General features: G+C 38.9%; 1 long non-coding RNA gene across 1 annotated transcript; it reads left to right on the top strand.

Annotated features, from left to right (window-relative positions):
* The first annotated feature begins 11,479 nt into the window (after nucleotides 1-11,479).
* On the top strand, nucleotides 11,480-66,189 carry LOC147825149 (uncharacterized). Its single transcript, XR_015441366.1, has 3 exons — nucleotides 11,480-11,651; nucleotides 58,398-58,550; nucleotides 63,655-66,189. It is a non-coding gene; the product is annotated as an uncharacterized LOC147825149 (long non-coding RNA).
* Nucleotides 66,190-72,089: the final 5,900 nt, after the last annotated feature.

Genomic DNA, 72,089 nt, shown 5'->3' with positions numbered 1-72,089 from the left:
GCCTGGGCCCTGATGGCTTCACTGCTGAATTCTACAAGACATATAGAGAGGAACTACTGCCACTACTGTTTAAACTCTTCAACGAAATTGAAAGGGAAGCAATACTCCCAAATTCATTCCTGGAAGCAAGCATCACCTTGATCCCCAAAGAAGAGAAAGACCCAACCGAAAAGGAGAACTATAGGCCAATCTCACTAATGAACAGAGATGCAAAAATCTTTAATAAGATACTGGCAAACAGAATGCAGAAGATCATCAAGAAGACCATACACCCTGATCAAGTGGGATTCATCCCAGGGATGCAGGGATGGTTCAACATAAGCAAATCAATCAATGTAATACACTATATCAATAGAACCAAGGACAAAAACTGTATGATTATCTCCATAGATGCAGAAAAAGCATTTGACAAAATCCAACATTCATTTATGATCAAAACCCTACAAAAAATTGGAATAGATGATCTCTACCTCAAACTGATAAAAGCCATCTATGAAAAACCAACAGCCAATATCATACTAAATGGTCAAAAACTGAAATCCTTCACACTCAAATCAGGAACAAGACAAGGATGTCTACTATCACCACTCTTGTTCGATATAGTTCTGGAAACATTAGCCACGGCAATTAGACAAGAGAAAGAAATAAAAGGAATAAAGATAGGAAATGAAGAAGTCAAATTGTCATTATTTGCAGATGACATGATACTCTATACAGAAGACCCCAAGAACTCCACCAAAAGTCTTCTAGACTTAATAACCAAATTCAGTCAAGTAGCTGGTTACAAGGTCAACACACAAAAATCAATAGCTTTCCTCTACATGAATGACACTCACTGAGAGAGCAATTAGGGAAACAATTCCTTTCACAATAGCATCCAAAAAACTAAAATACCTAGGAATCAGCCTAACAAAAGAAATCAAAGACTTCTTCTCTGAAAATTATAGCACTATGAAAAGAGAGATTGAAGATGATATCAGAAAATGGACAGATATTCCTTGCTTCTGGGTAGGAAGAATTAATATAGTGAAAATGGCCATACTCCCAAAACTGCTATATAGATTTAATGCAATTCCAATTGAGATCCCAGCAGCATGTTTCATAGACCTTGAGAAAACAATCCAAAAATTCATTTGGAGCAAAAAGGGACCCAGAATAGCAAAAGCAATTCTAGGTAACAGAGACATGGCAGGGGGTATCACAATCCCCAACCTGCAACTCTACTACAAAGCTACTGTGATAAAAACAGCATGGTACTGGCAAAGAAACAGACCTGAGGACCAGTGGAACAGATTAGAAGATGCAGAAACAACACCAGACACACTCAGCCATCTCATCTTTGATAAAGGAGCCAAACATCCTCACTGGAGGAAAGGTAGCCTCTTCAATAAATGGTGCTGGAAAAATTGGGCTTCAACTTGTCAAAGATTAAAACTAGACCTATATCTCTTGCCATGCACTAAACTAAAATCGAAATGGATTAAAGATCTAAACATTAAAACAGAAACTCTGAACCAGTTGGAACAGAGGTTAGGTAGAAGAACTCTTGAAGACATCGGTGTAGGAAAAGATTTTATGAACAAAACCTCAGTTGCCTGTGAACTAGCACAAACAATCAACAAATGGGATCTCATCTTATTAAAAATCTTCTGCACAGCAAGAGAAAGCACCAGCAGTGTGAAGAGACAACCCACAATGTGGGAAAAAATCTTCACCTGCTTTTCCTCAGACAAAGGTCTACTATCTCGAATCTATGAAGAATTTAAAAGGATCAGACCTCCCAAATTTAAAGATCCAATCCGAAAATGGGCATCTGAAATGAACAGACATTTCTCAGACAAAGAAGTAGAAATAGCAAATAAATACATGAAAAAATGTTCAACATCACTGGTCATTCGAGAGATGCAAATGAAAACAATGCTGAGATTCCACCTCACCCCAGAAAGAAAGGCTACTATCATGCAATCAACCAATACAAATGATGGCAGGGCTGTGGGGAAAGAGGACCCCTGCTCCACTGCTGGTGGGAGTGTAGACTGGTGTAACCACTGTGGAAATCAGTATGGCGATACCTCAAAGAACTAGGACTGGAAGTCCCATTTGACCCTGCTATTCCACTGCTGAGGATCTTCCCCGAAGATTTAAAAGAATCATACCACAGTGATATATGGTTGCCCATGTTCATAGCAGCACAGTTTGTGATAGCTAAAACTTGGAAACAGCCCAAATGCCCATCAACTGGAGACTGGATAAAGAAAATATGGTTTTTTAATAAAATGGAGTACTACTCAGCCATAAAAAATGAGAAATTAGAGACATTTATAGCTAAATGGATTCACATTGAGGCAATACTCTTAAGTGAAATAAATAGAATACACATGTATAAACACCAAATAGTTTCTCTGGTGTGAGAAAATGCAAGTGTAAATAAGGTCTAAAATGTATAATAGGTAATGTGAAATAGGAAGAAAAGAGGCAAAGGGGAAGGAAGTGGGAGGGCTAGGGGAAAGAATAGAAGGGAATGGAATTAATATGAGAAAATTGAAAAATAGGAACAAAATCTTTGCAAATAGGGAGGAATGGAGGGGTTGAAGGGAGGGCTGGGCAAGGGTGAAAAATAAGAACCAAGAGAGACTATGTAAAGGTGCAAATTTCCAATGATGAATGTCATTATATGGTATACCTAAAATGTAACAATGATTAGAATGAATAATTGATAATGCAAAATAGGAAGGAAATATCCAAAGGGGTAGGGGTAGTGGGAGGGGCAGGGGAAAAGAAAGAAGAGAAAGGAAAAATGATGAGAAATGGAAAAAATGGAAATAAAATCTTTGTAAATAGGGAAGGGTAGAGGGCGTGAAGGGAGGGCTTGGAATGGGGAAAAGGTAAGAACCAAGATGCATCATGTAAAGGTACAAGTTCCCAATGAGAAATGTAATTGTGTTGTATACCTAAAATGTACCAATAAAAGAATTTTTTTTAAAAAAAAGAGAAAGAAGAGAGAGGGAGACAGAGAGAGAGAGAGGAACTTCGGAGGCTTTGGCAAAATAAAGCCAATGCATAAATAGATGTTATTTAAATCAAACATAGTTTAATCTACAAGTGTTATGTCATGCTACTTATGAGATATGGCTGTCCACATTTTATTAATTCATTTATATATGTTATTTGGGGTTGCACTCAGGGCTTTCACACTGAATTACATCCAGGCCCTTTCTACTTTTTACTTTGAGATAGGGTCTTACTAAGTCTCTAAATTGCTCCCCTGGCCTCAAGTTTGTGATCCTTCTGCCTCAGCTTCCCAGAGTGCTGAGATTACAGGGGTGTGCCACTACATCTGACCAACTATGCACATTTTAAAATTCAACTATAAATGAGGAAATCTGGCTAATTTTAAGCAATATTTTTTTCATTTTGTTTTTTAAAGTTTAAAATTTAAGTTATCAGAAGGAAATTTGGATGGTATAGAAAGCTACGTTATGAATACAGGTATAGGAAAAAATGGAAATAAACTAGAACCTAGGGCTTTGGGCACAAAAAGACTTTTAAAATTAGATAAAAGATAATGAGGTAATTATAGGCCAGGTTTTTAACCAATAGTTTACCTCCCTGCCACTAGATGGGGCTCACTAGTTGAGGTTATTTCCCTTACAGATTTGCATTTTATGTCAAACAGAAAGAATTCAATCTGGGTCTGGGTTCACTGCTTTAAAAGATAAGTTATTGGAAGGCGTTCAATGGGAATCCTAATAAGATTGACTTTTTTTTTCCTAACCACAATAGTCCTATTGAGCAAAGCTAGCTTTATCCCATTTTAACATGAAATAGGTCACTATTAGAAAAGACAGCTTTATTGTGTTTATATTTGGGATTAACGGATAAAATAAATAGTTCTTTTCTTCCCACAGGGGTTGATGAGCCAGCTTTATTCTAAATGACTGAAGACTTCTGTTCTTTTCAGCAAACACAGTCCTCCAATTAGAAGCTGCAAATAAGATTATCTGCCCTGAATAACTCTGAAAAGGTCCTTTTATAATTAGAAAGTTTGTGTGTGGGAAATGGAAGAGGCATTAAGTGCTCACTGTGGCTTCATTAAGACAGTGACACGAAGAGTTCCCAAATTCTTATCTGAGTGCTGTGAAATGATAAAATAAAAATTATGGAAAATGGATCCATTTCCTCTTTTTTTTCTCTCATGGAAGTCTTCATATTTGAAGACTTTGTAGAAATAAGTCAATGTTGTTTTTTATTTTATTAGACATATTTTGGAAACAGTGTCATCAAATAATGGACAGACAAAATACAAGTGAAAATAATTTATGGTAAAAGACAATGGAACAGTACTGTATAGGGTGTACTGTACGTGTTCACTTGAACACTTTTATGATTGCTGCTCTTTTACTTCTGTGATATAATACTTTGTTAATATTGCTATTGGGTTTAGCTTATGCTAAGTTTCTTGACCTGTGGATACTGTAGTGATTGTCCCCATCCACTCTTTCAGATCAACCAGAGGCTGGTGCGTGAATGGATATTTCCTGGATGACTAAGTCCTCCACTCAACTACCCACACAAGAACACTCAGGACCCAGGCCAGCCCGTGCAGCCTCACAGAATGAAGACACAGCCTAGCAAGGGTGCCTGCAGGGCACAGCTTCCTCCAAGGACTGGGCTGGCAAGAAGATGAGCTAAGAGACTCTGTCTATGAGGGAAACAGAAGTTTCAGACATGGTGGACAGAACTGCATCCAATTTCCAGCTGGACCCTTGCCCAAATGCATTCTGGGTACTTACAATGGGCCAGAAACTGTCCTGGGACTGGGCACATAGAGGAAGACAGGAAAAAGGTCCCTGTTATCACAGACTGACATTCTACCTGCTCCATAAGTATACTTTGCTTTGCCACTTTTTCATCTATAAAATAATGCCTACTTCACAGGCCTAGTAGCTTAGAAATAATATAGCTCGCAGGCCTAGCAAAGTCACTGACACTTAGGAGACAGACATAAATATTTCATGAACAAAGGAATATAGTGTTCCACCAAATCTGAAACTAATTCCTACATATGATTTCCTAAACTTTCAAACTCATTTAACATTAAATTGTAGAAACCATCTCTTGGTATTTTAATATTGCACACACACACACACAAAACTGAGGCGGGTTTTTACTTTGGAATCCTTGATTATCTCAGAGTCAAGGTTTTGTTGAATTTTACTTTTTCTAGTTTAAATTATGAAACAAAATTTTCACTATTAAGAAATAAGTTTTTATAACAATATTGAATAGTCTCTGCCTACTTCATTCCTATCCTACCTAGAAATCCCAACATAGCCCTCTTTCTAGGGGTCACTATGCCAAATCAGCTCTTAATAAATGTAGTTTATTACTGGTCTATTTGACCAAGAAATCTTTCACATCCAGATGGAACCTCTGGTTTTATGTCACAGCAATGTATAATTATGGTTCTTGGTCCTGGCTGCACATTAGGGTGGCCAGGGAGATCCTTATAAATACACCAATGCTTATGATTTCTTGGGTAGCACACCAAAAGCACAGACAATAACAAAAAAAAAAGAAAGAAAAAGAAAAAAAAGACAAGAGGAATTTCCCTCAAACTAAACTTACATGAAACAAACAAGCTTCATGGCGAAGAAAACCTTAGAGTGTGAAGGCCATCTATAGATTGGAAGCAAATGTTTCCAAATCTCACAATAAGGGGTAATATCCAAAATACATAAGGAAGTCATACAATCTAATGGCAATAAAACAGCCAATTAAAAAATAGACAAAGGACCTAAGTACATATTTCTCCAAAGAAGACATACAAGGATGCAACAGGTACATGAAAAGATGTTCAGCATCTCTCATCATGAGGGAATGCAAATCAAAACCACAGTTAGAGATTGCTGACACCTGATAATGACCAGAGGGTAGTCAACGTTAAAACAAAATAGAAAATAGCAAGAACAGAGAGAGTGAGAACAGAGAGAACTGAAGCCCTTGGTGAGAACAGAGGGAACTGAAGCCCTTGCTTCTTGGTGATGGAAAGTAAAAATGGAGTAGCAGCTATGGAAAACAATCTGGGGTTCCTCAAAAAAAGTGAAAAGAAGCCACCATGTGATCCAGCAGTCCTGCTTCTGGGTATTTCTCCCAAAATATTGAAATCAGGATCTTTATCTAAATTCCCATGTTTGTTATTGAATTATTCACACCACTTCAGAGGTAAAAACAACTTAAATGCCCATTAGTGAATGAATGGATAAAGAAAGTATGGTATCAGCTGTTCCTCAGACAAAGGTCTACTATCTAGAATATATAAAGAATTTAAAAAAATCAGACCTAAATTTAAAGACCCAATCCAAAAATGGGCATCTGAAATGAACAGACATTTCTCAAAAATGTAGAAATAACAAATAAATATATGAAAAAATGTTCAACATCACTGGTCATTTGAGAGATGCAAATGAAAACAATGCTGAGATTCCACCTCACCCCAGAAAGAATGGCTGGTATCAAGAAATCAACCAATAACAAATGCTGGCAGGGTTGTGGGGAAAAAGAACACTTCTGCACTCTTGGTGGGAGTGCAGACTGGTGCAACCACTGTGAAAATCAGTATGGAGATACCTCAAAGAACTAGGCTTAGAGGTCCCATTCGACCCAGCTATCTCCCTGCTGGGTATCTTCCCCAAAGAATTAAAAGAATCATACCACAGTGATATATGTGCACCCATGTTCATAGCAGCACAGGTTGTAATACCTAAAACTTGGAAACAGCCCAGTTGCCCATCAACTAGAGACTGGATAAAGAAAATGTGTTTTTTTAATAAAATGAAATACTATCCAGCTATAAAGAATGAGGAACTAGAGACATTTATAGCTAAATGGATGCACATTGAGGCCATACTCTTAAGTGAAATAAATAGGACACATGTGTAAATACCAAATAGTTTCTCTAGTGTGAGAAACGGAAAGTGTAAATAAGGATCAAAATGTAGAATAGGTAATGTGAAATAGGAAGAAAAGTTGCAAAGGGGAAGGAGAAGTGGGAGAGGTAGGGGAAAGGAAAGAAGGGAAAGGAATAAATATGAGAAAAGGAAAAAAATGGAGACAAAGTCTTTGTAAATAGGGAGGGGTGGAGGAGTTGAAGGGAGGGCAGGGGAATAGGGAAAAAAATAAGAACCAAGACATATTATGTAAAGGTACAAATTCCCAATAATGAATGTCAACATATTGTATACCTAAAATGTACCAATAAAATTAATGAATTAAAAAAAATAAAGTGTAGAATATATACACAATGGGGTACTATTCATCCATAAAGAAGGATAAATTTAAGTGACTTGTAAGAAAGATGGGTGGATCTTGAGACTATAATGCTGAGTAAAATAAACCAAGCACAGGAGGTTAAATATCATGTAGTTTCCATAATATTAGAAAAATTATAAGTAATGTAAAGAATGAAAAAAAGAAAGATATTAGGAAACAGCGAGATAGGCTGTGGAGATGGGAAGAGCTGAGGAAGGAGGTAGAGAGGAGGGTAGGAGCGAGAGGAGGAATAAAAGTGATCAAGATTCGATATGTATATGTACCGATTCCCCAAGATAAAGATAATTATTGTGTACCCAAACATATTCCAACAAAAAAGAAAATGTGCTCTATGTACAGAATGGACCATTTTCAGCCTATAGAAAGAATGAAATCCTGACACGTACCACAACACGGATGGACCTAGAGGACATAATGCTATGTAAATTAAGCCAGGCACAGGCCAAATACTGTATAATTCCACATGAGGAAATATGTAAAGTACTCAAACTCACAGAAGCAGAAAACTAAGTGACAGTTATCAGGGAAGGGGGAGAAATGGTGGGTTGCTGTTAAGTGGAGACAGAGTTCCAATCATACAGGATAAAAGAAAGTTCTAGCAAACTACATAACAGACAAGTATAACAGAATGCAAGTGGCTAAACACTGTGCTGTAAACTTGACAATTTAAGAATGTAGATTTCATTACGTGTCTTTTTTTACAATTTTTTAAAACAATGAAAATAGCTAAGGCCTGGCCCCACCCTCTCCAATTAAATTGGACTCTCTGGGGTTGGGCCTGGACATTGCTTGGTTGGTTTTGAACCTGTTTTTCCTATTTCAGCAGTGCATATTAGAGAGCTGTACATCACAGGAAAATTTATATAAAGTACATTATCTTGTTCTTTTTAAAGAAAAATTCCACTCCCCTTCCAAGTATGCTCCCTAATAAATAATACATAATGAAACCTATTTTGATCAATAGCATCATCCTATCTTGTTACCTGACCCAGAAACTTGGGTGTCACCGTGAGTCCCAAACTTACTCCCCTCTTCAGTCCCCAGACATTTTTAACTCTACAGTTTAAAGATCTGTAATTGTGTGTCTCTCAGAACAATCCTTACTCCCTCTCTCCAATATCATGTCTTTAGGATGGGTTTTGGTATTTTCTAACAGTAAAGTTTAATTACATTGCTCTCATCTCTAAAAATAATTTAACCTAGCCTTTCAAATAACATGTAACCCAAAGCCAGTATGCCCCTTTTGCTTGCTCAAGTCACTAAAGTAGAAGAGGAGAGGATCAGATGCAATGAGGTAAGCTTCACATAATCTATTTTATATCCATACAATTAATGTTTCTGAATACTAATCAGATTAGGGCTTAAGTTTTGATTGGGCCTTGCCATCCTAAATGCTGCCACTGATTTGCTTATGGCTACGATGGCTATGCATGTCAGGTCCAACTCTGCAGGTCTGATCCTAGATGGCTGCTGGAGCCTCATTGTCACACCTGAGCAACACTCCATCATTTTCGGCTTTCAGCACTTCCCAAATACTACCTCTGATTGGCCTTTGAGCATTTACACAAGTTGTTCAGACTCTACAACAGCTTCTCCTCTCTTCCCTTCCTCTTCAAACTCTAAGATCGTATTATGTATCAAATGAATTTAGGATTGGGGACAGAGATGATCACAGCAGTAGATGATACAACAAAGATGGCAAGTGGCTCCCCCAGGGCATCTGAGCCCATGCAGCACTTTCAGTTCCAGTGCTTACTTCTTGGAGTCATTCTAGCCAGCTTCATAGAGTTGATAAGGAGCTGTTCATGGCAGGTCACCCAAAAAGGAATGCTTTACTACTGGCACAAAGCCACAAAATTTTAATTGCAGCTTAGAATTACAAATGTGAGTAAGCCAAAGTTTGCAAAATTTGCAAAACTGAGAAATCACTATGAATTTTGTCATGATGCCAGAAATGGTTATGAGTAGGTCCACACAAACGTCACCAGTCCTGTAAATACAGGAAGTCCCTTTTCTTGATCATCCCTAACCACTAAAACCAGAGCCAGTATGATCCTTTTTCCTGCCACCCACCAACATACAAAGGGGAGGGTCAAATGAGAGGAGATGAGCTCAGATGGCAGATTTTATATCACTATATTTAACATTTCTTTCTCATTCCTAATCAAATCGGAGTGTGAGTTTTGAATGGGTCTTGTGCTTCTCAATGTTGCAATTGATTTGTATGACTATTGATTTACTTTTGAAATTATTATCTATTTGACAACCAAGGAAATTATCTTCTTTGGATCTAACCTGCCAGATTTGATTCCCAAGGAATGATGCACATCCATTAGAGGGTCCATATATATTAATGAGCAAGAGGGTGCTGAACTGAACACTCTGTAATTATATCCACAATTGCTTCCACATTTAAAACAAATTCTGATATTATTTGCATGCATCATTGAAAACCAATTATTTATACATGCTGCAATTTTGACTCATAAAACATGAACATTTGTTTTATACTTTTTTGAGGAGGAAAAGATGTGATGAATAGAATATAATAGGTTCTCTGAAATTATCAGTTACCAAAAATATTTCTTTTTAATCCAAGAAGGCCTGTTCAAATAGGAATGTTTGCTTTATTTAGTTTGTTTACTTGCTTGTAGTTATTCTTGTTAAAATTCACAAGTCCAATTATTTGACTGTGACATGAGAATTATGTCCAAATAATTAGAGAAGCATTTGCCCATTGGTAATTAAGTTTCATGTGAAAAGAATTAAAAGATTACATAACACATAATAAATAATGTTACTTTAAGTGAGTAACTGTTCCCTTTATTTTTTGGAAAGGGAATGATATTAACTTTTCCAGCTTGTGTTTTAAATTCATTCTACTAAACTGTGAGTTAGAAGGAAGGGCTATCTTGTAGTAAGTGAACTCCAAGTACATTCTGGACACTGCCAGAGGAACTGAGAACTCAAAGACAAATAAGAAATCCCCCTCCCTCAAGACACATGTTTACTGGGTGTGTTGGCACACACCTGTAATTCCAGTTACTCAAGAGGCTGAGGCAGGAGGATCGTAAATTCAAGATCAGCCTGAGTGAGTTAGAAACAGCCTGTCTCAAAATAAAATATAAAAATGTCTAGTATGTAGTTCAGTGGTAGAATAGTTCTTGCCTAGCATGTGTGAGCCCCTTGATTCAATTCCTAGTACCACCACCAAAAAAAAAGGAAGGATCTTACATTTTAGTTGGCCATGATGTGGAAGTTTAACACATTACCTGTAGGAAGTGATTTGGTGCACACATTCACCATACATCAGCACTGAGGAAAGACAAGGACTCAAGCCTTTCCATAAGGATAGAAAGGGTCACGATATTTCAGAGGCTACAAAAAGGTCTGCAGGCTCCTAAAGTTCTAGAACTTGTGCAGGAAGACTGAATCTACTGGTATGGACACATAGGAGCAGCCAGGTGTGCTCATTTCGCCTGTTGCCCTTCCCGTGTGGGCACAAGCAGCATACAGGGACACAGGGAAGTTCTGAGCACTGTGCAGGAGTCGGGCTAGGCATAGCCTTTGCCTTTTCTAGCTCAGGACTTTAAGCAGCTGGTAGAACCAACTCTTGCCTGACTTTACCCTGTTGCGAAATGGAAGTGACAATTGTCCTCACCCCATACACATGTTAGGAAGATAAAGTGAGTTAATACTTAGGCCAAGGCCTAAAAAGCTTAATAAATGAGAATTACTCTAATGATTTCATTCATTTCTCCATTTGTATCTTTAAAAGTCTGCTCTGAATCCCTCTACTTTAGCTACTTTTAAGATAAACTCTAGATATTTCCAGAGACTGACTTGGCGAGGAGAGGGTGCAAGGATAAAATTGTCCTTGGTATCTGCCATCAGGTTTGAAATTACCTCATTAGTGGCTGTTTTTTTTCTCCTACTGTGGGCTTTGGGGACTTTGAAGAAATCCATCTAAAAATGCAGATTCTCCTGGGAGAGGCCTCTTCCCTTTTCAAGGAGAACAGAGGTGGCAAGTGTGTGGCAGTGTGCTCAGGGGAAGTGGAGCTACGCAGCTGCCTTTGTAAATACTGTATTTGGAAGGGAAAAAAAATCCTGGCCCACTGCCGTCTTTTTCCCCGGTGCCCTGAGAACGGTTGCAGGTCCTTCCCGTAGCTCCATCTGTGAAAGGCAGAGCTGGCAGGAACAATTCTCAATGCACAAGAGCCTGGGAAGCCAGGCTGAGGAGGAGCTCATGGGAGCGGAGAGAAGAGCAGCAAATCCCTCTGTCAACAGGAACTTCAAGGAAACCACTACAGAAGCCTAAGGTCTGTACCAGCCACGAAATATCTTTTTCACTTTTGGATTGCTGAACTGCATAAGATGCAGTGTATAGAAGTGAAAAGCAAACTGTATGGTACTTCCCTTACATTCTTGGTGCCGCAGTCTTGTTGCTGTGGTGGTAAGGTTGCTCTCTGAAAGAGAAGAGCTGACATGGAACAGGTGACGTTCTGTCTGCCTAGGCCAGGTTTGCCCAGTAGAAGTAGACCGGGAGGCACAAATGTGAAGGTGTCATTTTAAATTTTCTAATAACTACACCTAAGAATATAAAAAAGAAAGTAATTAATTTTAATGAGTACCATATTGTAATCCACTGTAGTCAGGATACCATTATTTCACCAGGTATCAATTTTTAAAAATTATTAATAAGATCTTTTACATTCATTTCTTTTCATATTAAGCTTTAGAGATGTATCTCTAAAGTATTTCACACCTACAGCACATCACAATTGGACATGGCCCATTTCAAGTGCTCAGAGCCCTATATGCCTAGAAGCCATCATTTTGGACTGAGCAAGATTTTATCCTTGTTTGAAAAGTCAGATAGAGCAGAAACTTCCAAATTGCCAGATCTTCCTTTTGAGGGAGTAGGGGTAATTTGAAATTCGTCTTCCAAGTTACAAACTTTTCAGTTCCAGGGTGATGAATGTAACCTTTTCTCTCTTCTGACAGCAGAGGCAGCTGTCACTCTGATTTTAAACCCTTGATTCTTAGCCTTACCTACAAAGTATTTTCTTTGGTATTTTAGTATTTAGTATATTTGTATATTTGTACTTTTAGTATTTTGTATTTTAGTATTTTCTTTTTTATTTTCTGGGTATTTTCTTTCCATTTCTAAAACTGTCAATGAGTTCAGTGTTAAGGCTTCTCCAAGCAGCCACAGTTACTGTCATAGTTACTTTGTCATTATTGGGACAAAATACCTGACACCCACAAGTTATAGTAAGAAAGTTTTATTTTAGCTAGCACTTTGTAGAAGTTTCAGTCCATAGCCAGCTGACTCCAAGTCAGGGTGACATGGCAGAGGGACATCACAGAGGAGAAACAGTCCATGGCAGGGTAGGCAGGAAGCAGCAGCCTTCCTTCTTCTTTCCCTTTTTATTTATTCCAGGCTACAAACCTATTGGTTGGTGCCACCCATGCCCAGGTGGGTCTTCCCTTTTCAGTAAATCCATAATTCACACCCAGAGCTATGCTAAACCAATCAGTGGACTAATCCAGTGTCACATCCATGATCCAATCAGTCACTCCCAAAAGCCCAACCTATGAGCCCATGAAGTTTGGGGCAGGGGGACATCTAGATATAAGCTGTAACAGCTACTTTTAAGAATTTTCCGAGGGGCTGGGGAAAGGAGAGAAGGGAATGCAATTAATATGAGAAAAGGAAAAAATGGAAACAAAGTCTTTGTAAATAGGGAGAGGTGGGTTGAAGGGAGGGCAGGGGAATGGGTAAAAAATAAGAACCAAGATAGAGTATGTAAAGGTACAAATTTCAAATGATGAATGTCATTGTATTATATACCTAAAATGTACCAATACAATTATTGTTTAAAAATTAACAATCGAGAGCTGGGAAATCCCAGCTGGAAACAATGCAGCAAATCCAAGACAGAGTGACTTAAACCCTCACTAAGGGACAATGGCAGGGTGTGCCTGACACTCACTCAGCCATCTGTGTCATGGTGTGTAATCCCTCCTCCCTGTCCCCAGGAATCCACTCTCGCTGACAAATAAACCTTCATCACTCTTTTAATCACTGAATACCCTCTTTGAGGCCACCTCCTTGGGACCTTGGCTTTTGAGACAACCCCCAGAGAGGTTTCTCATTCTCCTGGACCTCAGACAATCTCACAAATCTCAGTATGGAAGTCTCTACCTCAAGAAAACCATTTACTAACCCCGACTAGAAGAGTGGCAAAACAGATATGAATTTTTTAGCTCCCAGAGGTTTTCTCTTATTCTCTTCTCACATTTTATGATTACAGTCAACCTGCATGATTGTATGATTAATATATATTTCCCATATCCAGAAAATGGATCTCTTTTGTTCATATTTAATGATGATAATATGGAATGTTAGTCTCTCTCTCCCAACCTAATAAAACTGTTATGGAGATAATGCTACCCTAAACTCAGAAAAACTCAATCTCAAACCTCAACCAAATATTCATTCAACTGTATTCCTTTTCTTTTTTTATTTAAATTTAATCAGCTCTTTGGCCTCTATTTACAACCCTTCCTGAAGGTGTCTCATCCAGTCTGTACTATGTTCCCTTCTCCTCCTCCAGCACCCACACCTTTCACCATGAAAAGCACGCTCCCAGCTCCTCACCTAAAATTTCAGAGGCCACAACATGTTTCCTCTGTCTGTTCTCATGTTCTTGAAGGAAAGAAGCCATACCCTAAAATCCTTACCTTTTATTGTGAATAACCCCTGCAAAATCACATTGTAATGCTTTGGGGGGCAATGTTGGTGAATTAAAAAAGACAGACCATAAAGAAGCTTGATAGCTACAAGTTCACACATTCCATAAGGCAGCCCAAGTTCATTTTCTGCTGTTTCTGGCCTTTACCATGACTTGCTTCAAGATCTTGCCAAATGCATTAAAGATTTAGAATGGTTCACACAGGCTTTCTGTCTTCTAGAAAGTAAACTAAAGGTCCTCCAGGGATGCTCTGGTGGATGAGATACGATTGCAAGAGAGCAGTCCAGCCTGGTGCCAGTGATGAGCTCTTGTTGGAAAGACTTAGAGTAGGAGATGGCTTTGGATAGTTCCCCTGGTTTTGACAAGCATGATGTGTCACTGAGACATTTCTGGGCAGCTTGAGGGGTCTTTAATTGCCTGTAGATCCACATCTGTGCAAGCTAGCACTAGAGAGAATGAAACATCTTGTTTTCCCACCTAGGAAAAGTGCTGGAGGGAACTAAATCCCACAGGAGCTTGGCTTGGTGACCAGAACCTGCTGTTGAGAAGAGCTGAAAGTTCTTCTTTGTGGTCTGCAGAGACTCGAGTGGCCTACACAAGAGTATCAGTGAGATCCAGTCCTTGTAGAGGATTTTCACATGAATCAGCTGGGTAGACAGACTGAGGGTGTGGTAGCCATTGCACAGGTGGTGACACAGAGGCTAAGACCTGCTGAAAGATAGAGTGACAAAGTTGGAACTTGAACACATATTCCTCTACTTCATCCACTATTCAAAATATTTCATCTCATTTTATTTTAAAATTTAAAGCCATAATTTATTATCCCAGAATGACCATTTATGTAAGACCACTTATACAAAGTGCTGTATTTTTATTGCATTTTGCAAGGCACTCGAACATTATTTTAACGTGCTAATAGGGATTAGAAAGTTTGCTGAATGATGTAGTAATCATCCATTTCTTCATAATATGACATTGTTTTTATGAATATAGAAATGATGAGCTAGAATAGAAAATCATATTTATTTGTAACATGATCTTTTATTGACTTGAGACTTTTTCCAGCAAGTTGTCCTAGGAAGTGGGAGCAGGGGAGAAAGAATGTGTACAAAGAAAATATCCTTTTTCATGCAGCAAAAAGGGCAGCTTTAAGAGAAATAACCACACATGCTCATACAAAACACACACACACACACGCACACACACACACACATCCCTTCTTCTTTTCCTCTAGGTCTTAATAAAAACTTAAAACAGCTCTGCAAATAGTAGACTATTCCAGGGGAAAAGCAATGCACAGAGCACTTCCAACCTGATCAATCAAACCCTAGACTGAGAGCACAATTGAGTCATTTTAGTTTTATTACAACAATTCATAAAATTGTGCAGGGGAGGGGATCCATCCATGATCCTACCAGGCCAACATGACTATTTCCACTTTTGCAAATTCTTTCCAGTTTTTCTTTTCTCTCCTCTTTTCTCTCCTCTCCTCTCCTCTCCTCTCCTCTCCTCTCCTCTCCTCTCCCCTCCCCTCCCCTCCCCTCCCCTCCCCTCCCCTCCCCTCCCTCCCCTTCCTTCCTTCCTTCCTTCCTTTCTTTCTTTCTTTCTTTCTTTCTTTTTTTTTGGTATGGGGGATTGAACTCAGGACCTTGTGCTTGCAAGACAGGCTAAGCTAAATCCTCGGCCCTCTTTCTTTTCTTTTCTTTTTGTTTGTTTGTTTGTTTGTTAAGACAGGGTTTTGCTTTGTAGTTCAGGTTGGCCTTGAACTCAGAATGTAACACAGGTTGGCCTCAAACTCATGCTGATCCCCCTGCCTCAGCCTCCCAAGTGCTGAGATTATATTTATTTTCTTTGAATTGTACCAAGTATTTCAGAAGAAGAGAAGTTTAAGTTTTTTTGTTTTTTGTTTTTTGAGAAGTTTAAGTTTAAATACCATCACATTCTTTTTTTCTGTAGTGGTCATATTATAGTTACTTTTGGAGTTATTTCAGAATTTTACCTCCTGGGTAAAAGTTTTGCTTCACAAGTTGTGCTCAAGTTAAAGACAACCTATTAACTGGTCCAACACAGAAGCCAGTGTTTGATCAAAATGCAAATTTGTATGAAAACATATATTTTATATTAATTTCCTTCTTTCAATTTCAAATCATTTTAATACTTAAGACCTATCATTTATTCTAACCAATTGAAATTTATTGTCATTACTTCAGAGCCAAGTGTCATCCAGGTGACATTACTAGATGTACTATGGTATATAATTGACAGATTGTACTATTGGATCATGCTGTCTGGGGTTAAATAAGGCCAGAGTTCAAGGGATTAAATTTCACTAAAGGATTGGTCATTTTAGCAGAGTGACTTAATTGATAGCAACTGATTTGCATAATCACTCAGCCCCTCTCCCACAGTACCATTGAGTGGAGAAGTTGGGGAGTGGCACTGTGTCCCCAGGTAGAAGGTTTCTGAGTTGAATTGAACATTTTCACCTCACAAGTGGACTCTTAAAAAATATTTGTCAATTGGATTTTTTTACCACTTCAAAATATTGCTATTCCTGTGGAGTTTCCCATCAGAGTAACTGTCACAGCGAGGAAGATAGAAGATATTTGAATTTGTCCTTGAAAAGGAAAAAAGGATAACAACTTTACTTTAAAAATACAATTAAAATCCAATTCAGCTCTTGCTGGCAAACTAGATTCTCTGTTATCAACGTGCAGGTCACATCTGGGATTTTCTCTAAAAAATCAAGAGAGAATTACTTCTGAGCATAATCCTTCTCAATAAATAGAAAAGGAATCAGATGGAGAATTCATATATTATGAACATGTTTGGAAGGTAGAACAATTTTCCCAACTGAAATCTTTGGAAAGAAGCACTATATGGTTTTAGTTTTCTACCTTCAAAAAGAAAGTAGGAAACTTTTAATGATTTGTGATGGTCTTTGCTTTTCTAAGAAATTGGTTTACATTATCTCTCAGCTGCTCCTTTAATCTTTTATAATTACCTGTGAGGTCTGTCATGTTCCTATTACCTTCCTAAATTTTTGAAATCTTTATTTCATATGTCAGGTTCAAGTTTTCACAGCATTTTTCTCATCAGCCCACGCAGTCATTCATCTACCTACTGATTCAGGTATCATTAACAGCATTTTAAGGGCTACAAGTGTTGGCCAAAGTAAGACACAGGCCCTGGCCTTGAGGAACTTAGAATCGATCATGAAATGAAATGTACATCCTAAGAATGACATATTGCTCGAGAGAAGGATTCTAATGGGACAAGTAATTCATCGTAAATTGAAAGGTACATAATTTTTAAATAAATTTAAAAATGCAATAAGGAAGAAAAAAGAAGTAAGACACAGAAAGTGGAAAAAAAATTGAAAAAAACCCTGACTGATCTGATGAATACATTGTAGCACTATTTCCCACTGTGGGATAGAAATAGAAAATATTAATTATATTGTTAATTAATTAATATGAATGAAATCTTGTTTTTCATTGGCCTGGACCTAAATTAATTCCTCATGTATAGGTTTTTAAGCTATACTGAAGAAAAGTTTCCAAGCTTGAAGAATTTAAGGAAGATATAAAAGATATGGATGGGTGGGATTAATTAAAATTTATTATTCATGATCCATGTGTGAAATATTTCAACTTGGAAATGACTATCTGTGACCACTAAGAGGTGCTCAGTCAAACTTCCACTGCCCATCCTAATGCAAATACTGGTCAGTGGGTGAATGAAAAAATAATAAAAGGGACCTAGGGATGCAACTCAGTGATAGAGCACTTGCCTAACATGAAAAAGGCTATGGTTTCAATCCCAAACCCCAGCACAACAAAAAAGAAAAGAAAAAAAATAATTTTTTGAAAAATCAACTGGTCTGTACTCACCCTGGGACTAACAGAGCTGACACAGGGAAGTCAGACTTACAAAGAAACAGCAAGCAGCTCAGGCCATGGGAGGACCATTGAGAGTTTCTTTGTACTTTCGGAGTTTTCATTGTTTTTAGTGCTTTTTTAAAGAGTGAAAATAGATATTTGGAAGAAATACCTAAGCATTGTAAACAGATCCTTTTTGGTTTCCTGTTGTTAAGCAATGCACGTCAAGATGGCTAGGTAAAGCTGAGGGGTTTCTTGAAATTTCAGACTTTGTTTTTTCCCCTAAATAATTTTTGAAATTGTTTTGTAAAGCAGAGCAGAGGACTTTGACTGCCCTTGAGAATTTTTCTGGGGGTCACTGGAGGCAGTTTTCCTGAACACTTCCATGGAGCTGGAGTCTGACTTGTTTCATCCCAGAGTTCCCTAATTCATCTTTGCCCAAGCTGATCCACGATACCTTTGAAATGGGGTAAGGGTTCTGAGGAGCCAGGGCAGAGTTGGGTGTCCTGTCCCACCCACTTTTAATGCTTTCTCTTTATTCTCTCTTTGCTTTCCTTTTCTATTTCTGTGGATCCTTAAGTACAAAGTACAGCATAAGAGGCCATTGTTTTGGATCAGGCTCCTTCAGTAGGTCCTTCCACCCCAACTCCAACACACCAGGCTAAAAGTCAAAATGGGATTGCTCATGCTCCAGTGCCAAGTCACCAAGCTGAAAATAAGCTGTTCATGTGACCTTCCTAACAATCAAGATTAGAAAGATATCAGCCAAATTTCCCAAATTTGCCAGTTTCAACTGGCCTAATAGAGAAATTCCTTCTGCCTTAATCTTTATACACCAAAAAGATAACCTGAAGTAAACTGATGCTAGCCAACTGGATGTTTTTCTACTCTTCTGTCTGCTTATGCCCACCTTACAAGGAAGGTGACTTTGAAAGGACCAACACACTTTTTGGGTTTTTGTTTGTGCTTTCTTCAAGCCCTTTTCTGTTCATAAACCCAATCTGTTTTGCTCTGCTCATTGGAACACTTACTGTATTTTATGAAATGAAGCATTTCCTGATTCTTGAGTTGAAAATAAAGCCAATTAAGACCTCTAAACAAAATTGTTAGAATGTTGTTCCCTGACAGTATTTAGGTGTAGATATCACTCAGGTGTAAACTATCAGCATTTTAAAAATACATAGAAACATTTGTGTTTTCATAACATGAAACTTCCCGTTTCATCTGGGTTCATGTCAGATTGTATCATTCCACTAACCTGCTATAAAAAGAATAGTAAGGAAATCCAGACAAGAAGACTTTTTCATTATTTGCCCTTTCCTCCCATTTGAAAACTATATACCATGAACATGAAATTCCCATTTTCTAAACCCTATATGACAAATATATAAACACTGCCTGCAAGATGCTTTTCAGTAGTTAGTTGAGATGTGTCTATAAAGGGATTTGTTCCAATGCCCAGTGCTGTTCTCAGATTTAGAGCAGGCAGGAAGGAGGGGAAAGGGAGGAATAAAGAAACTGTTTGCTAGAAAGAGCAGGATTTGTTTATGTGATGTAAATTTATCCCAACTAACAAAGACCAAGGAAAGTAGTGAGATTTGATGGAATAATTGCCTCTGCAAAATGGAGCAGCATTGTATTGCCTCTCTGTCTGCTGTTAACAAGCTAAGCTAATGACAATTACAGTTGAGCAAATGGTAGAGGACAGAGTTTTCATCAGTTAAATGTCTTTGTGCAGCTTTCAATAGACTATAACTGTGTGGTATCTTCTATTCATAAATTCTGAGGCTAAGACTGAGGATAGCATCCCTGGGACCATAATCAGCCTCTCTTCTGTGAAGAGAAGCCTACACAGAGAGCGTCAGCAGGACAGATGAAGAGAATAGTGAATCTGAGTGTGTCCCAAGAGCATAAATGTAGCCACCCAGGGGCTGGAGAGATGAGGCTTAGGAAATCAGCTTGAACACAGTCCCAGCAAAACTAGTAAATGGAGTACCAGTAAATAGAGTATATTGCAAAACTTTGTGACATGCTCTGTATGCACAGGGACAAGGAGGATGGTTTTACAGATATTTCCTTGGGCCCAGCCTCAAGACCTACCTGGTTTCCTTTTTTTAAGGACTCTGTGAAAACAGAGCTTTACTTGTCTTATTCTCCTTACTTTTGGTCTTCATTTTGTTACTTTTCACTGTTAACCATATTCTTAAAACTCTCGTCCAAGTCACTGAAACTCCTTGAGGGACAAGGTTATATCTAATAATAATAATAATAATAATAATAATAACTACTGTTAATTATGAACCATCACTCACATACCTGGAGCCTTGCATAGGCCTTTTAGTTGATCTTTGCAGGTATCTAAAGATACCTCATAGGAATCATCCCCAGGAGAATGCTGCTTAGAGAAGTTAAGAGAATTTATGTATCTGGTGTCACAGAACAGATGTCCCTGACCCTATTAAATCCTAACTATATAAGACTAAAGAAAGCTACCTAAGAGTATCTACCTTGCTATATGATCTTTTTTGGGGAGATTGAACCCAGGCCTTGATACGTGCTAAACAACCACTCTACCACTCAGCTACATCCTCAGCTCTTCTACCATGCTGTAGACACTATGGCAGTTACAAGGGAGGGAACCATGTCACAAAGAATGTGAATTTAATCAGACAAATCCTGATCCTAACACATGAAAGATGCCCCCTAACTGGCACTCCATCAATATCAACATGGTCATGGTCACCACCAATAACATGTCGTCATCATCATCATCATCATCATCATCATTAGTCTAAAGCTTTCTTCCCAGGAATTCCTTATTTCATGATGCTGAGCTTCCTCATCACTGCCAGGGTCTACAGCACAGGGGGTGCTTAAATGTTCCTGACATACTTGTTGATGGATTAACTGATTCCAATTTGTCTTTCCAGATAGAATAATACTGAGAAAAGGACAATCAGTTCTAGAAATTGGGCAACAAGTACTTTGGCTCTAAGGTCCTTTTCTTTAGTTTTATACCCAGCACCAGCATGAGCCTCCAACACAGGGACAGGGGTATCTATCGTGTCCAGCTTCAGGCCCAGGTAACAAAGGCTCCTTAGACAGCTTAACCTGAAGAAATCAGGACAATCTTCAAAAAACAAGAAAGTCCCAAGCAATAGTGTAATCCCTGCTGATGCTTTGTCAGACTGAAAGGAACATTGACCTTGTATAGTTTAATCTTTCGACCTTGTTAACGGAAGACGGAATAAAATTGTGTTTACCTGAATTTTACTACACCAGAGCTAAAGGAAATCAGCTGACATCGGAAGTTAGCAGAAATGTCTTAAAAACTTCATCTTCCGAAGCCAATTGTAACATTGTAACTCAAACGAAAATGAAAAGAAGTGCTTTCAAATGCTGAAAGAGATTTCTATCTTCCCATCATTTTAACAGCAACTGCCATAAAATATGTCCTAAAACAAACATAGAGCACTAAAAATTCCACTGTTTAAACTAAAAGTCAAACATCTGTCTCACTGCCTTCTAGTTTCACCTTGGTTCGTGAGGGTCTGAACTAAAAACCACAGAAATTTGGAGTTTTTCCCTCTTGTATGGATTTTAAAGAATTAGTTCTGAGATTTTTAATCATCCTCTCAAGTTAATCATGGTTCCCCTTCAACCTAAACAGGCATGGAAAAAAGACCATCTATGGAATGGAATCAGCCTCTTAATCCCAAAGCATGTGGGGAGAGAGTGTGGAATAGTGGGGAAAAACAGGACAGACCCGGGTTGGAACCCTGCCTGAGCATCTGACTTTCCAAGTGGTCTTGGCCTTGGTGTGGTACTTAATCTTACTGAGTCTATTTCCTGCATATGAAAAATTATCCCAGCCATACCTGGTCCAAAGGGTTACTGTGAAGATTCAAGAAGATATTTTATTAGTTTTTGCCTGACATTAATAAGGGTATAGGAATGAAAAACATTGTACCATTATCATTTTTAAATGGATGGGGGAAAATTAATGGCAACTATTCATTAACACCCATTATATACATATACCTTCATATATACCTGCATCTAATTCTTCAAATCAGGCTTCAAGAGCAGTATCATGACCCCCATTTCACAGATGAGTCACACAGCTACCATGCAGTGGAGCTGAAGTTCGAATCCTGTTTTATTTCCTCTAAAGCCTGGTACATTGCTTCCTCACACCCAAGAAACAGATTGAACTTGTTGTATAAGTGCTGGCAATTTTCAATATGGAATTTCCTCTTGAAGTAGCTTTCTTTTTTTTTTTTTTTTTTTGCTTGTTAGCCTCTTCAGAGGCAACTTTTACAATATTATTGCAATTGATTATGAGTCCGTAGTACCTCGACATCTCAATAATGACACCCACATTTCTTACACTTGTCTGGGTCATTGTGTACATCTGGTCTTAAGTGTCACAGGACTGTGACATTCTGACACTGGGAAATGATTATCTATCAATTCTAACAACAACAACAAAAGATTCTTAATTCAATACAGTTCTCCCTTGATATGCATAGAGTGTTGGTTATAGAACCTCTCCAAACTCCTACCCAAGGATACCAAAATCCTCTGATTCTCAAGTCCCTTATTTTTATTTTATTTTATTTTATTTTGTACTGGGGATCAAACTCAGGACCTTGCACTTGCCAGCCAGGTGGTGGAACCACTGAGCTAAATCCCCAGCCCTCTCAAGTCCCTAATTAATGGTGCACACATCACTTAGTCTTTATAAATCAAGTCATCTCCTGTGTACAATGAAGGACTTGGGTTTTCTTGGCTTTTTCTAGCTCTATTATAATAATATAAAATGGCATAGTATTTGCAAATAACCTACATGCAACCTCTTTACTTTAAATCAGCTCTAAATTACATATAATATCTAATATAATGTAGATGCTATGTAAATTGTTATATTGTTTAGGGGGAAATGTTAAAAAAAATCTGTACATGTTTCAGCAGATAAATTTGTTTCAAATATTTTTGATCCATGGTTGGTTAAATCCACAGATGTGGAATCCACAGATTTGGAGGGCCAACTGTATTTCCAGGAGTTAATGTTATCCCCTGTGGAGTTGTTATTCCTTTCCAGTCCTCTCCCTCTTGTTGGTTTTGTGTCTGGCATAAGCTCTTGGCATCTGAGTAGCATGAGTGATGGAGAACACACCATAGTTTCCCATTAATCATGCTGCCCAGCCCTACTCCTTTTACTGTACTTTGGGAAGAGCACGGGTAGTTGGTAAAAGACTCACCTGGGACAATTAGCATAAGTTACCCCAACTGCCATCTCCAAGCTCAACATTTGTGAAATTGTCTTGGTATCTCTATAAAGTTAGAATGATAGACAGATCACTTAACATTTATGAGTCAGATTATCTCCTGTATGAAACAAAGGACCTGGATTGTGATGTATTCTTTCCAGCTCTACTATAATTATATTATTCTACATGATCACCCAACTCATTGGTTTTGAAAATAAAAGATAACCTTACAATAGTGAATTATAGCTGTATTTGGGAAATGTTTATACTGATTACTTAAAAATGCCCTATTGATTCTATTAGATTGAATAGATTACAGACACTTACAGTAGGAAGAATCTAACCGTATACAAAAATGTGAATGATACCTACGTGTATCACTCAGTGATTACAAACATTAGTGATAATATAGCATATCACTAAATAGTGAGTTTTCTTATCATTAGTGTTCATTTTATTTCACAAAAATAAATATATAATGTGTAAAGAAATATAACAACTAACATACATAAAAACATCTAAGTACACCAAGAGTGCAAAGGTATTTTTGAAACATTTTTTGTCTATAATTTATATGATCTCAAAGTTAATCACAAATTTTCTTAATAAAAACAAACCTTGTTTTAAATGCATTCAGAAGTGTTTTATTTTTGTAAATAAAACAGATTGTCATAAACTTTTTACTAATCATTTCTCAAGAAAAATCTTATTTAAAACATTCATTAAACTAGATTTGCAGCCCCATTTTGTGAGGCAGGGGATTGAAGTAAGCATGCTTGATCTACTATTTTGATGGAATCCAAAGGATTTTGTTATAAACTGAAGTACTTTGAACCCAAGTGTTTAAGCTTCAAACCAAGCCTGTAGCTCTAGAGGAATTGGAAGTTGAATTTTGATCCAGCTAAACCTAATATTCTTAACTGAAAAAGTAATTATGTTCTTAAATATACATATTAGATCAGATTCTTGGATTTTGGAAAGCATACAAACCCACGCACTCACTATTGAGGATTCTGTTAAACCGACTCATCACTTGTTTTGAGGCATTTTAAAAATGCCATTGTTTCCATCTTCATTTAATAAGTCTTTTTTAATGGAATATCCATCTGTGCCAAATGCAAACCTCTAAACAATTCAAAGTGAAAGCATCAAAAGACATAAACAGCAACCATTCTACAAAGGAATCAGAAAAATTTTTAGATTTAAGATTTAACAAGAAGTTCCATTAGGCTATTGAAATCAAGTCATCAGAGAGTCAAAATATTGAACCTTTCCCCAAGGTCACAGACAAGAATACATCAAACAGTTGCAGCCTAGGTCCTCTGTGATGGCAAGAACTGAGTCATAGCTGTCTGTATCTCTCCAGCTTCCAGGATACTGGCCAGTAGGTAGCAAATCCTCTTATAAATCTGCCTTCATTCAGGGTCACAAGGCTGGCCACTGAAACGTATCTGAGACATACAGACTGGAGGAAGGTATCAGGTCTATCTGATGAAGGCTTGCTGGTGCCAAGAGGTGACTTTCCAGGACTTTGCCCTGTGCCCTGTTCTCTCCCGACTCCACATCATACATCCATATGGACAATGGATATTTTCTTAACCTGTTCACACAGACTAAAACAACAGCCTCCACGTTCCCCCACTTGCACCCTTGCTCCCACTTTGCCATTCCCTATGCCTTTGTTGATGTGAGTGCTCATTCTTAGTTAGGTGCAGGTTTTTGTTAAATAACTGGCAGCCCTAGAAGCTGAATGCCCAACAGCAAAAGGAACTTGCCGTCATCACCAACAGGCCAAACTTGACCAATCAAGAAATCCATAAGCTTCCTGTCACAATGAAAACTTCATCTTTAATGATCAAATGAAAATGCAAATTTAAGGAAAACAAATTGGGTTATTTGGAAGATGGTATGTACTCAGAGGATATTAATGTCATTGTGGTTTCCTGAGGAAAGAGCCTCTATTTTGCTTGCAAGCAAAATGTCAATTCTAATTATTCAAACTGACATCCTACAAGAACTTTTATGAAAATCGAGATAGATCCAAAAGAATGGGCAGGAAGCAGAGCACTCATTTTGGAAGATGGGAGAGGTCAGCAACCTGCGGAAAGTCCTGATAAGGAGATTTCTTGAGTGGCTGAATCCAAGCCTCTTGCAAACAGAATTTGTTGAGTGACCTTGGAACAGGCCTATTTCCTCTGATAGCTTATCATCTACAAATTAATGAAGTAACTCCTTTTTTAAGTGAATATCCCTTTGGTAGTACTTAGTACAAGGTAAAGTATGAAGATGAAAAGTGTTTCTGAGATTAACAAATGATATGAAAACTGGATGCATATTTTATTGTAATGATTATTATGAATGTTATTAATGAGTAAGATCTCCTAGCTGATATATCTGTCATCCATTGGCACAATAATTTTCCATGGCAACCAACTACAAAACTCCATTGCCCATAAAAACAAGCTTTCATTTAATTCATGAGTAGATAGGTTGGGCACCTTGAGCTGGGCCCAGTGGAGCAATTCTGGTCTTCTCTAGGATCATGCACAGTTGAAAGGGATAAGTGTCTGTCACCAGGTCTAGAATAACCTCATTGGGAGACTAGAGTATTTGCTCTCTTCTTTATATGTGATTCTTACCTTCCCACAGACTAACCTGGACTTGTGTTCATGGTAATGACAAGGACAAGAGCAAGCCCAGTTTCACAAGCTCCTTCCAAGACTGCTTGCAGCTTATTTGCTGATGTCACATTGGGCACAGCAAGTCACAGGAGGAGTACAGGGGTAGAATGGGATCATACTGTATGTACATGACATGGCAAAGGAGGTAGATACAAATTGGGGCCAACAGAACTATTAGTGTACCATAGGAGGCATGCTATTTTTGTTTGAGAACATTCATTTCTGTTACTTCATTTTTATAGAATATTTTGATTTTATCAAAACTCTTTTGAGTAGTATTTCTCAAACATTTTTTGGGGGGGTGGTAACCAGAGATCGAACTCTGTACCTTCCGCTTGCAAGGCAGGCAGCAGAACTGCTGAGTTAAATCCCCGGCCTTCTCAAGCATTTTTGATTGCAACTTACAGTAAGAAATATATCAAATGAACCCAGTGTGACTCCTTTCATACCAACATTTCACAAGACATTATTTCCTTTAACTACAAAATTTAATTTTTCAAAATTCTGATTGTCCAGAATTTTTTGTTTGTTTGGTATTTTTGAGGCAGGGTCTCTGTATTCCAGGCTGGCCTTGAACTGACTATGGAGCCCAGGCTGACCTGGAACTTGAAGTGATCCTCCTACTTCAGTCTCCTGAGTACTGGAATGACAGTCATACAGCACCTGGCTGGTTGTCTATAATTAATTTCAGGATTCATTAATGAGTCCAAACAAACAGTTTGAAAAATACTGATTTGTGAGGCTTCAATCTTCCTTCATCCCTTTCTTGTTTTAAGAACTAATCTATAAATATCTAGAAGATCCAAAGAATCCAAGTAGAATGTCCAATATGATAATGTTACAATCCAACTGTAGATAATCCCTAGAACCCAGAAATGTGCTCCTGAGGACTCTGAGATGCATCTTCTGGTTATCCTTGGAACTATGGCAACCTCTGGCATCCTAAAGCTAAGAATTGGTAGAAACAAAGAGAGGAGGGTGTTAATATGCACAGAGACATTTTATTAAGTTCTTTAAATTATCAGTATTTTCACAAGGAAACTGAAGCTTAGAGAAAATAAGTTACTTGAAGTCATGCAACATTTGGTAGAGCAGGGATTTAAAGGTCTCAGGTGCCACATATTCCAATAAACATCTCCATGCTTCATCAGAGAAAAGTGTGAGTCAAAGTATTCACAGTAAATAATTCCCACTAATGTATGACATCAACACACATTTAATAGGGAAGTATTCACCAAGAGTAAGACACTGTGCTTTGTGATATATTGAGAAAGATGTATAAGAGGGTGTCCTATGAAATAAATAGTTTTATTAGAAAATATGTGCATGCAGCAGCTGGGGAAACTCATTTAAGGAGTTGTACCTTTAACTTTATAACCTTGTAAATGGGAGAGAGAGTCCCAGATGGAGATTCAAGTTTATTGTTGCAGCAGATTACGGTTTTTGTTTGTTTTTTCAGAAATAACCACCACTTTGGGACACTCGGTTATGCAAATCCAGGCCAGTTATCACCTCTTATTCCTGGGAAAAAACTCAAATGCAGTGAGGTGAACTGAGCTCAAATATTTAATGTCCTATTTTGTTAGGTAAATTTGAGTAGAAGTTTAAAAGGAAGCTGTATATCTATATTATTTGTTCCTTAGAGAGCAATTATTCTTTTAAATACAGATTTACAGTGTTCTGTGCCTCTTCAATATTATGAGTTTCTTGGGGAAGTTTGTGAGTGTATTTATTGTCTAAGTCATTATCCACAGCACTTCCAAAACAGAAATGGACTCAACTGGGTACAGTCTAAACTGAAATGAAACAATGAAGTCCTACACAGGATGATGAAAACCTCAAAACTATGAAAAAATGCACTAATGTCAGACTAGTGTATTGTGGTGTTTTGGAAGTAGGAATCAACAGGATGGGGACTTATCTCCTCAGACTTTTCTGGAAAAAAAAAAACAAAAACAAAACATTTCTCCTGGCATGTGCCCTGGATGGCAGTCATGCTTGCCAAGGAAAATTGGGACTGGGAAGAAGAGCATGGAATTGCTCTCTCTGGGACTCTTAGCCAGGTCTCCAAAGCCCATCAATGAGCAGACAGTCCTGGATGTTAAAAAAGTAAACTGGCAATTGACACATGGCAGTATGGTGGTAGAGGTCACCCAGATGACGTCCTAAGGCTCGGTCTAACTCTGAGAAATATTTGTAAGCTTATGTCTAAGTTAGAATACTCCCTCTTCTGCCTTTTGTTCTTTACATAATGAAAGGAAAGGACCTATCTGATGTATGGTATGGAGTGAGAAAGAAAAGAACTGTGTCTTTGGCCAAGGCCAAAAATAGTAGTGAAAATGGTAGTTGCCAGCAAAGGACAGCTTCTCCAAGCAGAATGGTAAACTCACCAGGCTCACAGCATTGGAGGTGTAATGGTCAGATGAGGAGACCCAACCAGGTTATGGAGGATCTAAACCTAGGAACCAATCTGGTGTGGTCTGAATATCTGTGGTCCCCCTCCCCAATTTATGTGTGAAATCTAATCCTCAATGTGATGATATTGGGCCATGAGACTTTGGGGGAATTGACTGGATCCTGAGGGTACAACCCTGAAGAATTAGACTAGTGCTCCCTTGAAGAAGGTCCAAAGCTACCTTGCCTCTGCCACCAGGTGAGGGCCCAGTTGGAAGTCACCATCTATGAACCAAAGAGCAGGCTCTCACCAGACCCTAAACTTGCTATTGTTTTGATCTTGGACTTCTCAGGCTCCAGAACTCTGAAAAATAAATTTCTGTTATGTATAAGCTACTCAATTTATGGTATTTTCATAGCCCAGCCCAAATGGGCAAAGAAACACCGGCTAGTCTCCTGTAGAAGAAGCTCTCCAGAATGGCCAGGAAATACTTTGAAGAAGGCTAATTTCTGGTAATGAATCTGAGTGGATATAAGGCAATAATTTGGATTCCTCTTTCTGGGAATATGGCAGTACTGAAGATAGTCAGAATCCAAGTAAAAGACATCTTAAATTGCTGGATGAAATTATTTTATTTTATTTTGGGGGAATGAAATAATTTTAAATGCTCACCTGAGCTGAAGACAGTGAAATAATTTCTCATAGGATAAAAGTAGTAAAATGGCATGAATCCACAGCAACATTATCACAATAAATAATAAAACTCTTGCCTTTGTCAGATTAGGAGGAAAAAGGCTCTTCTGAGAATCACTAATCATAAGGTGACCACATAGGATTGGTATGAAATTTATACTACCTGAGTAGCCTGAAAAACCCAATGTGAGAATTGAATGTAAATGATTATATTATAGGCAGCCAAGTTAGATAGAAAGTAATATGTAGTTAGAGACCAATCGGGCCCTCAAGGAAGTCAGCACAAAAAATAAAGACATCAATATTGTGGTTGGAGGCAAATCTGAAGAGAGCCAGGTCTCAATAGCCAGGTTTGCAAGCTAGAGATAAACAGCAGTTTGAGATTATACTATAATTAGCACCACCTGGTCTAATGGGCCCAAATAGGCATTAAATACATAGGTGGGTGACTAGAACATCTGCATCCATACTCTCCTCCCTTTCCAAGTATGGCTTTGCTTTTTCCATGTACCCTTGCTATGTAACTTGTGACTCATTTACCTACTGGATCAATACTAACTAAGCAACTATACTTGTAATTCTATAGGTTGGTTGTACTTTGACCCACGTTGTACCCATTTTGTGACTTTGATGTATGTTACCCCTGACAAAGAGCCTTGATGGTCACCCACTTGATGGAGACCCAGGAGCTATTCTTTTTCTCCCCCTTCTCCCCTCACCCCTTAAGAAAACTCTCCTAACTTCCACCTTTGGTTTGCAACTTCATTCTTGGATGTTGTAAGACCATGAATTTGGCACATTTGACATCTAATAGGTCAAGAGTTACATGTTTCCTATATCAACTACAAGGTAGAGATGACCCAAGATGCCCGGGAAAAGTATTAATCTCTGGGGAAATTAACCTTCACTCAAATATCAAAGAATTCCTACAGATAAAGTTTTAATGAATATAAATTCCCAATTAAAAATCCACAAACATGAGGAAACTAAGCACCATGAGCAAAAGCGAGCAGAAATAACAAATAACAGACCAGATCCACAGGAGTACATACACTGAAACAACTAGATATAAAGTATAAATTAAGTGTGTTCAGGTGTTCAAATAAATGAAAGGGGTTGTTAAAATTATGACCAAGGAACTATAAGGACATTTTTTTAAAAACTAAGAATATATGATATTAAGGAATTACAGTGAGTTTTTCAGGAGTAAGGAAAAGGTAGTGGCCAGGTGTAGTGGTGCATACCAGTAATCCTAGCACTCAGGAGGCTGAGGCAGGAAGATCATCATGAGTTTGATGCCAGACAAGGCTACATAGTGAGTTCAAGGCCAGCCTGAACCACATAGGAAGACCTTGTACCACCCCCCCCCAAAAAAAGAAGGAAGAAAGTTGTCTGTTTAAAGGGGAATCCTTGTCTATTAGAGATGCATATTGAACTATGACAGATAAATGATATGATACTTAGGACTCACTTCAGCTTTTTTGGGAGTAGGAGAGAAAGTGGATAGAGATACAGAGGAAACAAATTAGTTATGAATCATTCATTGTTGAAGGTAGGTAATGAATATATAGGGGCTTACTAAACTATTCTTTTTACTTCGGTGTTAATAGTCAGGGAAGTATTAAGAAAAGCCAAATAGAACTTACCAAAAAAAATTTAAAGTCTTCTAAGTAAAATCAAAGATTCAGTAGGTATGTAACAGATAAAGTTAATAAGAGTATTAGTGAACTGGAAAGTAGACATGAAGTAATTAGCAAGAATGAAGAATACACACAAAAAAAGAGATGAACTCTCTGAGAGTGCAAGGTAGCTGGAAGGTAGACTCGGAAGACTAAATGTATCTAATAAGAGAACAAGAGGGAAATGATAGATAAAATGGGCAAGAGACAATATTTAAGAGATGTTACCAAGAATTCTCCAGGCTTAATTAAATATGAAGATCTCGTATTCAGAAAAGCAAAGAAGCCAAACTCAAATCTAGATATATCATTGTAAACTGCAGATCATAAAGAAAGAATCTTTTTCCTCTGAGAAAGGATGGGATAGTGGATGTCTCAACAGCAGCACTGAAAATCAGGAGATAGCAGCAAAAATATTTTTAACGTTCTGAGAACAATGACTATCAATATAGAAGTGTATACTAAACAAGAGTCAAAAAAGGAAATGAAAAGTCATTTTCACACAGTCAAAACTAATAAAAGTTTACTACCATAATTACAGGATCTTCTGAGGGAGTATACTTCAGATAATGATCCTAGAAATATTGTCTGACATACAAGAAGGAATGTTGAGCAGAGAAGCCATGTGAATCAATGTAAAGAAACACTAGCTATGTAAAATTAAGACGTTGGAACATTCTTCCAGTTACGTAGAAGTAAATCCCCTGACACTGCATAGAAAACAAGTATAAGCTGGGTGAAGAAGGCAGGTCAGCTAGTGACCTTATGAGAACAACATAATGGTGAATTCTTTCCTTTTGGTTTCCAGTATTCCAAAATGTTTACAGGAGAAACTGGCAATCTGAAGTACCAAAAGGTGCAGACAATAAAAACCGGAAACGTGAAGAGAGAAAAGTAGAAGTTACTCAGCTTGAACAATAAAACAAAAACAGGCTGAGAGGAAAACAAGACAGGAACAGAGCCATAGGCCTGTGAGATTATAGTAAAAGATATAACTTGTGGCACAGAAATCCCAGAAGAGGAGAAAGAGGGTGAGTTTGAAAAGTATTCAAAAAAAATAATGGCTGAAATTTCTTCCAATGTGATTTTTAAAACTCAAAAAACAAACAACCCCCCATAAAACTGCATATTCAATATCCAAATAAGATAAACTGAAAGAAATCACACCAAGATACATCAAAGTCAAAATTATGAAAAGTAAGACAAATAATTCTTAAATTGAGAGAAATGATATTTTACTATAGGGAAAAATAATTTGAATTACAGCAGATTTCTCATTAGAAATATGGAGGCACAGTGGTCCACACGTGTAACACCAGTAATCCCAGCTACTTGGAAAGGTAAGGCAGGAGGATCTCAAGTTTGAGAACAAACTGGGCAACTTGGTGAGACTGTGTCTTAAAAAAATAAAATAAAAAGGGCTGGGGACACACCTCAGTGATACAGCACTTGCCTAGCATGCCAAAGGTCCTGAAAGGAGAGAGAGAGGAAGGAAGGAAGTAAAGAAGGAAGGAAGGAAGGAGGGAGGGAGGGAGGGACAGAGGGAAGGAGGGAGGGAAGGAAGGAAGGAAGGGGAAGGAGAGGAGGAGAAGGAGAAGAAAGAGGAAGGAGGAAGAGGAATAGGAGGAGGAGGAAGAGGAGAGATGGGAGAGGAAGGAGAAATGGGGGACAAAAGGAAAAGGTACAACATCTTTCAAAAGTTGAAAGAACTGTCAATCTTCCACTACCAAATCATGATATTTTCGAATGAAACCAAGAGACTCTGTTACATCAGACCTACTAGAAAATAATTAAAGTCCTTTAAAAAGAAATAACAATTAAAGAATCCTGAAAAATCAGAAAAAGAAGAAAAAACAGTGTAAAATTTTGTGATCACTGCCCAAGAAGTATCAGTAGTTATGCAGAGAAAACTAACATTGGTGGCCTCCATGTAAGGGAATCAAGTAGCTGAGAGAATTTTCAGAGTAATTTTTAAATTTTGAATCATCTTAATGTATTCCCAATTTTAATGTAAGTATAAATTAAGAGTTTAATAATAGTAATAATAATATATAATTTCAGAAATTACATATTAATTGCACAAAATGTACCATTAAAACATTGATCATGAATGCCATTATGTGATGATTAATTTTAGGGGTTAGCTTGATTGATTGAGGGATCTTAATACCTGGTAAAGCATTATTTTGGTGCATGTCTGTGAGGAGTTTTCAAAAGAAATAAGCAATTGTATCAGTGGACCAAGTAAGGAAGATCCATCCTCACACAATGTGGATAAGCACCATGATCCTTTGAGGGTCCAGAGAAAATAAAAGGCAGAGGTAAGGTAAATTTGATCTCTTTTGGAAGGGAGTCTCCCTCCTCCTGCTCCCCTAGGACAGTGTAATCCATGTTATTCAGACTTCAGACTCAAAGACTTGCAGGGCGGCCTCCAGGTCTTGGGCCTTCAAACTTGAACCAAACCATGCTGCCAACCTCAGATGGCATATTGTGGGATTTCTCATCCTCGATAATCACTACATCAATTCCTGTAACAAATCCTCTCTCAACTATCTCTCCACCTAAATCTATGTCCTATTAGTTCTTTTTATCTGGAGAACTCTGTGTCATATACTACATATTAACAAGGGCGAATTTACTTAAAGCATTCTATGGTCTTTCTGCTTTAAAAAAAAAAGAGGTATAAATACTGAATGTTTCAAAATTGTTAAATCAATTAACACAAACTTCAGAATGACATGGTCAAGCCCATAAGTTGCTGCTACAATAGAACACTTGAGAAGGGGTGGTTTACAATTAACTGAAATTAATTTTGGTTCATAGTTCTAAAACCTGGGACACTCAGGATCAAGCACCAACCTCTGGCAAGAGCTGTCCTGCTGCATCATCACATGGGAAAAGGTGCAAAGACAAGAAAGAGGAAGAGCATGCAAGCAAACACAAATTCACTTTTATACAAATCTATTCTCACAATAGCTCACCCACTCTTGCAATAATGACATCAAATCCATTCACATGGGAAAGCTCACATGACTTAATCACCTCTTATTTGACACCATCTCCCAACTCTATTACATTTAGGGTTAAATTTGCAATACATGCTTTTTGAGGGAATACATTCAAACTATAGCAAACCCTAATATAATACAAATAAGATGTGTATTTTCCAACTAATGTAGTGGAAAATTGAATGAAAGACAAAGGGCAATTCAATTAAATTAAAAGAGGACATGAGAGGAAAGAAGAAGAGAGGAAAATCAGATAGCACACAATCAAATGGAGCGATGCATCTAAAAATAAATCATATTAAATATTAGTAAATCAGACTTTCCAGGTAAAGAGCAAAGATTGTCAGATTGAATTTAAAAAGAAATTATACCAAAAAAAAGAAATTATACCTTAAGGTGTCCATAGAGGATGCCTAATATAAGAAAACAGAAATGTTGAAAATATAGATATAAAAAAGTAATCTAGCCAAATACTAATGAAACGAAATTTGGCTTAGTTATATTAATATCACATAAACATAGAACTTAAAGGAAAATTTATTACTGGAAACAAAATAAGTCATTATATAATAATAAACCATAATTTAATGAAGTCCTACATGTACATGAGCCCAATAACACAGCTTCAAAAGTAAAAAAATAATAATAAAACTACCAAAAAAGTAAATCTATATTCATATTGGAAAATTTTTACATATCTCTTTTTTGAATTTAATTTTATTAGTACATTTTAGGTATACCATATAATGACATTCATCATTGGAAATTTGCACCTTTACGTAGTCTCTCTTGGTTCTTATTTTCCCCCTTCCCCTGCCCTCCCTTCCATCCCTCCATTCCTCCCTATTTACAAAGACCTTGTTTCCATTTTTTCATTTTCTCATATTAATTCCATTCCCTTCTTTCCTTTCCCTACCCCTCCCACGTCCCCTTCACCTTTGCCCCTTTTCTTCCTATTTCACATTACCTATTATACCTTTTAGTCCTTATTTACACTTTCAGTTTCTCACACTAGAGAAACTATTCGGTATTTACACATGTGTGTCTTATTTATTTCACTTAAGAGTACCACCTCTGGGCCGGGAATTTAGCTCAGTGGTTCTGCTGCCTACCTTGCAAGTGCAAGGTCCCAAGTTCAATACCGGGTACAAAAAAAAAAATGTATCACCTTAATGTGCATCCACTTAGAAATGAATGTCTCTAATTTCTTATTTTTTATGGCTGAGTAGTACTCCATTTTATTAAAAAAAAAAAAAAGAAAAGAAAAAAAAACGTTCTCTTTATCCAGTCTCCAGTTGATGGGCATCTGGGCTGTTTTCAAGTATTAGCTATTACAAACTGTGCCACTATGAACATGGGTGCACATATATCACTGTGGTATGATACTTTTAATTCTTTGGGGAAGATATCCAGCAGGGGAATAGCTGGGTCAAATGGGACTTCCAGTCTTTGAGGTATCTCCATATTGATTTCCAAAGTGGTTGCACCAGTCTACACTCCCTCCAGCAGTGGAGCAGTGTTCCTCTTTCCCCACAGCCCTGCCAGCATTTGCTATTGGTTGATTTCATGATAGCAGCCATTCTTTCTGGGGTGAGGTGGAATCTCAGCATTGTTTTCATTTGTATCTCTTGAATGACCAGTGATGTTGAACATTTTTTCATGTATTTATTTGCTATTTCTACTTCTTTGTGTGAGAAATGTCTGTTCATTTCAGATGCCCATTTTTGGATTGGTTCCTTAAATTTGAGAGGTCTGATTTTTGTTAAGTTCTTTATAGATTCTAGATGATAAGACCTTTGTCTGAGGAACAGGAAATCAAAATTTTGTTGCACATTGTGGGTTGTCCCTTCACTCTGTTGGTGGTTTCTCTTGCTGTGCAGAAGCATTTTAGTAAAAAGAGATCTCACTCGTTGATTGTTTGCACTAGTTCACGGGCAACTGAGGTTTTGTTCATAAAATCTTTTCCTACACCAAAGTCTTCAAGGGTTCTACCTACCCTCTCTTCCAGGTGATTCAGTGTTTCTATTTTAATATATAGATCCTTAATCCACTTCTATTTTAGTTTAGTGCATGGTGAGAGATATAGGTCTAGTTTTAATCTTTGGCAAGTTGAAACCCAATTTTTCCAGCACCATTTATTAAAGAGGCTATCTTTCCTCCAGTGAGGGTGTTTGGCTCCTTTATTGAAGATGAGATGGCTGAGTGTGTCTGGTGTTGTTTCTGCATCTTCTAATCTGTTCCACTGGTCCTCAGGTCTGTGTCTTTGCCAGTACCATGCTGTTTTTATCACAGTAGGTTTGTAGTATAGTTGCAGGTTGGGGATTGTGATACCCCCTGCCATGTCTCTGTTACCTAGAATTGCTTTTGCTACTCTGGGTCTCTTCTTGTTCCAAATGAATTTCTGGATTGTTTTTTCAAGGTTCGTGAAGTATGCTGCTGGAATTTCAATTGGGATTGCATTGAATCTATATAGCAGTTTTGGAAGTGTGGTCATTTTCACTATGTTGATCCTTCCTATCCAGGAGCAAGGGATGTCTTTCCATTTTCTGATATTATCTTCAACCTCTCTTTTTCAGAGTGCTATAGTTTTCTGAGAAGAAGTCTTTGATTTCTTTTGTTAGGATGATTCCTAGGTATTTCAGTTTTTTGGATGCTATTATGAAAGGAATTGATTGCCTTATTTCTCTCTCAGTGAGTCTGTCATTGGTGTAGAGGAAAGCTATTGACTTTTGTGTGCTGATGCTATATCCAGCTACTTGACTGAATTTGGTTATTAAGTCTAGAAGACTTTTGGTGGAGTTCTTGAGGTCTTCTATAGTGAGTATCACGTCATCTGCAAATAATGACAATTTGAATTCTTCATTTCCTGTCTTTATTCCTTTTATTTCTTTCTCTTGTCTAAATGCCATGGCTAATGTTTCCAAAACTATATTGAGCATGAGTGGTGATAATGGACATCCTTGTCTTGTTCCTGATTTGAGTGTGAAGGATTTCAGTTTTTGACCATTTAGTATGATATTGGCTGTTGGCTTTTCATAGATGGCTCTTATCACATTGAGGTAGAGACCATCTATTCCAAATTTTTGTAGGGTTTTTATCATAAATGTGTGTTGGATTTTGTCAAATGCTTTTTCAACATCTTATGAGATGATCATATAGTTTTTGTCCTTGGCTCTATTGATGCAGTTAGTGTATTACATTTATTTATTTATGTATGTTGAACCATCCTTGCTTCTCCAGAATAAATCCCACTTGATCAGGGTGTATGATCTTCTTTTTTTTTTTTTTTTTTTGGTACCGGGGATCGATCTCGGGATCGATCTCAGGTCCTCAGCTTGCAAAGCAGACACCAGAACAACTGAGCTAAATCCCCACTCCTGATCTTCTTGATGATGTTCTTCATTCCATTTGCCAGTATCTTATTAAGGATTTTTGCATCTATGTTCACTAGTGAGATTGGCCTGTAGTTCTCTTTTTCAGTTGGGCCTTTCTCTGCTTTGGGGATCAAGGTGATGCTTGCTTCCAGGAATGAATTCGGGAGTATTGCTTCCCTTTCAATTTCATTGAACAGTTTAAATAGTAGTGGCAGTAGTTCCTCTCTAAATGTCTTGTAGAATTCAGCAGTGAAGCCATCAGGACCCGGGCTTTTCTTAGTTGGTAAGTTTTTAATTATGTTGTCAATTTAATTGATTGACAATGGGTTGTTTAGAATTTTTAGGTCTTCTTCCTTCAACTTTGGTAATTCATACATGTCTAGGAATCTGTCCATTTCTTCTGTGTTTTCCATCTTATTGGTGTATAGGTTCTCAAAGTAGGTATTGATGATCCTCTGGATTTCTGCTGGGTCAGTTGTAATTTCATGCTTTTCATTCCTAATTGCATGGAGTTGGGCCTTTTTGTTTCTTTTTCTGATAAGTTTGGCTAAGGGTTTGTCAATTTTGTTTATTCTTTCAAATAGCCAACTCTTGGTTTCATTAATTTTTTGTATCATTCTCTTAGTCTCCATTGCATTGATTTCTGCTTTGATCTTTATAACTTCCTCCCTTGTATGGGCCTTGGGTTTGTCCTGCTCTTCTTTTTCTACAAGCTTGAGATTCAGCATCAGGTTGTTTAATTGAGCTCACTCCGTTTTCCTAATATATGTATTCACTGCTCTTAATTTTCCTCGCAGGATTGCTTTCATTGTGTCCCATAGATTCTGATATGCTGTATTGTCATTGTCATTTAATTGAAGGAACTGTCTGATTTCTTCTTTGATTTCTTCTGTGACCCATTAGCTATCCAGAAGTGTCTTGTTCAATTTCCATGTATTTATGAAATTTTTTGTGGTTTCTTTTGCTATTGATTTCCAATTTCATCGCACTATGGTCTGATAATATACAGGGGATAATTTCAATTTCTTTGAACTTACTTAAATATGTTCTATGAATGATTATGCAGTCTATTTTGGGGAACAATCCATGTGCAGCTGAAAAGAATGTGTATTCTGATTTAGTGAGGTGGAACACTCTGTAAACATCTGTTAAGTTCATTTGTTCAAGAGTTTGATTGAGGTCTAGTATTTTGTTGCTTATTTTTTGTCTAGTTGATCTATCTATTTGTGATAGTGGGGGATATTGAGGTCCCCCACTACTATTGTATTAGTGCTTATATGATTTTTTCATGTCCATTAGTGTTTATTTTATATACTTGGGTGCACTAGTGTTTGGTGCATGTATGTTTATGATTGTCTTGTTTTCCTCTTGCATTGTTCCCTTTACAAGGAAGTAGTGTCCTTCTTTGTCTCTCTTAGTCAGTGTTGGTTTGAAATCCACTTGATCTGCAAAGAGGACAGCCACTCCTGCTTTTTTTCAGGTTCCTGTTGAGTGAAGTATTGTTTTCCACCCTTCAACTTTCAGTCTATGAATTTCTTTTTGAATTAAGTGTGTTTCTTGTATGCAGCATATTTTTGGATCTTGCTTCTTGACCCATTCTGCCAATTTGTTTCTTTTGACTGGTGAATTGAGGCCATTAATATTGATGGTTATAACTGATGCTTATTCACATATCATTGTCATGACTTTTTCTTTTTGTTGGATTCTCCCCCTTTGCATTTAATTTCTCATTGTGCCCAATGGATTCATTCTGCTGGGCTTCCTGTGGTTGTGATCCTCATTGTCTTTTCCTAGAATATTGTCTAAAATTTTTTGGAGTGCTGGTTTGGTATTCATGAAGTTCCTATTGTGCTCTTTGTCATGAAAGTATCTTATTTCTCCAACAATTTTGAAAGATAGTTTTGCAGGGTACATCAATCTGGGTTGGAGGCTGTTTTCCTTTAGGGCTTGGAATACATCGCTCCAAGTTCTTATTTCCTTGAGGATTTGCTCATTGAGAAGCCTGCTGTGATTCTGATGGGTTTTCCTTTGTAGGTGATTTGTTTCTTTTTCCTAACTGCTTGTACAGTTTTTTCTTCTGTTGGGTTTCTGGAATCTTAACTATTATATGCCAATGTATAGATTTTTTTTGATCATGGCTAGTTGGAGTCCTACATGCCTCACTTACATGTATGTCAAGTTCTTTTCCCCTTCTTGGGAAGTTTTCTGCCATCACTTCTGTGAACAGTTTTTTTTTTTTTATGTCATCTGCACTCTCTCTTGTTTCTTCATTGACTCTGATCAGTCTTATGTTATTCTTCTTTGCATCATCTAGCAGCTGCTGGATTGATTTCTTGTGTTTCCTTTCTGTTTTAAAGAAATTTTTCTTTTCCTGGTCACTAATTGCAATCTTATCTTCTATGTCTGAAACTCAGTCCTCACATTGGCTCATTTTGCTGTGTAGACTTTCAGTGGAGTTTTTAATCTCCTGGAAATCTGTTTGTATCTGTTTTATGGATTCCATTTATTTCCTGCTTTGGGATTCCATCATGTTCCTCAGCTTCTGTATTTTTTTTTATCTGTGTCCTCTCTAGATTTATTAATCATGTCTTGCACTATGGGCACAATCTCTGCTGTTATCTGAGAAGTTATTTCTGATTTCATTTTTTCCAGATCCTCCCTTGTTGCCAGGTCAGGGAGTTCAGTTGGTTGTGTATCATATTGTTCCATCTTGTTTCCCTTTGGGGTTGCTGTAGGTGATCTGGAAGTCTGGTTTGAGGCTTGCTGACCTGTGTTCTCATTTTGATGAAGTGGAGGGTGCTGCAGGAGCTCATTCGACTCACCTCCTCTGTGCTGGGAGTGGTGCTACAGTGGCCTAGAAACCTCCTACTCTGCACTGGGAGCAACAGTATGCCCTACATATCTGTTTTGACCATAGAGAGATGAAACAGACAAAAAGTTTATAAGGTACATAACAAAATCTGAGTAACATAATTAATAAACATTTTTGTGCATTCAACATTTAAGCTCCCAGGAACCATATACAAAAATTAGCTCCCAAAACAGTACAAAGTAAATCTCAAAAACTAAAAAAAAAATTAGTATGATATAGATCTGTTTTGAACACTAAGTAACTAAATAAGAAATTGATAACAAGATCCCTTTGAAAGTCATAACAAGTCCATTTTTGAGTGGACATTTTAAAACATCCTCCTAAATATATCACAGGTCAAAGAAATTTTTGATTACCTTAAAAGAGAAAAAGGGAGGAAGCTAACTTGCTCTGGGGTGATGATTTTACATATGTAGTCTGCAAAACACTCAAGGAATATATCATTTCAAGGCTACACATGTTATTATAGGGATAGATGATCAACAATTTCCAAACTCCTTGATACAAATACCTGTAGAACATAAAAAAAAGAACAAAAAACTGTAGGCTAATCTCATAAATCTAAATAGAGTACTACCAGACAATTGGCAAACCAAAGCCAGAAATGAAAAAAAAATTATCATAACCAAGTTGAGCTTATTCTTTTAATGCAAATGAATCTTAATACTAGAAAATCCAACAAAGTAATTGACCACATTTACCAATAGGAGGAGAAAATTATAGTAAATATCACAATAGTATAATTATTAGTAATGCTTTTGTAAAATTCATTATCAAATTATGGTTACAAAAAGACAATTTGAGTAAAGTAAGAATAGAAGGAATTCCTTTTTATTCCTTAGAATGAAGAAATTCCTGTCATTCCTTAGGATGATAAAGGGTTTAACATGCATATCAACATACACAGAATTTATAGCAAACACCATATTTAACATCAGAACAGTACAGGCTGGGGATTTAGCTCAGTGATGCCATGTCCACCTTGCAAATGCAAGGTCCTGAGTTTGATCCCTGGTACCAAAAAAAAAAGCATTATCAAAATACTAAAAGCATTCCCTTTAAAGTCTGAAATAAAACAAAAATGTCCAGTAACACTACACCTATTAACATTTTATTAGAAATCATATCCAATGTAATAAAACAAAAACAATATACAAAAGATACATGAAATAGAAAAGAGAATACAAAAGTCATTATTTTTTACTTTGGAAACGAAAAGGATTTACACAATTAAGACAGTTTAGCAATGTGGCTGGATATAAATCAGTATACAAAAGATAACTGCATTTTTATTTACCAGAAAAAATAAAATAACACAATTTTTAATAACTACAGAAATATTGAGTATACATCTCATTAATATATGTTCAAACTTTTATGAGAAAATTATACGAGTTTATTGAAAATAAAGAACAGACAAAAGAAATATATAATCTTCATAGATGACAAAACCTGACATCATAAAATGCCCGTCTTTATTAAGGTACAGATAAATTCATGCTATTCTTGAGCAGCAGGAGGCGAAACCACTGAGCTAAATCCCCAGCCCTGTATTCATGCTATTCTAACTGAAATCTCAATGGAATATTTCAGACAATATTACAAGCTGATTTGAAAACTGTATAGGCTTGCAAATGAGAAAATATATAGCAAAGACTTTCATGAAAACTATCAGTACAAGTCTTTTCTACCAAATTTTTGTGTTTTGGGGGTTTGTGAGTGTGTGCATATGTGTATGTGTATGCTGTATGTGTATGCACAGTACTAGGGATTGGACTCAAGGGCTTTGCACTGAATTATAGCCCTAGATCTTCATTTTTTATTTTGAGACAAGGTCTCATAGGGGTTAAGTTGCCAAGGCTAACCTTGAACTTGCAACGCTCCTGGCTCAGTCTTCCAAAGTGCTGGGATTATAAATGTTCGCTACCATACTCAGCTCCAAGTTTTATTTTAAAGCTTTGGAATTTGATAATGAATCCATAAATAGTGCTTAATCGGAAAAAATGAAATTGGACATTTTTCCTCATTTAACACAAAAGTGGAATCTAGTTGAACCAGGCAAGGGATTTCTTAAACAAGATGCAAAAACCGCAAACTATAAAGAAAAATTATAATAGTTTTGATTAAATTAAAATGAAGATCTTATTTTTTAAGACAATGAAAAAATCTATAATATAAGCTACAAACTGGGATAAAATATTTCCCATGTAAATAATCCATAAAGTATTAATATCCAGAATGTGAACATTTTTAAATTACCTATTAAAGTTTATTAAGAAAGGGTATTTATCTTTTTAAATAGAGGATATTTGGAAACCTCTGTAGAGATTATCTACTAAAAACACCGGGTAGGCAGGCTAAGGACTTGAGGGAGTGGAACTCAGGATTGAGAGCTGAGGGAAGTTTCTCCCTATCAGAACTGTATTTGTTCTATCAGTAGCCCTTTAGAAATAGACCTGATCTAGGTCTCAAGTATATCATTTTTCAGAGGAGAAAATCCTGCTTCTCACAAACTATGTTAAAAGATTTTCTTGAAATAAAGAAATTCCATTCAGACAGCTTTATGACTTCCAGGGCTTGTCTATTTGCTTACTTCCATGTAAATAATTTAGTTAGATGCATAGTTTTACAAACACTAATGTAATTTCCATGCTTCTCCATTGCAGTAAAGACCAAGGATCTTAAAATAACATGACTAAGCTCCAAGCTGAAACTTGAACATGGCAAAAACATGTAAATCCTTGGGCTATATCTGACAGCGAGCTAATTAAACAACTCTGGGTTTTCCTTCACAAGAAAAAATGAGCTCTATCTACCTGCTTCACTCAACAGTAATGGAGGAGGAAAGGGCGATATTGAATTGTGATGAAATATTCTGCTAAACATGATATAGTTCCAGAGGCAATCCTTTTTCTCTTCTTATATAGGGCACTAAGATATTTGAGGTATAGCATTTCAAGTGCACTTTTTACAATCAACTTTTTATTTTAGAACACTGTTAGATTTGCAGAAAAAATAACGAAGACAGCAGAGTTTTCATATACTTTCACACAGTTACCCTTATTATTAGTATCTTACATTAGTGTGACACATTTATTACAATTTAAAAACCAAAACTGATCTATTATTAACTAAAGTCCATACTTTATTTAGGTTTCTTCATTTTTCCTTTAATATCCTTTTTTTTTTTCTTTACAAGGGTTTCATCTAGCATCCCACACTACAATCTCATATTGCCTTTAGTTCATCTTGAGTGTGACAGTTCTCAGATTTTCCTTATTTTTCATATGTTGAAAGTTTTGAAGTTCACTGATTAAATGTATTACAGGTTATCTCTGAATTAGAACCTCTTTAATTTTTTATCACAGTTAAACTGGAGTTGTGTGACTTGTGGAAGATGATCACAGAGGAAAATGTCATTGTCATAAAAACTCATTGTTTTAAAATCCCATTTTTTTCCTTAAGGTGGTTGTGAGTACGTAGGTGTCAATATATACAGACAAACAAATTTCAGAGGAGTAAATAAAATATTATCAGAAGTTATCCCAGTAGAGTGAAATTACTGATTATTTGTACTTTCTACTTTATGTTTATCTTTGTTTTCTTAATGTTCTGCAATAGATATATATGTTTTAAATTTGAAAAACAACATATATTTTTGAGTCTGTCTACACAGGTCTAAAAATTGTGGCTAGCTTCTTCATATGTACAAGGTCTTCTGAGTTTTGGTAAAAACATCTGGAAGTATTTGTAGGTCACCCACATTCAAGGGAAGTGACCCTTCCTGAGCAAAGGATAAAGCTGTTCTTGGTCAATCCCCATACCTGAAAGAAGGGCAGAGGAGGAAGTGTGTGTATATGCGGGGGTATAATCCACAGAGTCATTCTTATTTAAAGATGTAAGGGCAGTAATGTCAACAAACCATGGATCTTTTTTCTCTACCTTTCTTTCTCTCTCTACCTATCTATGCCTCTCTCTCCCTGTTTCTTTCATTCATTCATTGGTTTATTCTCTCAATTAGTATTTTTTGAGTTCACTGAAAATATGTGGAAAGCAAAAGACATCCCTAACCTCAAGGCACTTATTTTCCAGGGAGATAGTGCTATATGGAAGCAAATTCTCTGTTTAATGGTGATAAATGTCACAAAAAATAATGCTACAGAATAAAGAGTGGTAGATCTGGATGGAGAAACAAGAATTTGCTATTGTAGAAGACGGAAAACTTTGCCTCTGTCCTTTGGGGTTGGATAATTGAGTCTGTGAAGTAAATGGTCAGCAGACAAATTTAACCAGAGAAAAGGTATACGAATTTATCAGGTGCATGAGGGCATTAGAGGAAAGAAACTTGAATATCCACACCCTCAGCAGGATCTAAAACTTATATACCTGCTTCATTGGAAAGCGGGGATATAAACAACAGAAGGTAGGTAAATGATTTGAGGGAAAATCAATAGGCTCTCAAAAGAACATATGACAGCCTGACACAGTTAGGTGTGGACCTCCGTCTCTTCTCCTGTGGGATGAATTCTTCCTTGGTTGATGAGATTCCCAAAGAGGGCACTTATGCCAATTGAGTTCCTTCTGGATGATCTTTCTTTAGGCAGGTAAGGGAAATTCAGAGACAGCCTCTCCCTGTATTTGCTGTTCTCAAGTTCCTTCAGGTTGAAGTCCAAAGTGGCATGCTGTAGGGTGGCATTTCCTGAACTCCTTCATTATTTTAGAGAAAGTGGTAAAGGAGGGCCTTTCTGATGACAAGCCACTCGAAGAGGGGTTGGAGCTCTGGGCAGAAGAAATGGCAATAACAAAGGCCCTGAAGTAGAATTTGAGGCCTGAGAGGTATCCTGGGAGGTAGAGGCAGTGCCAGGGTAGGCAACATCTTGCAGACCTACATTTACAAGGGCTTTATTCTGTTAGATAGCAAATCATTTGTGGACTTTTAGATGAACAGTGATAAGACCTGACCTAAGTATTTAAAAACCACTTTGCTTCTCTTCAGAGATTTGATTGAGGCTTGAAAGCTGGGGGTAAATGTAAGCAGAGAAACTTGCTTGGAAATGATTGCACTAGTTGGGACAACAGAGGACAATGAAATGTACCAAGATGTGGCAGAGGTGGAAAGATGTAGTGAATTGTACCAATTGTGGTAGAGGTGGAAAGAGGGAGGTAGTTTTCTACCTGCTTGAAAAAGAGACAGGAGGACATATTAAGTAATTAGACATGAAATGTGACTTTTGGGGATTCACATATGTGCAACTATTATGTACTCAAAAAATAATTGCTTTACCCAAATTTCCAACCTTCAGGTTGTTTAGAATTTGGCAAATTCTCATACATAACCTTTCTCTTGAGGAGATAATGGAAAGGAAGTCTTTTCATTTATTATTCTTGTCAGTTCTCTCCTGTCTCTTCCCAAGGCCATCCATACATATCCTAATATACGTATGTCTTTAAGCATGCTTGTAACTTGCTAAATTGTCAATGTCTATTCCATTTCTAATTTATCAAGAGGTATTGACTTCAGGATCTCATTTTGTTTCCTATTTTTTTACTCCATACTATGTTTTTAGGATCTACTCATCTTGATATGTGTACCTAAGCTAGTCCATCTCTGTTGTTTACTGTGCAGTACTCTACAATATATATAACCCTACTTATGGATACAAATTCTTGCTATTGCAACATCACTTTTAGGAATATCCTTGCACAGACTACAAATGGATCTGTCAGCAGATTCTCCGGGATAAGATGACTGTGGCTTCCTATTCACATTCTTTACTTTTTTGACTGGGAGAGTTGTTTGTATTGTTTGTCATCCATCTGTTAACTTAATCTTTAATTGAAAGAAAATCTTTAACTTCAATGGAGCCAGATTATCTATATAGCCAGATAATCTATATCTTTTTATAATTCTTGAAGTGTACAGAGTTCAGAAAAACCTCAAGAAAGAACTTGGAATCAAGCAGATTTAAAAAAACAGTATGAAACAGTATGTCTAGTACTGGCAGGCTGTACTTCTGTTGAATGGGGTTTACATCAGTGTTGTAAGTTTCATCCAGTTAGGAAGTGATTTCCAGCCCTATTTAGCTTTCTCCCTGTCCATGCTCTTTCTCTTGAAGAGTCCTACAGTCCTCTCCCTTCTTTGAGTAATTGAGAAAATTGCATTTCTCAAACTATAGCCTCCACCCCTTTCTAAATTCCATACTTATATTTTTAACCACCTGGTTTAGGATGCAGTAGAAAGGTGTGAGTTTCATCCACCTGTCATTTCCTCTTCCTTCTTCCGACAGAATAGAATTATAATATAAACACATATCAAATTAATTTCATGACAGTCTTGTTCTTTTACTTTACAAATAGGAAGTGTTTTAAAATTAAAACTAACCTTATTTAAACAAATCCTATGGAGTAAACACTTATTATTCCCATTTTATAGTTGAGAAACCTAAGGCTCAGAGAAATTAAGTGATTCATTCAAGATAATACAGTAAGTGGTGGATTCAGAACATCCCTTTTGTCTGTGGGGAACCTGTCTATATTTTGGGAATGGAGTTCACACCATAACAACCCCACCCCATGGGGTGAGTGGTGATTCAAGCATCCTGGCCCATGATTGGTTCAAGGATAGGCATGTGATTCAAATCTGACCAATCAGAGTCCTTCATGAAGCTTTTCTGTCAAGCCCTGGAGAAATGATCTACTTCTGCTATTGATTCTAAGATGATGTTTTGAGTCTTGGACTGCCAGGGCCTAGTATCTCTTCATATAAAAGAACCTGACAAGATATAAAAATATGGATACCTGATGACATCATTTGAGTCCCTGGATTAAACCACACCAGAAGCCAATTATGAACCTGAATGTTTCAGTTTTGTGAGCTCATGAATTTCTTCTTTTCCTTAACTTGGTTTTAGTTAGGTTTCCTTTCCATGTGTTCAAAAAAGTTCTGACTATTCTTGATAACCTGTAAGTCCTGCTGTTAGATTGCTGCTTGCGAGTGACCATTTAAATGACCTTTCTCTAATGAGGGAAACTCCCACAAGAGACTCCCTCTTTATGAATTCAGCCTCATGAATATGGTATTCAGAATCCAAATTCCTAGCCAACCATGATATAGGCATGTGAGCCATGTTTAACAACCACCCAACTGTCGGTACTGGCCTCAACCTATGCATGCAGCTTCTATCTTTGTTGCTGCAGATGGCATCCAGCGTCCAGCTTCCAGGAATGGCAGAGGTTACAAAGATAAGTTCTTAACTCAGAAGTAACACTGGGCTGGGGCCATAGGAGCTGTGGTAAGGTCAAGTTCCTTTCATTTCCTATTTGGTAGCAGCAACAACTGCAAATGTAGCTACATCACCAGATTACAATCTGCAATACATGAGAGGCATTATTCCATGTCAACATATCTTCTCTCATTCTTTGTCATCATTCTTAGTGTCTAATGACTGCAGGGATCCCCTTGTTTGTATGAACCATAATAAAACAATTTATCATTTTGGACTTTAAAGTTAGCTCCAGTGAGTGTGTGTGTGTGTGTGTGTGTGTGTGTGTGTGTGTGTGTTGTCATATACAGGCATTACATATACAATGTATTTATGTATGTATTATGCTACTATTTATGCAGTGTTATATATTGATTACATTTAATATTGCAATAAGCAGTCTTCTTAGAGAAAGACCCTTGACTTTGTATCTCCACTCACTTGATTGGAACCTTCTCTTACTTTTTATTCTCCCCAGGAAATTCCCCGATTCATACACCATTTCCCTAAATCCCTGGACCAAAGCCAACAAAAGATAAAAGTATGCCAAATTGTCCTTGTGGTCTATTAAGGGTTTGGGAGATTTGTTTGTTTATTTGCATGCTTGTGTGTGTGCATATTTATTTACTTTGCTAGATTTGTGAGAACAAAATTCATTACATTTGCAGCCTGGCTTTCTACATTATGTTTTTAGGGCCAAACAAGAAGTTTTCTCAAGTGAGTTTATAAAAAGCTGCCTTACATTTGCACATGGTGACATATTCCAGGTAATTAAGTATAATGATCCATGCACTATGAGAGAACCCTGAATTGATGAAGAATAAGATCTGGCAAAGAAGAAATCTCTGCAGCTACTGAGAACTGGGTTTGATGAGTAAGCGCTGCAGATTCCCTATTTGGTGGCTAACAGAAAATCCCACTTGGTATTGAAAATTTCCCTCCAGGCTAGGTGAGAAGACACCATTCTCTCAGTGATTAGTAAACATGTGTTTCCAGTTTGGGGTATCTTGTAGTTAATTGTCCCTTTTGTCAAAGGGATAGCTTTTCTAGTCCCTCCCCAGGAATTTATCATCCTCTCAAAGATGCCTCCATATAAATAATAGAATAATTGTAAAAATGAACAAACACACTCCTCTGCATTTGAATGGTTGCCATGGCAACGAGTGAATCACCAGTGCAAATTTCCTATGAGCCAGCCTCTCATCGAAGGACCCAACTCCCTCTCTTAACTCTATCTTGGCAGCTGAGCCTATGAGTTCCTCTCTTCATAGAGTTAGAGGACCCTCAAACCTGTAGGAGAGGAGATGCCCACCTTCTAAATCACAAGTCTCTCAACATCTCTCTCTGTAATCCCACTCCAATTGCACTCTCAATAAGTTTCCTAATGGAGCCAGCAGAGAAGTGACTCATACCAGCCCTAAGTGTTCATTAAAAATATTGATACTAATGAACTAAGATAATTTATTTGAAACATGCATTTAAAAAAGGCTCTTCTTTCTGTTTTTAGTTTGGTGAACTATTTTCCCTTGAAGCAACATAGGAAGCTCTCCAAGGGAGTTGTCATAATGTATTACATATTGGGGGACTGGTTTCATTGTCTAGCTTTATGCTAGTATACATTTCTCATTTTTCTCGTCTTCCTTCTCTATAAGTTGATGACTGTTTGCTTCCATGTGAGCATAAATGGCCAGAAAATAAAAAGAAATCAGGACTATTAGGATTCACAACTGAAATATATCCTAAAATCCAGGGACAGAAAAATCCTTGGCAAAGTCAACAACAAATACAGGAGATTTGGGGGTTCTTCTTTTGGATAACTGCACAAGGGAATCCATGCATATTAGGACCCCAGATTCTCTGATCCAAATTGGACTATGATTCCAGCCAGCTCAGAGTCCTCCTCCTTCCATCCCATTCCCATCCTTAAGGCTTTTAGTGATAAATTGTGTCCATACGTGTAAGACTCTTGCCCGGTTGCAAACAAGTGCTGAATCTGCATCACCTATCTGCCAGCACCAAGGGGAAGGAGGGAGCTCATTCTCTAAGCTTTTGAGAACCTTTGAGGACCTCTTTGAATATGATGAAGGCCAAAGACTGCACACACACACACACACACACACACACACACACACACACACACACGATTACTGGTGAGTTTTGGATCTCCAACTGAAGCTTGGGATAAGAATTGCAGAGCAAAATGTTTTAGTCAAGTTGAAGGGGCATAACTCCAGGTCTGGCATCCAGTTCTTTGTCCTAACATAATTTCACCCCAAGTGCTGATTAAACACTTACTTTATGCCTACGTATTCTATCGTGGGCTAGACACTTTGAAATGGAAAACAAAACAAAGATACAATTCTTGTTCTGGATGATTTTAAAAGTTAATAGGAGGGATGTAGGAAGACACATATATGAACAAGCAAATACTATAGAAGCAATCCAGAAAAGTAAAGGAAAAAAGGTAAATCTCACCCCTACTCACCCACCTACACACCGGGCAGGAAGGGAGACAAAGAGGGAAGGCATTTTCAGACTAAAATTAGTCACAGAAGACTTCAAAGAAGCACTTCTTGCATGAAAATCCAGCTCCTGACCACAATGGGAAGAAAATTGGAAACTTTGAAAGAAGATGGGCTCTCTGAGATTAATAGTGTGATGAGTATACTTGCTGCTTTATTAATGCTGGAGTTAATTTTTCCCACATCTGGAACTGGGAAGGAGAAAGGATCAACAGTTTATAGGAAACAAGGCACTTCTCTCCTTGCCTGAAAGTGGTGTGGTTCTGTGTATTTTCTCAGTTTTTAAAATAGTTGTGGAAAACCAGCAGTGCCAAGAAGCCATTTCCTTGTCCCCCGCACAGGGTGCCTGAAGTCAGAACTGCTCTGTTATGGGAAGAGTTCATGGAAGTGTTTCTTAGGCAGAGAGAAAAAATAACAAAGGGGGCTTTTTCAATTTAAAATATTTATATGAACAGGAATACTGTGCTCCATCAATCAAAAGTTTTGCTAAACTGCAAATCCGGCAACCTTACTTGGGGCTGTGCCTCAGTTGAGCAGCTGAGCTATGGAAGATCAAGTTTACAATAAAAATCCACAACCAGCACTTGATTATCCATATGTATGGGTCCCAAGAACGAGGGTCCTGCATGTGAAATGTGTGCCATTGGCTTTCCAAAACAACAGGAAAGGATGTATATTTTAGATAGCCTGCTCTGGATTCTATCATTTTTTAAAAAAAGATCTTAATACAACTGTCTGAACAGACCCAATGATTTAGACAAATTTAATCAGGGCTGTAAAAAGAAATCATTGCATTTGGTAATTTTACTCTAAGTTTGCATTTCTAAAGTGCAGAAAATGACATTTAATAAACATCAAGTTTTCATGGAAATAGAAGGAAGAATGTACCTAATTATAAGTCCTCTGTGGTGATTACTTGGTTCCAAACTGTGTAGATTACAGTACTCTTAATAGCTACAGAAAGAACCTAAAATATCACATGGTAGCAAAGTGGGAACATGAACAACATTATTAAAGCTTGAATAATTTTATAATAATGGTGATGGGAACATTATTGATTAGTGAGAGCATTATAGATTGGGAAGGAAATTATTCCTTGGTATTGTGTGAATGTGCCTATTTGTTTTGTGTTTGATTTAAAAAGTGTTTGGGATTATCTGCTAATTGTTTGGAAAAGGGAAGTGGGAAACAGCCAGAAGACCATCCTGGGATGAGGCTACAAGCAGATTTCCACCTCTACTGCTCATCAGGCTCACTGTAACACCCAGCTTGTGGATTAAGTACCCCTTCGTGAACTTCTTTCTAGCACAACCCTCTGGAGCAGCTGGCACTACTATTCCATTAAAGTCATTTTTGAAAGTATACAATCCAATTCCCTTGGCTGTCTGCTCCCCTTGGCCCCTGGAATGGGAACAGAACCCAGGACCTCACACATGTGAGGTAAGTGCCCTTGCTATTTTAAACTGGTCTTTACTTTCTATCTCTTGACTTCTTATATCCCTTCCATCCACCTCAAAGACAAGTCATCTGCCCACTGTTCATTCTCATTCTTCTTGATTTATCCTATCTTAGTTTGATCTCAACCATTTCTTACAGGTCAACATTTCCAAAACTCTACCTCTGCCTAGATATTTCCTTTGATTCTAGGTCCAAACTTCTATGCTTCACATGACACATTTCCATGTAAATGACCCCTGGCTACTCCAATTCAGCACAGCTACCATAGAATCATTATCTCCACCCCAAAAATCCATGTTCCCTGTATATTTTCTTCCTTATTAATATCACCATCATCCATTTATTCATCCAACAAATGCTTATTGAGCACTTACTACATGCCAGGCACCCTCCTAGGTGCTTGAGATCCAGCACCATACAAAGCCAAGCTCCTGGCCTCTTGAAGCTCACATTCTAGTGGAGCAATTCAAGTAACACAAGCCAGAAGCCTTGGAGTCCGTCCCCACCTCTCTCCCTCTACCATTAAGGTCTATGGTATTTTTATCTCTATGTTACATCTTACAACAGACCCATAACTGCTTCCTATTTTCTGACTCTTCCCACTGATTCAGCCCATCCTGTACTTTAGGACAAGAGTGAGCTTTTTAAATTGCCAGGTGGCTCAAGCTTCATTGGTTTCTCATTGCCCATGGGACAAGACAAATATGTAGTGCAGCTTGGTGCAGCCTGGAATCCCTCTTCCCACTGCACATGGCCAGGTTGCTCAGCCCACTATGTACTTCTCCCCAGGCACCAAGTCCTTCCCTACTTCTGTGTCTCCTATGGAACAGGGACAGTGCCCCTCACAATCTTCATCTTTGCTAAGAAATAATCACAGTAATAGTTACTGTGTACTAAGTTTATAAACTGCTCATGTATTTACTGGAGACAGTATTAAGCATTTTACATACATTATTTAAACCTCTAAAACAATTCTGGAAGGGAGGTCCTATAATTGGTACCTGAGTTTTACAACAGAAGAAAAAGATACTGAAAGATATGAAATAAGTTGTTACCAGCTAAGGGTTCTTCTAAATTCCTGGCTATCTGCTCAAACCTGAATCCATCCCCACCTCAGTTGCTTGCACATATTGGAATTCACTTAATTTTTGCTTTCTTATATCTGCATCTTTTGTTAGAAGCTGCCAATAAACAGCTTAGGAAGTGGATGAATAAATAAATTACCATGAAAATAATTATAATAAATAGGCATGTCTTGACATACTCTCTTCAGATTTCAGAACTACATTTCTTTTGAGGTTGGTGTAAAATTTCCTTTTCAACCTTTCTTCCCTTATTTTCTTATTTTTGAGCATGACTTGGGAGGTTTCAATGATCAGAACTCATAGAATGGAGATAAAGTCGTACAGGCTATCTTGAAGGGAGAGGAGGAAGATTGTCCCATCTGTCCCCAAGGAGCAAAGGAGCCCTGCAGGCCTCATGGCCCTCACCAATTTTGTCTCCTTGGCTTGGCATCTTTCCTCATTTCAGTTTGTCTGAGTAACCATTACTATGGGCAAAGATGACAAAAAAATATACATATATATATTATATATAATATATATATTATATATATATTGTTCTACAAACCGAAATCTCACTAATAACATTCAGAAAGATGGTCTGGGAAAGTAGTTAGGGTGGGAAAAAAGACTTAACAGCTCCAAGTCATAGATTTCCTGTGATAATCTCAAATATTTTGTCTCATTTCACTCTCCTCAACCCAGTGTCCTATCTAAGCAGGAGGGAGATGCCCCTTTCTAGTGAGCAGGCCAGAGGGCAGGGAGTCTTCCTCCCTTTCCCTTTCAGACAGTGTCTGGCACCCTGATAGATGTGGTGGGGGGATCCAGGCTGATGGTCTGGCTGATGAGGGTCCACACTGCTGGGCCAGGGCATACCTGGGACATAGCACTAGACACTGAAGAGATTGTTGCCCCATGCCAGGGTGAGTTTAATCCTGTAAAGACCAAGGTCTATTCCTCCCTCTTGGACTGAAAAATCATCACAAACTAAGATGGAGCTTGAAAGAGTTGTCTCTGTCCTTGTTCCCTTGACTTAGGGTGTGTGGGGAGGGTCTTGTCCCAGAGAGATCTCCCTATCCTATCTATCTGGGATGGAGATGAATCTTAACAAGTGTGGGAGGACCAAGTTTCAGGGAGTGGCCTTGTCCCTGCCTCTGATCAGGAAGGAGAGGAGGTAGAGTCAATCCTGGCTTGCAAACCAGGGGTCAGAGATCATCCAGGAAGTGTGAGAACATGTGCAAGTTCTGGTCTGTGGCATGCCTAAGCCACCCCAGAAGCTTCATACAGGACCCCAAGTTTATTTAAGTGACCCTTCCAATGTCTCTGAGGCACAGGCCTCCATCTTCTTGAGAATGTCAGCCCACAAAGTGGACGGAGTAAAACACTCAGATTCCCTCAACTCAGAGCCTCATTCTTACCCATGCTAACCCTGCAGCCCCAATTTAAAGAAGAAAGAAGGTGCCTTTTGGTTTTGAAGGTGTGTGAGTAACCAAGGTAGGTAATGAGAAGGGTTTCTGAGGAGGCTTTCCCTTCCATCCCTGTGAGCAAGCCCTGGGGCACCATTGGGCCCCCTGCCTTCCCTCTGGGCCACCTCCTGAGCAGTTGGTCCAGCTTTCAGTGAGGACATACAGACCTCAGGGGGCAAGTGGGTATAGTACAGGCTCGCTTGCCCCAGAGCAATGGGTCTCCACTCAAGCTGCCTCCATAATCATCTTGTCTACCTCAACCTTCATGGAGGGATTCAAGGAGGTACAGGAGAGGCAATGGGTGTGGGCACAGATATGTGCCTTCACTACTGCTGGGAGGGCAGGCAGGTTTGGGCAGTGCTTGGATGTGAAGAGAAGTCCTATTTTCCTCAGGTGCTTTACAGGTTTCCAAGTTGTCTCTTTTCATCCTTATTTTGATACCCCCATTTCATGGATTGGGGAATGAAAGCTTTACACAGTCTAGCTTCCAGTGTTTGACAGACTTCCACAACACTGTAGACCCCATTTCTCCATCTGACACTAAGTGGCTCTTCGACATGGGCTGGCCTCTATCCCATGGGGAATGTTTCAGAGAGTGAGACTCACTCAGACCATGTGGTGTCATTATTTCCATCACAGTTGTTGGCTTAACCTTAGAAATGATATCCTGTGAGTCCATCTTCCTGTGACAGGCAAGCCCTATGCCAGGCTTCCCAGAACTTTTTCTCAAGGAGGGCCTCTTCTGAGGCCAAGCAGGGAATCTTACAAGTCCTTGATGCTCCATGTCAGTTTATCAATTCATAAGAAGTCTCAAGCCAGGGAACAGAGAGGCAAACTCTCTGACTTTCAGGAAAGGGATGAGCAAAGAAAGAAAGAGAAAAAGACCAGTGACTGTGGCAACAAGAAGCATCCACAAAAATTTACGTCAGATTTTGAAAGAACAACTCAAGAATGTGTAGTTAAAATAAACACAAACCTGGTAATATTTTGGTCCTGCAAGACATGTTTGGGGCTACAGAGGTCAGGGAAGAGACTGTTAACATAACTGGGAAATCTTCATCTATGTTTTCTGATCATTTTCTGCCTCAAATGGCGGCTGTGTATACATAAGCAGACGGTTTCAGGGCCTCCTTGGCTTGATTAAATGCCTCGCTGATAGAAACCTTCCATTACCCTCACATTTGTGGAGGCCCTGCCAGGAGTCAGGGTTGCCTTGGGCCCTGGGAGAATGAGACTCGACATTACATTTCTTTCTTTTTTTTTTTTGCTTCAATCTTATATGGATATCATGATGTTGATTTTTAATATAGATCTTTTTATGATGAGTTTGAGGATGGCAGAATAACATTTATGGGGACAAACCTGGTTACTATGTATGTAATTCATTGGCTTTTAAAATGTAAAAATTTGATTATCTGCCTAGTGTGGGGACTTCTTTTTTATTGCACATCCAAGTTTGTTTATGAAATCCTCCAGCATCAGATAATATTGCTGTCTGATAAGAACAGGGAATGTTTATGTGACCTTGTGGTGATGGTGATTGTGGTTTGAGGGTCTCCTCTCTTGAGCTCTGTATGTCTACAAGACATTTAATTACTCTATGTCAAGATAGTGTAATCTGGTTATGTACAGAAAAGGCTTAGCAGCCTCATAAGCACAGTGAACTAAAAAGAAGGGTGCTGGTGTCTCTTTTACGAAACCAAGAAATCCTATGTCACCACACCCCAAAGAAGGCCCTACCCCTCCCTGCACCATATAGGCAGGGTGCCATAGAGCAGGGCATTGTCCAAATGGGCAAACCCGTTTTCTGACAGATTCTCATGGTGGAAGCTGTCAACAGAGTTTCCAAGGCCTACAAGGCAACAGCGCAGGAAGTCCTAGCCAAGAAACAGCTTTGGAGAAGTTTTGTCCTAAGCTTTGACCCCTCTAATAAAATGTCAGGCACTACTAATTGGACACTCTCACTGTTCCTCCAGCCCTGTGTTCAATGCTTTGCCCGCATCACCTTATCTAATCCTCACAGAAACCCTTATGGAAGGGAAACTGAGGTTTGTACAGGTTAAGTAGCTTACTTAAGGTTGTACAGCACCTGTGCTTCTAATTAACTCTTCTCTAACCCAGTCTCATAATGCTGAATAACAACCTGGCTGTGTGCCCTCTTCCAGCCCATGGTGTCCGTTATCAAATTCATTCTTTTCTCTCAATTTGGCAATTTTATATGACTTCTGCATGGTGACAACCATTTCCCCCATCATCACCTGACTTCAAGCCCTTACCAAAATCTGGAATTTTGCAGTTGCCTACTTGTCAATTTCCTCATCACTGGCCACCTTGCCCTAAGCCGGGGTGTGTTTGATCTTCCTAACATGCATAACTATATCCTCTTCCCACCAAACTGTCATCTTACACAGCCAGTAAGTGATAAGACAGACACAGGCTTAACACCAGACAGCCCTGGGTCTGACTTTCGGCCCTGCCTCTCATTTCCAGGATAACTCTCCTCCTCCACTTCCTCATCTATAAATAGGGCTATCCTTCCTCACTTCCAATAGTTGGTACAAAGATAATATACAACAGGCATCTAAGATAGGCCTTGGCCCTTAAATGGTCATTCCTTCATAAAAATATGACTTAGCATCTTTTCCAAGGCCTGCATTGCTCCTTGCAAAAATTCTACACTGAGAGCTACATTTTTCTGCAATATGTTTCCCACCTATCTTTCTAACTAGCATTCAACTATAGCAAGCCCCATTCTTGCTAAATGATACTTGAGCCTTTCATTTTCCTTCCTAAGCACTTTAGTACATGCTATTTCACATACCATCTCTTTTTTCCACCAACCAAAAACCTAGAGTTCACCTCCCCTACTTCCACCCCTGGACTTCTCTGGCCAGGAGAAATTTCTTTTCCCCCCTCAGATGCCATAGGGCACGTCTGAGTCCACCCTTTAGACATTGATCATTGCTTTTTTTTCTGTACTGGAAATTGAACCCAAAGCCACCTATATTTTGAATTTAGTATTTTTTCCTGCATTTCTGTCTAAGCTCTCTAAATATTTTATGAGCACTTTGAGGCATGACCCAGCCCTCCTTCTTTCTCTGTTCCCAGGATCATTCACCCTGTTTTCTTACACTGAATTAGTGTCCAATAAGCACCTGTGGTTGAAAGGCTGACTTTTGCTCAACATGAATCTTATCAAGTGCAAGGATGTATGTCTCGGGTGTCTCTCTCTCCTGTCAGCTGTGTTAATCTGCATGTGTCTCCCTAGTCTCCAAGCGTGCTTTGAGGGCAAGATGATGTCTGCTGCTTGGTTGGTCCATCACACAGACAGATAGATATTTAAATAAATGATGGGTTGATGACGACAGCCTTCACAAGGAATTTAAAAATGATGATCTATTACTTCCCTGGTTCTCATCTCCCAAATAACATGTTTACAATCCCTGCCAGACCACAGGTAATGAATTTCTTCAGTGTCCAAAACCATGTTGTGGGAATTAATCAACTCTGTTCTTCTTCTGGGCTCGATGGAACTCTGTTAGAAGATCAGAAATAATATCTGCTTTCTCTACTGTCTTCTGCTGTCCTTTAGCTCTCCTGCCAGATTGTAAGTAACTTGAGGACCAAGCTCAGAGCTTCTGGATCATCCTGTCTTTCCTGGTGCACAGCTCAGTGCTCTGCGTTTGGTTGGTGTCCTGTGGTTGTCATCTTAGACAAATGTGGTCAGTTCTCTGCCTTCCTGGAACTGCAACGTCAGCTTCCTTGGGCATGGATGTGGCATGTGACAAGTGTGCTCAGCAAGTGGTGGGCAGAGTCACAGGTGCCACCTCCAGAATGAGGCATCTGATTGCTAAATTAAAACAATCCACAGATCTTTTTACCCTCGGACCACGGACAGCATTTCAGAGGATAGCTCTCACATCACTCCTGGATCACCAAGGACTCTTAAGGAGCAGAACCCCCCTTGCCAACCCTTGGTAGGAACATAACATGAACAAGAAATAAAACTTTAATGTCTCAAGCTACTGAGAGTTGGACATCATTTGTAATTTTGGTCTAACCTGACCTACCTCCACTGATCTCCTCCAAAAGGTTTATTAAATGGAGGAAGAGAGACATTTGGGGCATTAACACAGAAGGTTATTTATTTTAAAGTCTTTTATAATATTTTAGGAGACAATATTAAAGAGGATATTTTCTTCAATGCTTGCTTCTTTTCAAAGCTGGTTTTCTTGTTGTTGATGTTGTTTTTCAGTACTGGGGATTGAACCCTGTACTGGCTTTTACACTGAGCTACAAACCCAGACTTTTTGTTTTTTATTTTGAGACAGGGTCTTATTAAATTGACCATACTGGATTCAAACTGGCAATCCTCCTGCCTCTGCCTCCTAGAGTTCTGAGATTACAGGTGTGTGCCACCACACCCATCCAGAGCTGGCACTAAAATACCATACCGACTTCCTACACTGAATGTAATCATTATGTACTGCAAACACGTACTAATAAAAAAGAAAGAAAATAACTATACCACAAAGTCAAGTAGTTAAACAACTAGTCTCTGAGTAATAAACATCAAATAATAATTAAGATTCATTGTTGTTGTTTACTGAGTATTCACTCGATCCCAAGCACTGTACTAGCTGTGTTGTATAGTTACTTTATTTAATTTCTCCCTGACTTAGGTGTGCAGCCAGCTCCTATTCTGCAGATGATGACTCAGAGGGAGAGAAACCTATCACTTGCTCCAGGATGCACAAGATTTCCATTCTTGCTGAAAACATCCACAATGTGTCTCCAGCCGAGAACACGGAGCTGAGCAGTGAGGTTGATGCAAGGTGAAGAACTCTATTGAATAATTTAGCTCTAAATATGGTGTCAATAAATTTATCCCAACAAGCAATCCATAGCAAAGCCCACCTTTGTGTCACTATGACTTCTGTGTCCATGGGCTTCCTGGGCAGAAAGATTCCAAGCTAAGACATTAAGGACCAGCAAATGTTAATCAAGGAAAAGGAGAAGGAGGTGGAGCAGGAGTAGAGTGGAGAGTAGAGTGCCAGGATGGGCACATACACAAGGGCAGAGATGAGGGCACACTGGTATGTACTGCCACTGAGATCTGAGGGCAACATGAGGGAGGCATTAGAACAACAGCCAAATGCAGTCTGTACTTCAGTGGTAATGAACTATTAGATCATAGTATAAAAAGTTTGTTGAATTATATTATGTACCTCATACGCGTTAATTTATTCATCTCTACAACAGCACTTCGTAAAATAAGTACTATCATTTATATCTATTTTGAAGGTGTATAACTAAGGCACAGGAAGATTAAGTTATTTTCCCAAGGTCACACGGTTTTGTAAATGATGAAAGTAGGAGCTGAACTCAGAGCCCATACGGCCATATGCTCTGAGTTCTAAAATAAGATGAAAATTCTGGGGGTTTTTGTTGTTTTGTTTTGCTGCTGGTGAATCCCCAATGTTTAAAACTATCCTTAGCTCATAAGCAGTTGTTCAATGAATTAATTAAACGATGTTCAATTAGAATATTGTAGGTTTGCTCCCTTAAAATTTTCAGTTTTGCCTGGCATGGTGGCTCATGCCTGTAATTCCAGCACTCAGGAAGCTGAGGCATGAGTTCGAGATCAGCCTGGATTGCATAGTGAGACCCTGTCTCAAAAAGCAAAAAAAATCAAAAAAGCTTTCACAGTTTCTTGAGCTAGTGATATAGCTCAGTGGTAGAGCAATTGCCTAGCATTCAGGAAGCTTTAATTCCTAGCACAGAAGAAAAAAAATCTACAATGTTATCTTTAGAGTTTCTTATAACTGTAAATCTGCCCAAAAGCACCACTTGTTCTTGTCAATCACTGGTGGATTTCATATTACATCTCGTCTCTAAAATGTAATTCCAAGCAGGGCATGGTGCCACACACCTGTGATTCCAGAACCCTCAGAGGTTAAGTAAGCCAAGAGAGTTTCAAGTTTGAGCCCCAGCTGGGTAATTTAGCTACTTAGTGAGATTCTGTCACAAAAATAAATAATAAATTGAAAAAGAACTGGGAATGCACCTCAGTGTGAAGGCCCTGAGAGCCATTGCCAATACTGCAAAAAAAAGTAATCCCATTCCATTCAATCCAGCAAAGATTCACTGAGCCCCTAGTATGTGCCAGGGTTTCAAAGGCTATGCTCAGATATCAAGACTGGTGTTCAGAGTCCACCAACAGAGCACATGTGTGAGCAAACACACTCACAGGCATTTACAAAAATCTCGGGGCCACAGATGAGCGTGCATTAATTCCCTCAAAGTGGCTTGTCCTGGAGGGAGGACAAATTGGAGGAGGCCAGGCCCAGAACACACAGAATGGCATTCCAGTGGAGGAACAGCATTGGCAAAGATATGTGCTATGAAATGCACGAGTTTCAAGGAGTCAAGCACAACACGAGGACAAGTGAGCAGCCAACAGGAGATAGGGAAAGCATGAGAGATGGCTCTGTGAGGGGCTTGAGTGCTGTGACCTTTGTGCTTTCCCTGTGAGTGCTGGGAGCCATCAGAAGTTTTTAAGCAGTGAGATGACACGATGAGATCTGACTTCTTCAGAGGAGCTATATTTGGAAATAAAGGTTTTTGAAATGACTATTTCTATTCAACTACCCTTTTTTTAATCTCCTTAGGAGACCGGAAGGGACTGACAGGCACTGTCAGCAGATCTGAATGAGGCAGCACCTATGGCCGATTATAGGACTTCTGGCCATTTCTGGTAGTTTCTTAATCTTGTGGGGAAGCTGAACAGCCTGTGTCTTTTGTCATTCACCCTGTTTTCTAATCCCCACTTTGGTGTCTGCTTCTGCACCTCCCTTTAATCTTGTGAAAGATTTATGGCCCCAGCACTTCTGCATGTGATGAGCTCATCTGATGTCAGTTACCATAGATCGGGCTGGCAGAGATAGTTAGTTAGTTGGAGGTGTGTGACACGTCTGATGGAAATGTACTATGCGAGGGTAACATTTCTCTGGGGAAGTAACTTGGCATTTCAGCTCCATATGAGGGTCCATTGGGGAGAAGAGGAAAAGGTGCCAATTTGCTAATGGGAACCTACAACCTTGTGTTCCCCCTCCTTGCAGAGAGCTCGAATGAGCATTGGCAGGGACTGTTTGCATTTACTTACATCTCAGAGGCATTGGTGGAAATGCAGTCTCTAAATTTTGAAGACAGAAGTGGAGTCATAAAAATCACTTTGTTTTTATTTGTCCCAGACCACATACACTCAGATGAAATATGTATGAAGGGAGAACCATCTGTGGCGCACAGTGAGTCCCACAGCAGCCTCACCCTAAGGGTCAGGTACCTGAGTGGCTCATGATAGAGATGGAGAGAGTGGCAGCTTTGATTTGGGATCTTTCTGTTTCACACACAATTTCTCCCTGTGCCATCTCAAACATGTGCCTCCCTGCATTGTACTCTTGGATCTTTCTGTCCCTAGCATCGTCCTCAGAGAGTTTCTTTGGAGTTTTTTTCCCCTGTCAAAAAAACAAGGCTGACACAGACAGGAAGTCCTGGAGCCAGGCAGGCCAGTGGGGTGAGACAAGTTACTTCCAGTAGGTGACTTCAGTGTCTCCAAGAAGGGGTGTGTTTCTGTGACTTACATGAATCCCTGTATGGCCTAGCAATGGGCCTGGGTCATTTCATGCTCCACGGAGTGCTTATGTCAGGATGCCCCCATTTCCACGTCTGCTAGTCTGGGACCAGAAGATGAAGGCAGAAGCTGGCAAAGGGATGATGGCTCATATGCATCAGGGGAGGGGATTAGGTGTGGGTGACACAGAGCCAGGCAGTGAAAACCACACATCCACTGTGCTTCATGAGTCTAAGCACAGTATCCCCGTCTTTAGAGTACCCTGGCCCACCCCAGTTCCCAGCATCCAGTATGCAACTGCCCATCTTTGTGCTGCTCTTCTCCAAAGCATGGAGCTCACAAACCTCTCATGGTCCCCCCATGTCCTCAGCCAGGCTACAGATTCTCTGCAGCTGCTCCACTGGCTCCATGGAGGTGAACATTCCAGCTCCTCCAGGATGCATTCCACACCACCTCCCCATAGACAGGAGGAGGTGAGTCTCTCTCAGGGCTTCTCCATCCTCCTACCTGTCAAACCCAGCCTGCATGGGCCTCTCAGAGAGCAGATGCACTCTAGTTTCAGGAGCAGTGGGCAGTGGGGAATTTGTGGGCCATGGAGAACAGCAAAGGAAAAAGAAAGAAAGAGAAGACAGCTCATCCACTTTGCAGCCTGGGCACTGGAAAACTTACCCCGATAGATCTCCATGCCTGACCCTGTCCCAGGCCTTCAAGGCCTGGCACCTCTCTGTCATGTCACAGGCAAAGATGGACACAGGAAAAGGTGTGGGGTGAAGATTAAGGAAACCACCTAAGACCTGGAGATCTGGGTGACCCTCTGATTCTGCCACCAAATCTGTGATCGCATTGCCACAGAACTAAGCCCAGACTTCCAAGGGCAGCATGCAAGGCCTTGCATGAGTCAGCTCCTGTTTACCTCTCAGCCTCATCTCTGCTCTGCTCCACTCTCCTCTATTCCTGCCAGCCTCTGACAACTCTCCACTAACCTATCCCTTGCCCACACTGCACACATACACTCCCGGCTCTGACAATATCAACAACTTGGAATTTTCCAAACATCTCATGCTGCTGCTAGCTCCTTTGCACATACTGTTCCCTCTGTCCTCTGTGCCCTCCAGCCATCCTTTCCATGAACTGTTTTTGAGCAGCAGTGAGGTTCCAGGCACAGAGAAAAAGATGACACGTGACATAGTTTCTGCTCTTAGCAATGATCAGTACTTTCTCTCTCTTTCTGTCTCTGTCTGTTTCTCTCTCTATTGCTCTGTCTGTCTCTCTCTTCCTCTTGCTCTCTCTCTCTCCCTGATGAGACATTCTCTGCTTCTGCCTGGGCAAGAGCTCCTCTCCTATCTTTGCTCTACCCTCAGCCAGGGTTTAGAGGAGCATAGGTAGATGTTCATATTGAAAGGCGTGGACCCCAGAGTAATGGTATTGGGACTTGCTATGGACTTTTATTAGGGATCTAGTGCTAGGTCCTTAGGTCACTGGGTCTGTGCCCTCAAAAGGCTTCCTGGCTTGTGACATGTATATTCAAGCTGTTGCCCACTCCCACAATGATGTGCCACCCTCTCCAAAGGCTCTCTAGATCAGTGAGGCCACTTGATCTTGAGCCTCCAGAACTATTAGCCAAAATAAAAAGTCTTGAGTTTTCGACCTGGATGCTGGCCACTTGTGCTTCCAGATGGTCTCAAATACAGATTTAACCCTTAAAGAGTCCTATAACCTCCTTTCCTTGTGGAATTAATTAAGAAATCCTGAGCCAATGTCGCTCTAAGGACACTGAAGAAAGTCCTGGAAGAAAGTGTGGCCTAAAACTGTATAGGAGAGAGACTTTGAAGGCTGTGTAGAGCAGCCTTCAATTGACCAACTTTAGTTACAACTAATCCTCGGGAACAAATTGAATTTGTAATCAAGGGTCCACTGTACTTTGTTGTAGTAATGCAATGCTGACTAATACACCCTTGCAATGTTGCTTTCTTCATTGCAACAAGGAAGTTCTTTGGATTCCTGAAGTCTGCGTGCTGTCCTTACTCACAGGGCACAGTGAAAATTTCCTACTTTCATCTCAGTGGATCCATCCTGGCTCGAATCTTACTTAGGCCACTGTTTTCATCCCTGCAGGCATTACATGCACATAGATGTACATTTGGACATGCTCATATGCTTTAAATATTTCTTAGGGTATCTATTGATTTTTTTGGTAGAAGAAAGATGGTAATATAATTTTCTTTCATAAAGGGGACATGAGTAACTTGAAATGTAAGGAAATCAAACAAGGTGCAATTTAAATTTCTTTCTCTGTGTTTCCCCAGTGAGACTGCCACCATGAAATGTAATCATCTCTCTTAGACAACGTGGGCTTCTACAACAAAAAAACATAGGCTGTGGAACTGGAATAATAGATATTGATTTCTCATGGTTCTGGAGTCTGGGAAGTCCAGGTTTGAGCGCTGCTGGCCATCGGTTTTGGGGTGTCGGGGGGGAGTCCTTCCTTTGGTTTGCAGATGACTACCTTCTTGCTATATCCACACACACCAGAGAAGGAGAGCTCTCTGATGCCTCTTTGTTGTCTGAACTCTGATCCTAACAGATCAGGTCTCTACCCTTAGGATTTCATTTCCTTACTGCTTTACTCCAAATATAATCATACTACGGTTAATTAACCTTAGCCATAATTACTTCTGTCCAAATATAACCACACTGAGGGCGAGGGCTTCAACACAGGAATTTGGGGGAGAAACCACTCAGTCAATAGCCCCCTTTTTGTATTCCCTGAAGCTCCAGGTCTCACATTTACCTGGTCCCACACTACTCATTTCCCAAGCACAAAGGGCATGCATACTTGGTGGCTTGAATATGACTCTGCCACTCCTCTACTCTCAGTTGCATTTTTAGGAAATTCTTAAAAAATAACTCCCAGAAATCATGAGTAATTATAAAACATAGCAAAAGAAGAAAATAAAAAGTCAACAACAAATCCTATAACCCCCAAAATAATATTTTGATGTATATGCTTCCAGCTAATCTATGTAACTACGTACTTATCTATCTATATTTTTAATAAAAACTATATCTTCCTGTAGAGACAATCTTGCAGATGACTCATATGCTGATTACAATTCAGCTTCATTTCTGTGCAAATTGATGCCATCAACCAAATGATACACCTGAGGATCTCATAACCCCAAAACTGTCTTTAACACTAGACTGTCAAAGGATTTTAGACACACTTTTTTTTTTTTGGTACTGGGGATTGAACTCATGACTTCGCACTTGCAAGGCAGGTGAGGTGCCACTGAGCTAAATTCCCAGCCTTTAGGCACACTTTTTATCAGGACTCCTGTCACCAGGGGGTTCAACTGGATGGATGATCTCATATGGGTATGTACACACACATACACACACACACACACAAACACAAACACACACGGAACATGGTTTCCCGATCATTGCTCTGATATAAGGCAGCAATCTACCAACCAGAAAGTGGGCCCTCACCAGGTATTTATCATGATCTGCACGGCTTGGCATGTGCCCACCATGGGCAAGACCTCCTTCCACCTCATCACATATCACATATCACTCTGTACAGTGGTTAGACTTTATAATGACAACATGAAGGGTGCTTACTCAGGGAATCTACTTCCTGGAATCCCTGGCTAGCTTACATTTTCCTTTTATGCATTCACATAACACCCTTTACCAGGCATTTACCTAGGTTGCTATTTAGTGGGTATGTCTATATTTCTAGATGAGCCACAATATAAATTCTATGCTCTACACTATATCCCCAGCATCTAACCCTATGGCTTCACATAGTAGGCACTTGGTGTTTCATATAGGACAAAGCAAAGAATGAACACCTGGCTTTTTAAAAAATGTTTTCCGATGAGATGGCAAAGCTGAGGGCGTAAGTGTACTTAGGTCACACAGCCATTTGGAATGAAGGGACTGAGACCAGGGCCTGGGCTCCTCTTCCTCTACCTGGTGATTTGCCCCATGGTGAGGCTTCTTCCCACAAACTGGTGACAGGGGACAAGCTGGGTGGCTGATTTCCCAAATTGAACTTTTTAAGCAAAGTCAGGAAATTGGGTCTTATTTTCATGGGGAAATGTGAAAACAGCAGAATTGTGAACAGGATTAAAAGTTATGATTTACGTTAAAAGGAAATTGCTTTTCACTAGAGAAAATTACTGTGCGTTCTCTATCTCCAAACACAATTCCTTCTATGATTATGAAATCATATTCTTTTCTATATGCTGTTTTTTCCATTTGTTTTTGCGTGTGGTATATATAGAATGAAAAATATTTTTTAAAAAAACGAGAAAGAAGGTGAAGAATACAAAGAAGGAGATAAAGTGACCAGGTGAGTTATTTACAAGAGTTCACCATCTGTATCTTTCAAAAATGCAATCAGCTTCTTTAATATAACATTTATCAATATTGATACTGGTTGTATTGAGCAAAAAGAACTGCAAGGAAGAAAAAAATCAGGAGCTGGTGATAAATATGTCCTGGAAGCATCAGCACTGGGCTTGTTCAGAGCCTGGCAAAAGGAAAGTGTAGGAGCTAATGGCAGCTCCAACTGAGGATGTCAGAGAGAGACACAGTCATGCCAGCGCAGGCTGACCAACTCAAGTGTACCTTTGTGCCTCGATATCCTCAGGGGCTTGGGTCCAGGACCCACTAATGATACCAAATTTGGCAGATGCTTCAATTAAGAACCAAAGTGGATAGCAGATATTGGGAGGTAGGAAGAAAATGTTCCAATGGGAAGGAGAACAAGGGAGAGGGGAAGGGGAAAAAAAGAATTAAGATGTGTTTTGTACATGTACCAACTCCCTATGATGAATGTAATCATTATGTACTGCATACATGTGCTAATAAAAACACTAAGAAAAGAAAAAGAATCTGCAGATCAACTCCCTTATATAAAATGGTACAGTATTTGCATATAATCTGTATACATACATTCACGTATACAGATTATATACATGTATACAGATACATGAATCTGTGCTTTAAATGATCTCTAGATTACTCATGAAGATGTGATAAAAAGCACAGTGAATGTTTAAATTTAAGTTATTACTGTAAATGACCCATTGCTATGAATCCCCCTCCTCATTCAAACACAGTTATCCTACTGTTCTTGCCACTTTCTGAAGCAGTACTTTATGGTTTTTCATGAGTGTCTCTAGTTATGCTGTCATGGCTGCCTCAATGTCTTGAATCAATTCAAACCACTTACCTTTCATGGTCATTTTGACTTTAGGAGAAGCCAGAAGTCACATGGTGCCAGATCTGGTGAGTAAAGTGGATGAGGACCTACCATGTTTTTATTTAACAGAAATTGCCATAAATGTTTTGAATCAATTCAGGATATGGAGGCCGCCACAAAAAGACATTTGTAGTTGCTAAGCTGTATTGTTTAAGAAATAAGGACAAGAAGAAAAATTCTGTATGGGTTCAGTACAGATGCAATTTATTTTTTGAATATTTTTTATCCATGTTTGGTTGAATCCCTGGGGACATAAAGGGCCAATTGTACAAGAGACATCTCTTTCGTATTGTCTCTCATAACTTTTATCAGTGAACCTCACTTCTTTGTGAGGTAAGCCCCCTCTGTTTCCCATGATTGTGCCACTGTCTCAAATCTCCAGGGTGTCAGGGCATCTGGGTGAGGTGTGTGGAGAGGACATCTCATGAGGTCCATGCACATTAGCCCTAAGGTGGTCCTGGTGACAAAGCCACTCAGGTCCTGTGGTCTCTCAAATTGGGTGCCTCACTGTCAAAGACTTCCTTTACTTCTTATCTGCAATGCCAGGAAGCCAGGTAGCACAGAGAAGAAGAGAAGTCCAGTATTATGGATTGAAATGTGACCCCCAAAAGAGGTATCTAGAAGTTTTAACCCCTAGTACTGCAGACTATAAAGGCCCCTGGGAGAAACTAGTCCTGATGACACCTTGATGCTGGAGTTCAACCTCTAGAGTTGGGAGAAAACAACTCTTTGTTGTTTAAGCCACCAGCCTGTGGCAGCCCCAGGAAACTAATAACCCTGACCCAAGCACTTTTAAAGCCCAGGCACATTCCTTGGGGTTCATGAAAGACAGCCCACCATCCTGATAGTAAATTCTGGATTTATCCAGAGCCACTTTGACTTGTTTTTATCATTTACAACCACAAAAGTCCTGATTAATATAGCACTGACAAAGAAGTAGGATGAGCCAGTAAAGGAAGGAGAGAAAGTTAAACTCATTCCTAAAATACAAAGGCACAGATCCCAAGAACATCTGGAGAGGCTGAGGAGCTACAGGAGAGGTCACATCAGGCCTTGCATTCCCTAGATGGGAGCACTGGCTGTCTTCCAGAGACATAAGAGTGAGTGTCTTTCATATGTAAATGGATGATTGGTGGGTGGTGGTCCCTAGATAATCTCAGGATAAGGGTTACTTGCCAAAAAGAAGGCATGATTAGAGGAGAAGACTCCTGAGGAGAAGAGACTCCTGAGGAGCAGAGAGGAGTTGAAGGGTTGAGTTGGTCGCCAATGGCCAGTGATGTAATTAATCATGTCTGTATAATGAAGCCTCTGTGAAAACTTATAAGGATGATCTCTGGAAGCCTCTGGATTGCTGAACATATGAGGGTTCCCAGAAGGTGGTGCTTCAGAGACAGAATGGCAGCTCTGACCTCTGTCCCACACTTCATTCTGTGTATTTCAGTTCATTTTCCGTTGCTCAGAACACCTGAGACCGGCTAATTTACAAAGAAAAGAGATTTAATTTGGCTCACAGTTCTAGAAGCTGAGAAGTCTAAAACTGAGGATCTCATGCTGCTCCTTAGGTTGGTGTAAACATGGAAGGGCAAGCAAAGCATGAGGAAGACAGATGACAGGCCCAACTCTGGTGCCAGCCATCGGAGTCCTTTGAGAAAAGCATTGCTCCACTCATGTGTGCTCTGTCTCCACGACGGTAACACCTCCCCTGTACCCCACCTTCCAATACAGCCACACTGAGGAATTAAGTTTCGACACATCATGCTTATGGGACACACTGAAACCATAGCAACATCTTTCCCATCTGGCTGTTCATCTGTATTCTTTGTAATATTCTTTATAATAAACTGGTAAATGTGTTTCCCTGAGTTCTGTGAGATGCTCTAGCAAAGTAATCAAAGCCAAGGTATGAGTCACGGGAACTGTGACCATGATTCTTCAGAATTACAGGTGACAACCTACTTCTTTCACCTGACATCTGAAACCGGGGGCAGTCTTGGGGGCTGAACCCCCAAATTGTGCATCTGATCGGACACTAGCTCCAGGCAGATGGTGTCAGAATTGGATAAAATCAGAGGACACCCAACTGGTGTCTGCTGGAGAACTGCTTGGTGTGTGAGAAAGTACCCTCCCACACCTGATGTCAGAAACGTTCTGGCTTGTGGTAAGTGTGTGAGAGTAGGAAAAACTCTTGAGAATTTCCTTCTATCTCAGTAGAATACTGTGTAAGATTCTCCACCATAACTGGTAAGGTGTGAACTGAGCCTGGCCATGAGGAGACACCCAGATTCAGGGGCACATTTTAGAAACTGGAGTTTACAGATCTTCATGACCGATTGGTGAGAGGGAAGAATGAATGGAAGGTGACTCCCAGGTGCCTTGTTCAATTGGCTGGATGAATAGGGCCACTTGTTGTAGGACAATTGGTGCAGACACAGCACATGGTGGATAGGAAGAGGTGGATAAGAAGGGTTTAATTCTGTGCATGCTAGGGGAAAGGATAGAAGGGAGTGGGATTAATATGAGAAAATGGAAAAATAGGAACAAAATCTTTGTAAATAGGGAGGGATGGAGGGGTTGAAGGGAAGGCAGGGGAATGGGGAAAAAATAAGAACCAAGAGAGATTATGTAAAGGTGCAAATTTCCAATGATGAATGTCATTATATTGTATACCTAAAATGTACCAATGAGTAGAATGATTAATCGATAATGTAAAATAGGAAGAAAAGGTCCAAAGGGATAGACGTAGTGGGAGGGGCAAGGGAAAGGAAAAATGCTGAGAAATGGAAAAAATGGAAATAAAGTCTTTGTAAATAGGGAAGGGTGGAGGGGGTGAAGGGAGGGCTAGAAATGGGGAAAAAATAAGAACCAAGATGCATTATGTAAAGGTACAATTCCCAATGAGAAATGTAATTGTGTTGCATGCCTACAATGTACCAATAAAGGAATTTAATAAAAATAAAATAAAATAAAATAAGCAGAGGCACCTACTGGGAGTTGTGGCACATGCCTGTAATCCCAGCACTCAGGATGCTGAGGCAGGATTGCTGCAAGCTCAAGGCCATCCTGGGCTACATACTCAGTTCAAGCCCAGGCTAAACTATACAGTGAGACAAGCAGAAGGAGAAGGAGGAGAAGAAAAGAAGAGGAAGAGGAAGAAGAAGATGAGGAGGAGGAGGGGAAGGGGAAGAGGAAAAGGAAGAAGAAGAGGGGGAAGAGGAAGAAGAGGAGGGGGAAGGTAGGGGTTGGGAGGAGAAGGCCGAGGAGGAGGGAACACCAAGAAGCGTATTCTGTCTCTCCACTATATGAAGACATAAGCTAGAAAACTGCTGTCTACAAGCCAGACAGTGAGACCTCACCAGAAAGGCAAATTTCTGAAAAATCTCATGGAAACTTTCCATGCAGGAACCTGAGTATGGACTTCGAGCCCCCATAAACACAAGAACGTAAATTTCTGTTGTTGAGTCACTCTGGTGATTTGTTACGGCAGTTGGATACACTATTACATTTGTTTGCCCCCTCCTCCCTCTTTTTCTACTTTGAAGGATTAGAGGATTATTTAGGGAATGAGAAAAAAATAAATGCAACATGGACTTCAAATTTGGCTGTGATCATTTTTGTTTTAACTGGTTTAAATATAGATTTTTTTTTTAAAGGAGAAAGAAAGAAGAGCTCAGGTCTCAGAGGGAAGGCATAACTCTTCCCATGGGGCTCAATAGGATTTTTTTTTCTTTAAAACAAAGGTCATCCATGAGTGAGTCATTGTGGTCAGAGTATTATAGACAGAGTTTCTATTTTTTAATATTTAGGTCTTTAATCCATTTTGATTTTAGTTTAATGCATGGTGAGAGATACAGGTCTAGTTTTAATCTTTGGCAAGTTGAAGCCCAATTTTTCCAGCACCATTTATTAAAGAGGCTATCTTTCCTCCAGTGAGGGTGTTTGGCTCCTTTATCGAAGATGAGATGGCTGAGTGTGTCTGGTGTTGTTTCTCCATCTTCTAATCTGTTCCACTGGTCCTCAGGTCTGTTTCTTTTCCAGTACCATGCTGTTTTATCACAGTAGCCTTGTAGTAGAGTTGCAGGTTGGGGATTGTGATACCCCCTGCCATGTCTCTGTTACCTAGAATTGCTTTTGCTATTCTGGGTCTCTTCTTGTTCCAAATGAATTTTTGGATTGTTTTCTCAAGGTCCATGAAGTATGCTGCTGGGATCTCAATTGGAATTGCATTAAATCTATGTAGCAGTTTTGGATGTATGGCCATTTTCACTCTATTAATCCTTCCCACCCAGGAGCAGGGGATGTCTGTCCATTTTCTGATATCATCTTCAATCTCTCTTTTCAGAGTGCCATAGTTTTCAGAGAAGAGGTCTTTGATTTCTTTCATTAGGTTGATTCCTAGGTATTTCAGTTTTTTGGATGCTATTGTAAAAGGAATTATTTGCCCTATTTCTCTCTCAGTGAGTCTGTCATTCCTGTAGAGGAAAGCTATTGATTTTTGTGTGTTGACCTTGTAACCAGCTACTTGACTGAATTTGGTTATTAAGTCTAGAAGACTTTTGGTGGAGTTCTTGGGGTCTTCTATATAGAGTATCATGTCATCTGCAAATAATGACAATTTGACTTCTTCATTTCCTGTCTTTATTCCTTTTATTTCTTTGTCTTGTCTAATTGCTATGGCTAATGTTTACAAAACTGTATTGTGCAGGAGTGGTGATAGTGGACATCCTTGTCTTGTTCCTGATTTTAGTGTGAAGGATTTCAGTTTTTGACCATTTAGTATGATATTGGCTGTTGGTTTTTCATAGATGGCTTTTATCAGATTGAGGTAGAGACTGTCTATTCCAATTTTTTGTAGAGTTTTTATCATAAATCCATGTTGGATTTTGTCAGCTGCTTTTTCTGCAGCTATTGAGATAATCATACGGTTTTTGTCCTTGGCTCTATCAATATAGTGTATTACATTTATTGATCTGAGTATGTTGAACCATCCCTGCATCCCTGGGATGAATCCCACTTGATCAGGGTGTATGATCTTCTTGATGATCTTCTGCATTGTATTTGCCAGTATCTTATTAAGGATTTTTGCATCTATGTTTGTTAGTGAGATTGGCCTATAGTTCTCCTTTTCGGTTGGGTCTTTCTCTGCTTTGGAGATCAAGGTGATGCTTGCTTCCAGGAATGAATTTGGGAGTATTGCTTCCCTTTCAATTTCATTGAAGAGTTTAAACAGTAGTGGCAGCAGTTCCTCTCTAAATGTCTTGTAGAATTCAGCAGTGAAGCCATCAGGGCCTGGGCTTTTCTTAATTGTTAAGTTTTTAATTACATTTTCAATTTCATTGGTTGATATTGGGTTGTTTAGAGTTTTTAGGTCTTCTTCGCTCAACTTTGGTAATTCGTACATATCTAGGAAACTGTCCATTTCTTCTGTGTTGTCCATCTTATTCGTGTATAGATTCTGGAAGTAGGTAT

Source organism: Heterocephalus glaber, unplaced genomic scaffold, assembly GCF_053883595.1.
Source record: "Heterocephalus glaber isolate CG9 unplaced genomic scaffold, H.glaber_assembly_v1.0 deba00001509, whole genome shotgun sequence".
In the NCBI taxonomy this organism is placed as follows: domain Eukaryota; kingdom Metazoa; phylum Chordata; class Mammalia; order Rodentia; family Bathyergidae; genus Heterocephalus; species Heterocephalus glaber.
The sequence above is the reverse complement of the archived record's forward strand: the minus strand, read 5'-3'. Positions and strand labels throughout refer to the sequence as shown.